At 42.5% G+C, this 72,089-nt stretch overlaps 1 long non-coding RNA gene across 3 annotated transcripts; it reads left to right on the forward strand.

The window, feature by feature from the left end:
• Window positions 1-3,120: 3,120 nt before the first annotated feature.
• On the forward strand, window positions 3,121-44,456 carry LOC134876032 (uncharacterized). Of its 3 annotated transcripts, none has more exons than XR_010167324.1 (5): window positions 3,121-3,232; window positions 10,873-10,938; window positions 26,791-26,878; window positions 27,338-27,640; window positions 42,546-44,456. It is a non-coding gene; the product is annotated as an uncharacterized LOC134876032 (long non-coding RNA). The 3 variants fall into 3 exon arrangements; XR_010167325.1 differs by lacking the exon at window positions 3,121-3,232 and adding an exon at window positions 9,492-9,890; XR_010167323.1 differs by lacking the exon at window positions 26,791-26,878.
• Window positions 44,457-72,089: the final 27,633 nt, after the last annotated feature.

Below are 72,089 nucleotides of genomic sequence, written 5' to 3' on the forward strand. Positions count from 1 at the left end.
TTTAAGAAACACATCATGAAGACATTCCTCTGTTGTTGGGGTGTGTTTGGAGTATGTCAGAGAATACACAACAGCTGTTCTTGAACATTTCTCGAGTGTGTGGAGAAAGCAAATACTGTAAGAAACCCAACTTTTGTTTGTGGATACGACATACCTTATTGTCCCACTTTGTTTTGAAATTTGTTCTGGACTCCACATACATGTACATCTACTGAGAATGGCGACCTGTTGCACAACGCTCATGACCAACCTTTAAATGAGAAGAGTCATGGACATAGCGGTTCAGCCTGCTCTTAGGAACCCTGAAGCTTGTTTGTTTTTTTAACCCCCATCATTTTCATATCAATCCGTACCAGGCGGGCCATCTGTGACGTTCTTGGAATTAATAAATTGGTAGAACTGACGGGGTAACATTTCTCCTGAGATTGTATCTTTCATGATTACATTTGACTAATAGATCTCTGCTGGTATACCAATGATTGTCTAGAATCGTTAGTCATTCATCAAAGTTATGTTCAGTTTAATCCCATTTATGACACACATCTTATATCTAATATCCCACCGTCCCTTTGTGCAACCCATGGTCATTTATCAGATAACTTTACTATGTCGACTGTAGAAAGAAAAACAGGAGACTAAATGTTATTTCTAGGAGATTAAACTTCAGAAAACATTGGTATGGGTTTTAAAAGACGAGAACAAACAAACCAATATGGCCATTATCTATTTATGTTCTGCAGTAAAGTTTCTTTCACTTTTGCCAAGTGTGATTTCTTTCCACCCATCAAACTCCTTCTGGCTCTTGAAGAAGTGTTTGGAAACATAAAACTCTTATGTGCTAGGTTGAGGGGAGCCATGGAGGAAGGAAGGATAGCGGGGGATGAGAGAGAGAGTCAAAAGATGAGGAAAGGCAAGAGGAGAGAAATGAATCACTGGCGACCCAGTCATCCTTTTTGGGCCGAGCGATGATCGATGGGCGGTTTGACGGCTTAATGGGAAAGAAGGACAAGTTGGAGTGTAGAGGAAGCCCACACACACACACACACCTGAGGGGCCATTGATTGGTGCCCCGTAATTGGCTCCCGGCATGTGTTGGTTCCCACTGTGCGAGAGGCTCCACATCTATGTTGTAGCAGTGTGGGCGTACGAGCATGTCTGGATGTGTGGTTGCAAACACTTTTTTCAATTCTGTCAGAGACACGCTGGGAGTGCAGAAAGCAGCCAAAAGCATGATAAGAACCCGGGTAAGGAGCAGAGCAATTATTCTGAATGACTCAAAGGCAAGCTCAGGAAGCAAATGGAATACACTGAAGAGGGGGAGGACGATGGGGAGAATAAAACCGATAAAGAAATCATGTCTGACAAAGACTGGCCCATCCGTGAAAGTGACAAACGGTTCTTCTTTCAGTTCCATCAAGTTCTTGGATCCCCCTGTTCGCATCCGACCCTGTCTCCCCCTCTTTAATCTTCCTCCTTTCTGCCCTCCGTCTGTTGTTTTCTGCTAATGTCTTCAGTCTCCTTTCCTGAGCCCTCTCCCGTCTGTCAGTTCCCCCTGATAGGAAGGTGAATCAGACCGTGAAGGAGGCAGTCGCTCAACTGCTAGAGAGAGCCAGGATCCAGACTTTTTCTCGGGGTTGTCAAACAAGGCTGAAAGTTTTCCAATGATGTACTTTTTTTGTGGGAAGGTGAAACAGGACTTACACCAAATGTTGCCGCATGGACACATCTGGGAGGTCTTTGTAACTGTTGGCCACTCGGCACCATCCAAAACCCTCAGAAAAATCCATTCTTCACTCCCCTCCGCTCAGTCTTTTCCACTTTGCTTTGGATTGCAAAAAATACTAAATCACGATAAAAAATGAATCCAAAAAACCTTCCAAGAATCTAAGGTACCTTTTGAGGTACCTTCTGCATCTTTGGTGCACCCAAGGATTACTAAAAGGGGAATGCATTATTAGAAGTACTTCCAAAGATTTCCGTCCTGTAAAGTATTTTGGACACAATCTCTTCTGGGACAAAGGGTTCAATCCGCACCAGGACACCGTGTGTATCCACATAGTGCTGGAAGGCATTTTGCATTTAGAAAAAGTGCCACCGAAGCTTGTTTTTTATTGGAATCGCCCTAAAGAAAATGCATCCGAGGCATACTACAAAGAATGCGCCACTTTTTTTACTGTGGCCGCTAACTTCACAGGCTGCCTCCGTCCTCTCTTCTCCCCTCGCCTTGTAGAGGTGGTTTCCCCCGTTCTGCCTCTGCCTTACAGCTTCTCAGCAACATGCTCATTCCGATCTGTTTCCAGCACCTTGTCTCCGTCTCTCCCATAGTTTCTACTTCATTTGCTCTTAATGCAGCTGGCAGCTTCTTTTCATTCAGTGCATATCCTGTCTTGTTTGCTCTATTCCACCCGCCTCTCTGTCCTCACTTCACCCCATGTTTCCACCTTGCTTTTTTGCACTCTTCACGTCCCTGGCTCCTGAGCTCAATGCTAATCTGAATGTTAGTTCCAACCAGAATATAAAAGCAGTCAAGATCCTTCAGAAATCCATCCAAAAATACAAAACCTTTCTAGTCTTTCTCATCCAAAGGCTTATAAGCTCATACATAAACATTAATATTGCACTATATTGCATTATTTCCCTTATGAGTCACCCCCCTCCCTTCTTTTAAGCCTCGTATGCCATATTTAATAACATGGACATGCCATTAAAATGCGCGCCATATTTAGCACTCTCACTCATTTACATAGACAACATTGCAATATTAAACATGACGCTGCCATGACCAATGTTCTGTGACCACCATTTCTCATTAGCTTAAAACAAATCATGCTATTTTTAGAGCAAGCATCATTAGATTATGTACTGTGGAGGAGTACAGCTCACAGAATGGCATTCAAAAGGCCTTAAACTGCGGCTGTATTTCTTTCTTGAATATTGTTACATGCCAGGCCTGCTCTCCTCCTCTCCCTCTCTTCACTGCAGCTAATCAGCAGCTGATCAGTACCTGCTGGTGCACCTGACACTGATGGCTGATTGGATCTCCTCACCCTCAGCTGGCCTATCAGCAGGCAGGGCTGGTCATAAAGGAAGCAGCAAGGAAGCTTTCTGTCTCTCAGACCTGGTCCTTCTGCTGACCCCATAGCCTGCACGATCCTTTTGTTAGTGCCTGGTTCCAGAGAGTGTTTTCTGTTTACTGTGGATGTGTGTGTGTGGTGGGAGGTGGAGGCGTCGGGTAAGTTTGGGGTACCCTCTACATTTCATCACGTACGTTAGACACACTAGGTTAGTGGATTGTTGCCCCCCCCCCCTGTGTTTTGCTTTGTTCCAGTCTTAGTAGTGCAGAGAGTGAGGGGGTTTTGTCTCGAAGGATACACTTAGAGATAGGCCTTGTTTTGTTATACTTATTTCTTTCGTTTGGCACAATCTCCCTCGTCTCTTCCTCCTCCTCTTCCTCCTCCTCCTCACTGAAAGAACGTTGTTGGCAATATTCTTTTTTAAAAGGAATAAACCTTCGTTAACTTTCACTCTGAGTCCCTCTGTCGTTGTGTGTTACTGTCCCCTGGTTCCCTAGACCTTGGTGGGGATGTAACAAATATGTTTAAAATAGGCAGTAATTTGTAGAAGTGCCGCAACATGTCTCAAGCAAGAGTAAAAACACATTAGTTGGGGACTATTTCCAACTGCGGATTCACAAAAAGTGGCGCACAATTAAGCAACGATACGATATGACGATACTCTAATGGTCAGAAATATCAAGACACGAAGGTAACATCACAATCACTGAGAGAAACATGCCTTCAGCGCACATGTGATCTGGGATTTAGCTCTGTATTATCTGTTAGGATTGACTGGTGCAGAAAGGAGAGCTTCAGGCCGACTTCATGGAATTGCAGGACCCTGAATCTCCGGTTAGATGGTAGCTGTTCAGACCATGGTAAGACACCAGAATTGAGGAAAAAGGCTAATGTATGTCACGTTTTTTTGACCAGTTTGGGTGTGTATTGCACTAACTGTTACCTCACACTACGTCAACTGTGCTTGAACAACCCGTAGTTCAGCATTACAGTAAGACACAAAGTTAAAACCACTGAGAAGCAAAAATAGGTTTCGAATTGTAAAATCCTGTTTTGTGGAGTGTGAACAAGGACACGAACCAGTGTAAACAGCTTAATCAATATGAGGGACTCTAGGCCGAGTATTACCTTGTTGTTGGATGATGTATTGATTTAAGAGATGGTAAATCAAAATGTATTGCAAGTCTTTTCAGGACTGTCACTCCGTAAAACTTTGCTTGAACTATTTAAAATAATCAACAAGAAATGTGCTTCCCTTTACTTCCACCCTCAATATGGAGGCATGTCAGGTGTGCCCACATGTTGGTTTCCCTTCTTTACTTTGCAATTACAATGTTTACAAAGGAGTCTCATCAACATTTGTGAGATGCAGTTGCTCGACTGATGTTGTTGTTTGGATCCCCGCTTGTGTATCATCATGTTTGTTTTGGCGTTCCGGTTCAGTAATTGGTCCCGCTTGTGCTCCTCGTTAAACAATAGATGTGATTCTGCAGTTTCAGCTGAGCACCCTCGCTATCCTTTTATCTCATGTGAACATATCTCAAAATGATTCTATTCCTCAAATATGCCAACTAGGCATGTTGATAACCCCCTGCCGTGTGGGAAAAGTCCACTCGTTCTCTATTCTTTGGCGGATAAAAGAACCGCTCCCCCGCTGTGCGTCTTTCGACTTCAAAAGCAGTTCATGGCAGCGCTGAGGGAGGACGGTGTAGCCACTTAACCACACCTTAAAGACTTTTCATTCATATTTCATCACTTTCCAGAGGCGTGCAGCTGGGCCAGGGTAACTTCATTAGACATAGGGATGGTGGGTGAGAATGAATATGTAATAACCCTGTCAAACTTACTGGCTATGAAGGCTTTGATCACTTTGTTGAGTGTACGAGAAGAGAGTCAAAGAGGGGAAGAAAGGCCACAAGTGAAGGGGCAGCGTTCTCTCTTTCACACACTTTGAATACACTTACATACATTCAATAAAAAGAAAGTAAATTCAACTTTAATTCCTGTGGGATCTTGAAAGCCTGATGTTCTTTTGATGGTTATGTCGTTTGGTGTTCTCTCTGCAAACTTCCGGGGAAAAATCTCAAACATTATTGTTATTTTTTTACTTTTTAATGTTGGTCTGCATTCAAATGGATGTTTTAAAAGACATCAAACTGTTTTTGTATGCATTTTCAATTCAAAAATAAGTAAAACCCTCAGCGGAAGACCCATAAAATCGTGAAATATTGCAAAGATGTTTAAAAAAAAGTTATTTCTTAGACTTTTTTGGCAGCGTTTGCTCAGTTTTCTCCATCCAATGTGTGTGGAGTCAGTTAAAAATATCCCATCAGTAAATGATCTAAGTTTAGGATGCTTTTCTACAGATTATGGAATAAATAAAGATTGCAGACCAATTATAATGCCCTTCCCTTTTGCATTGGGCTCAAAATAGGCTACGTATAAATGTTACAGTAACTCGGCCACACCTGTTCAATATTTAAACCCAGGCGTCAAACTAGGAGCAGCACATTAACTTACTGTACATGAAGAAGCACTCTCATCTGCAGTCTGTAATTTGTATAGAAGGTACATGCAGCCAGGGTCCCAAAGTGTTGATATTTATTAAATATTTTAGAGACATGCTAGCCAAATAGCTACATGACCCTGTACTTTAACTTGCACTTGACAGATATAGTATTCAGCAGATTTATGAGGCGCTAGTCCGTTAAAGTTCAGGAGGTATACATTTGATATGTCTTGCGAACGTTACTGTCCTTTTGGCTCAGTTTCTTTCTCCACCAGCTCCTGAGGAAGACCTTTTTAGCTGACGCTTCACTAAATTCACCGTCTATCCTATAGCTTTATATGGATGTTGCTCAGGTAGTGTACTGTGGCTTTATCAGAACTTTTATGTGTGGAAAAGACCAAACCAAAACAGCAATCTGTCGTACCAAACCTTACCCTCCCTCCATTGGTGGATGAGTAGTTTTTGACCCTTTTGATATGACTCGTATCACCGTCAGATTCTGTCCAATAACATTTAGAAAGTCTGAAAGCGCTGCACATTTGAATAACTTTCCTGATTAGCATAGCACTAAGATCATACTAGTCAGCATGTCCAAAAGCTGTGTTTAGCTGTGAGATGTCCAACAAGGAGTGTCGGTTTTGCTCTACAGACAACAACAAACCTTCTAGATTGAACCATCAATCTCTCGGCTTTATTGTCCAGCCCTAGATCGTGTTTTACTAATGCAGTAAAGCTTTTTATTGTCTCTCTTTCATCTTTAAAAGAATATACTTCCTAATCAAGTGAACTACCTAACCTCAAATTGTGTTTTTCCTACCTACACTTTGTTGTTGTTTACCTGCAGGCTTTAGGGGAACACCTCACCTCATCTAAACTGCCTGGTCCTGAGAAGCAACCAAAAGCACACACAGCAGCAGCGACTGTTTTTATTAGAGTAGAGAATCTGTCGAGAAAGATTACTCGCAAGGAAACTAGGGCAGTTGCTTTCGGTCAAGGATTGTGTCCGACAGACTGACCCGGGTTTCACTCTGAGGCTTCTCCTCTATTTCCTGCCCACTGGCTCAGTTTGGGGATCAGGGGTTGTTACTTCAATTGCATATAGGAAGAAAGGCTCCAGAGATTGAAGATAAACAAGGAGAGGAGAATAGGGGAACCAGGAAACAGTCCACGTTTTTCCAATGTCAAACCAGGTTATTGTTTAATCCCCTCAACATGGAAACGCATGTGAACACACTCGATTCAAGAGGAAATCTGACCTCCGTCCTGGTTCAGAAAGCAGCACACACATAATTATATTTCATCCTTCTTTTTGATCTGCGATTCAATCCCAATCCTTGGGATCCTAATCTCCTAATCTTTGTCCTTGAAAGGAATCTATGTATAGAAAGGTGATTTCATTCCCCTGTGTCATTGCTTCCTAAGTAGATTGCTTAGGAGGACACGCTATAGGTCTTCTCCTTTGGATAATTGAAGTTCCCATCTCAGTTGCTCCCTCATGACTGAATTCAGCCAAACTGCACCCAATGTTTGACCAATGGCGTTCAATTGAATGTTCCTCTTTTCTTTGTTTGTGTAAAGCTGGTTTTCATCAGCGCTGCGGGAGTCTTTAGGTTTGGGCAATCCTTCAAAAATCCAATTGGAGCAACGGATGAATGGATAATTACGTTGGTCATGGATTGGACCAAATGCTAATGATTCTCTGGAGGAAACTGGAGCTTCATTTTGGAAGAATCACAACAAGAGGCTGGTAGTCTTTGTTGCCAGTAAAGGAGGTTGTTTGTCATTGTCCCAAACAAGGCAGGTATCATTTCTAGCACAGGAGGGGGTTGGTTCTTAAATTCTGTGCACACTGTGTTGTGGAAGAAAAGAAACCTCAGACAGAAATTGAAATTCATCGTGACATTTCATGACGGAGCCACTTTGCACAGAATTCACCTTGTCTCTGGAGGAGACGTCGGCACATCGAGTACTCGAGAAGCACTTTTTGAAAATGAGTTTTTAGGGAGTAGAATTGGGCCTTTTTTCTTAATCATGCTGCTTGTGCATCCCTTTGACTCTTCTTAATGTTAGTGCTGCTTTCCAAGAAGAAAAACAAGGTGGAATAAAAGTAATCAATAACTTCGCTTTCACTTTTGGAAGTTTATGCCGTTCTCCCCACGGTAAATATTGGATTTTGGCACATATGATAACAGCTGTTGGGTCATTTGTTATTGATCAATTAGCATAGAAGTCCCTGGAGGTACATTTGAATTATTTATGTGCTGTAGGAAAGTTTAAATCCTTCCTCTCTTGTGCTTGATGGTGGTCAGAGTTCAGGGCTATTGACCACTGGATGGAGGCCACATCCTTTATGCACCCTGTCTATCATGCTGCTTAAAGGATTATATCCCCCACACTATTCTGAAATGATTAATACGGACTGTCCGGTCATGCTCTCTTTCTGTCATCTATTTGTGTCTGCATAATATATCAAACAAATTTGCATGACAATAACTGTGGATTCAGAGACTGAGCTAACTCCCATCCATCAATGCCACCAGCCACAGAGTAACTCCTACAACTCCACATCAACGTCTCTATGAAGTAGCCCTTTAAGGACGGTCAAAGATGTATAAATGTGCAATATAAAAGGAGCTTTTGAAGTCTTCCCTTTAATTAAATTACAGGGTGATGGCTGTAGTGTATGGACGATCCTACAAAGGATAACTTGCAACAGTTTTAAAGATTTACCTGGGAAAAAAAAGGCCTGACGTATTGAATTTGGAAATGCTTTTATCTTAAGGAAAGCCAGCCAATCGAACAGAGTACAGAACGATTAGTTATTTTATACTTCAGCCTTTTTGGGATGACAGGATCTATTAACAAAAAGTGGTCATTCTACACATCTGACAAAGTTTAGAAGTGTCTCCGTGTAGTCTTTTATGTTTCTCCATAAACGTGTCAAAATGCATTTAGAAGAAGCTGGGAAGGTCCATGTATAGACACACTCATATCACACCCACACTTGACGATTGTCTCCCGTTTCACTGGTAGGAGTTGTTATATAAACTCCACATGAGGAGGATATTGAGGAACTGCTGTCAGAGTGGGGTTTAAGTGTCTTACACAATGGAAACAAGTTTTAGAAAAATCCATTAGCATTGTTTTGTGGCACAAAAGCAGGTGCAATTTCATGTCAAAAAATAGTATCTCAATTTCACTGCATAAACACAACCTCCTCTGCAGCCATGACATTACCACACATCAAACCTTTATGAGAAAATAAGTGATATAACCGTCTTTGTTAAGAGGAAAAGCACTTACTGCCCAAAGAGCAAATGAAAAAGGTCTACTGACTCGTGTGTGTCATAGTTGTTGTGTTGGTTTCTCAAGATATATTTCTATGGCACTTCACAAGACCTTTACTTTGGCTGTAGTCCCAGATATGTCCGTTGACAACGCATTGCACATTTCTCTCCGGGTGTATAAAGCCCTCCAGACATCTGCGTATGAAGAACAATATTTCTGAAGTCTGCCAGATGTGAGCTATAAAAGTAGGAATGCTGCAGTCACAGATCACTCCCCTTCAACTTCAAGTAAATCCATCAGGAGTTTGCAAGAGAGTCATGTATTTGTCCCCGTCTTATCATGCTTTTTGGAGATACTAGTCCAAATATTTAGTCGTTTTTGTTCTAGTGCAGTTTTCCCACCTTTCCCCATCCTCACACCTGCTCTCAATCAGCCTCGTTAGTCCCTCCATACTTCCAGAGTCCCTCCCAGCCAATCAGCTCCTTCCCCTTCGCCCAGAGCTTTCCTCCAGCCAATCAGCTTCCTGCTTCTTCTCCATTATAATCTCCTCATTGCCCACACCTGAGCTTCTCTGCATATCTCTCCAACAGAACTTCCTTCAGTACGAGTATTGAGTATTTTAGTCCTCATTTCCAGATTTGTTTTGATGGATTCTTTTTTCTCCTGTTCCTGTTGCGTCTGAGGCTCCACTCCCTCCAATCCTCATTATTGCTTTATAGTAGGAAGGGTTATTTATCTCTTTTAGTTATAAATCTGAGTTTATTCCTTTCTATTGTAGTGGATTCAGTGATTATTTGGCACATTGAGTGTTTTTTAAGACTCAGAGACTATATCCAATTATTAAGGCTCATAAAAGATAGACTATTCATCTGAGTATCTAAAAATAACTCTCCTGGCATCACCCAATGCCAAATTTCTGTCCTGATTATCAACGGTCTTCTGGGTAAAGGATGTTTGGCGCATTCACCCTACAAATAAAGTGATGCTAAATCGTCTGATTGGCTGCCTCGCAATCAAAGGTCTGTGGTTTTAACCTCTCTTAAGCTAAGATGCATGTACTTCATAAGGAAACCCACTAGCCTCACGATTGGATGAGGTTTATTTTTAAACTCTGTGATTTGCGCATACTATATACAGACAAGATGAATGTCAAACTGTTCAGATGTCTGGCTTTTATCCCTGTTCAATATTTAATCAGCGTTAAGTGATTGCACCAAGTGTTGTTACCACTCATTGAACTTGGCCCGATAAGCCTCTGTTAATCATCTTCTAAATTAGAGGTAGATGCTCTAATGATTGCAAAACATTGGAGTCAGTGTTGTGATGTGTTCATTCAGAATTCAAGCAGGCCTCTTCGGCATGACGTTAAGTAAAGCTCCCTGCTGTCAAAGCGAGGAGGAGAACTCTGGTATCATGCCCTGCTGGTCCAGAGCCAGTTTTCATGTATTGTCCTGTCGGCTGCCTCGGAACAAAAAAAAGTATCGAAGTAAATTAAATCAAGACGATCGAAGACAGGAAGTGTTGGTGAGGCGCGTGTGGCCGAGACCATGGAGGATTGCCGGAGAGTTTGTGTGTGGCAACATCAGGACTTAGAATCCAGGAGTGTAACTGGAGTCCGTGCATCTGATGTACCTGTTGTTTCTACCTGCTTTCAATCGAGAGATGTAGCATGTATCAGAGTCAGGTTTGGAGGTGTGTAGATGAGCTCCTCTGAGGACTTCCATGAGTTAATTATAGTGGGAACCCTATCATTTATTTGGCTTTCCAGTTATCTAGTTCGGAGTAGTCTTGAATCCACTGTTAGCTTTTTAAATGAATGGAAAGCAATGGCTGCCTTGAAGGGTTGTTGCCTTATAAGGCAGTGGAGGTTTGATATGGGTGTTGTAGATATTTGAGCTATTTTAATGGAACGATTGTAACCAGAAGTGGTTTCTCTATATTTAGAACTGGCTGGTGATTCACTCCTTAAAACTCTGTTGTTCTTATATTTCTGTTTTCCAGACATTCAGCGTTCCGTAGCTTCCTGTGCCGGGAAAACTGTCCACACATGGAAAAGAGGGATATACAGTAAGTCTATCCACACATAAATACGTATGTAATGGACTGGAAATGTGTGTACTGTGTATGTCGAACCAAGAGCAGAACAGTGTCTCCAAAGGGATTCACCAAAAGTTATAGTTTCTGGTCTCAAATGGGTCAAAAAATACTCTGTGTGTTTAAAAATGGAAGAAAAGACAATGGTATTTTAATCCAGGTTATAGGATTAGAAGAGCTCCCATACCAAGGTGGTAAATCGCACACTGACGCCTAATAAAATAAGTAATGGGTTTCTAAATGTTTACAAGATCACCCATCACGCCAACTACCCACTTCTTCTGGCCAATCCAAACCAAGCACATGTGCAGTATGAAGAGTAACTTGAATGGCTGAGGATTGAAAATGATCTCAATTCATTATGTTGGTGAGATAAATGGGTGTACCATATTTAGGGTCAATATGTCCAATACAAATGTCATCCTCTTGGGGATGAAAAGTCGAGAGGATCCAACGTGTCATGGCCATTTATCTAATTGTGACCAGTGGTCATTTAGAGTAGAGTTGTTGCTTATAGAGTTCCAAAATCAAACTTAAGGGCAATACAAGCAGGGAAAAAGAGGCTGCACGAGGAGTTAGAATTCTGAATAATCTGTGCTCAAAATGTGCCCAATTATAACCAGTTTTGATAAGAAGCTGCCCTGTCCGAAGCAGATTTTGGAATAAGCACTTTATAATTTCCCAAAGTGAGCTTCAAAGTGCTCTCAATAAGCAAAATGTGTCCTGCTCATAACTAATAAGAGGCAGATGTAGTCGTAGAAGAGTTTCTGCAATAACTATCTCACAAAAATATCATTTATATTTGCAGAAAGAACAGTTTCCAGTGACTCTGACCGTCTCCGTTTAAATATAACCTAACACCTTGACTGACTTTGTAACCGGACCATTTGTGCAGCTATCGCACCCAGAGGACGCATCGTTTCCATTCTCACCTTGAAAAAATAACGTATTTCCTTTTTGCACGCTCACCTTGGGTCACTTTCACAGTCCCTGGGTTTTTCCATTTGTTGCATCTGTCTGAACACTTGGATAACAAGGTTAATCTACATGCAACAGTTACAAATGTTTAACGGGCACTTTGGAAGTCCTCTCACATTGGACTACTGTCTGGGTTCATAAACCAAGTTCCAATTACTACCAGCTGTGAACACACACACACTATCGCGCGTCATTCACTAAGAAACCCACGTCGCTGAGTCTGTCTTCATTCCAGGGGTATAAATTTATGTCTGGCATCGTCCACGCCCTCCTCGCTCTTATTACCATAATTCCCTGTGACACAATGAAACCTGCTACCCTGGCTCACAGCACTGATATAAAAGCCCATTACACTATTAATCAGGCCCCTCACACACTCCCAGTGTCGCTGCGTGTGTGTGCGCAAATGAGTAACACTGATTTCCCTGACATGATGGCTCTGTGTGACTTGCCTCAAGTGTGTCACATCTCCGTCTCTAATCCATATGCATGGGGGCTGGCATGTGTTTAATTTGGCATGGTTTGAGTTTGTGTGGGAGTTCATAAAGTCAGATAAGGGGTTAAAAGGGTTGACTGTGGGTTATGTAAAGGCCCCATAGAGTACATCAATGGAACGAGCAATCATGTGTGTGTTTGTGTGACAGATGTAGGAGATAATGAGTATCATCACAACAATGGGATGAATAAGTGATGAATAGTTGAAGCTTTCCATTTTACACATTTTTAGCTGTTTTGGTCACCGCCTACACTCGAAAAAATGGCTAAATCTTTCTCTTTGTTGTTCAGTTCGGGGTTTATCCGTGCATTTTTACTGAAAACAGCAGCCAAGCAGCTTTAAATGTGTAAAAATGAATGTGCATATGTACTCTAAATGATGTCTCCATGTGGCGAATGGTGTCCCTTTCAGCCTGGACGTCTTGTTTGTTGGCCTTTTTGTTTGTTGGCTCTGACAAGCATGAAAAGTGGCAGTGGGACAGTGTCAGAAACAAGGGCATACATAGAAAAAGAAACCCCAGACATGTGTTGTGAGGTTTATGATCACTGGAGCGGTGACACAAATAAAATCCTATCAGATGACAAGAAGTCGAGGCGGAAAAAGAGGCAAAGAGAGGCTTTCTTTCTGCCACAGCCACTCAACCCGCACTCTCTTGTTCTCGCATTATCAGAAAATAAAACCTCCCGGGGGAAAGCGGGCTGCCACCAACATGCCTTTATGTGTCTGCTCATGTACTTAAACTCCTTTAGCCTGTCTCTTCCCCCCCTCGTGTTGTCTATGCTAGATTCCTTCAGAATTGGACCCCATTGATTTCCAGGAGAGGAAATATGTGTCATTTTCCAAAGATAAACACAGACCAGCGGTGCTGGACTGGGAAGGAAACACTCTGCACATACAATGACTAAATATCCAGGCAAACCAAATATTTCTTAAATTGCAGATGACCCCCCCCCCTCTTTAAACAGGTTTTCCCTTCCCCACCTGTTGTGATCTTTATTACCGTTGTCGTAAATTTCCCCGGCCCGATGGCCAGTCAATCTCTGTTTTCTGTTCTTTCTAACAACGGATGTTACGTTAACCTCAGCGCAGTAGAGCGAGCTGACATACGGTCCGACCACCAGCCCGTTTCACCTCTGCTTGACTCGCTGCAGATGGGATGGAGCAGTGGATGGATGGACTGATGGAAAATCATCCATCTCTTCCAGCTGAGACACTTATTCCCTTGTGTCTCTCCTTTCTGGCTTCCATTAAACTTCAGCAGTCAACAACAGTGAGTAATGAGGGGTCATACTTTAACCGTTATAATCAATGATGCTCTTTACGACTGAATGAACAGAGTCTATTGCATTACACAAAGAATGAAACAATGCCCTCGCTTCAATTTCCCAGAGGTGGCCATCTAATTTCCCTCTTAAGAACAGTAGAGCAAAGTAGCCAGTTTAACTCATGTCGGGGGTTTAATGGATGGGCAGTGTGTGTGAGTGTGTGTGCTGAAGGTGCAGATACTTGCTGCAATGACTCACCCATTGATTTCCACTAAAAGGTTTTCCACAGCCTTGGACATGGCGTATTGCAGTACTGAAAACATCAGAATTGTTCAGTACAGCAGAGCAAATCGTGCCAGAGTTGAAGGTTAAATACTCGGTGAAAACTGTTTGGTCACTTACTGGTTTGAAGCCTCGAGTTTGGCATTTAAGTCGTCTATATCTTGTTTTTTTGGAATCAGCCGTCGGAGGGAAGAGCAAGAGAGTAAAATGAACATACGCTGTGAAGGAAATGAAAACACAAAGACATCTGAAGTTCACACACGTAAGAAAAGTCAGCCAGGATAGCATCGGATGTTTTACGGTGTGCAATCAATTCAAATGTTCATTAGAAGCAGTTCAGGTGAAGACAAGTGTTCTCATTACGGAGTACTTATCGTCCCGCCAGGTGGTTAATTGAATCCACCAGGTGCAGATTAGTCTGTGACGACATAGAACGAACGGGGGGGGGGGGGGGTGAAATCAGAACTCAGCGGGAAAACTCAAATTTGACAACCTCCAAATCCTGCAGAAGCTTTTTATTCAGATTGCAGCTATATAATAAACAATACATTTCCAATTGAGATCATTTCAGCTGCAATTCAATGCTTTCTAACCCTCTAACTACCATAAGCACAGTCACTCCTTTCCTTCATTAAAATATATACTTGTCATACTTTAAATATGGCAAAAATGTTCCTCCCTTCAACAGCAAAATGCCAACTTGGCAGTCCAGTTGATGGATCAATAAAAGCCTACATTTCTTTCCTCTCAAAGTCGAGACACTTTTTTAAAATTCTCCTTCGTGGCTTCTGTGACTCAACTCCAGCTGAGTCACTCTCCCCATACTCATCCCTGCACAGGTTGTTTACCGACATCCAGAGAGACCGTGGGGGCTGCAGGAGAAAAGTTAATGGGACAGGTGACGCACACAGGTTATGCACCGTCTGAGGTGACGCATACGTCGAAACAGAAACCCCTCGCTTTCAAAAAACGAACTTTCGCCACAAAGTCTCTCATTATAGCCTCGGAGATCCGTGTTCAAAATCTCCCAAACATTGGCCTTTTTATTCGGAGGAGAAGCCGCAGTCTGAAGAGTTGTTTGCTCATTAAAAAAAAACCCTCTGTAATGACGGTGGGGATGAAACAGCAGTACAATAAATAAGTCGGAGTGGTCGAATCTCTAAACTCAGTGTCCATCATGAATATGAATTATCCGTACCCTTGAGCCATACCAGCTGAAGGACTGGACGGTGCAGTGACAGTCGGATGGACAATTGCTGCACGGCTGGATGGGTTGGTGGAGAATCCCCTCCCATCCTCCCCCCCCGACTCAGGAGAGAAACACTATTGCCAAGATCCCTGTCCTCATCTTCCTCCCCCTCTGCTCATATTCCTCTCCCTCAGCTCATCTTCCTCTCCGTGCTCACTGATGCATAGATGTTGTTGTGACGAGCGGAAGCACCTCTGTCTCTGTTTACCTGTTGCCAGCACGGATGACTTGCCTAGATACAGGAAGGAGGAGGATAATGCACAAAGAAAGAGTGCTCTTGTATCTGAAGTATACATATCTCTAGAGCGGTTTTGTCAGTCCTTACTCAAAGGACAATAACCCGTATTTCTGAAGAGTCTTTCACCCTGAGGTATGAGAGTCTCGTAAGCATTACTGTCTTCATCCCACAGAGGAGGGTGCAATGAAAAACCCTGCAAAATGCCCACGAGGACATGTAAGCAATTATGTATGCAATTAAAAACATGTCAAAGAGAATATGTAGAAAATGATGAAAGCCAACTTGAATAACATCATTTAGAATTTGGTCAACTATTGATGTGTGTTTCAGTCAAAGTAAATCATATTGAATTAGGAATGAACGAGTTTTGCTTTGCCATAAAAAGTTCTGTTTTAGGAGCAGAGATGGTGGATCTGCGGAGGGGGAAACGACACTTCCCCATTAGCCTCACACGATGTGACATCTGCGGGTCCCTTTTAATGTTTCCTCCTGTTCCTCACGCTGAGTTACTTCGGCGCTCGTAAAAAGAACACGGCGCCTCAAGTGAACCTGCTGCACGGTGTCACAGGTGATCAGCGGCGGTCCGATCTCGATGACAAAGTCAAACTTTAGCATTGTTCCGTCGTTAGGCCGGCGATGCATGACGGAGCAGCTTGCAGCCTCCGATGACCTGAGCCGCCTCATCTCCTGCACACCTGGGCCCTGTCTGATGGTGTGTTCAAGGACTGTTCTGACTTCAACACCTGATCTGAACTCATTCTGGTTATTTTGGATGTTTTTTTCGCAGTGCAAAACAGGGGTTAAGGCATTAAAAAGGAGAGGAATTTTGGCAGCATTTTCTCTGGAGATCACCTACTCGAAATCACGAGTCAGTGAGTTTGTTTGGATGTGTTTCATCAGACACATTTCCAATAGTGCTTGGAAATCTGGCTTGTTCTGGCTCTTGTTGCCAAATGCTTTGACTTCCTCTTTCCTTGGCCTTTTCTTCTGGGCAAAATGGCCCCTTCGCCTCCATTCAATAGCAACTTGGTACACTGCAGTCCAATGAAAAGTGGCTCCCTGTCCTCTGCTACTGAAATGAGACGTTTAAAACAAACTGGTAGTACCAACCTGACAAACTGAGACCCCTCTGGACAGATTTAAGTATTCCTATATGCTTGTTCAGAGTCCATGTGAGCCAGGAATGAGTATATGTCTAGAATAAGTTGCTCTGTTTCATGGCAAAAGTCAAAATGGCCTCTCCGAGCTTTTGAAAAACAACCTAGAGGTCAGTCAGGCCATTAGACGAGGCAGATGTTACCTTTGAGGGCACCGAGGGTTGTCTCGACACCACTGACAAGTTGCCAGTGTGGTTTTTTTGAAGGCCAAAAGGGGCAGCTGTTGTGTCCCAGTGCATCCGTCAGGAACTGCCAACATACACAGCTGGGGTCAACAGTGAGTACAACACAGCCTGTCCAGAGTTCCCCGTGTTGGTTAGGTCAAAGCAACAGGTTTAATGAAGGTCACACAGAACCTTGACTTCACTTCTCTCTGGGTCTGAAGCAGAAGATGAAGGTTGGATGATGACAGCTCCCGGCGTTGCCTCCACTGGATCCTTCAACAACATACTGGGGACGCTTAGTATGACTTCTGTTTAATTGGCAATCCAGCCCTGTGTTCGGACACTTGTACGACCCAAGCGCACATATCAGCACTCACCTGTAGCAGGATGCAGAACGGTGTTGTCATCTACCTGTGATCTCTCGGCATGACCGCGCATGGAGACGCAGGATCTGGAGCTCACGGCTCAATTGAAGAAAATTCAACCCTTTTTTTGAATCCGTACTTTGTAGAAGTTCTGGCCAAAAGGGTTTATAAATCTGGATATTTGTTGACATTTCTTTCTGAAATAACAACCCTTCGATGTATTGGATCATTAGCAGTTTGATTTTGCCAGTGAAGTTGTCTTTCGTGTAAAATTGTTGGTGTTTACCATCCATTGAACCCTGATCTTGCTCGTACGTAACTTTCTCATTAGGATTGTCTTGAGTTTTTTGCTGCAGAATGACCCGTAGGACTTGTAGTTGATATGCTTCGAGTCTGTTTCTGTTTCCTATTAATGTACAGAGGATCCTTCCCAAGAAGGCGTGAAACGTACACGCGTAGCCTTGATGTTGTGGTTCAAAGGTAAGGCCAAGGTTCGACCTGAGGACCTGGTGCTTGGCAGTAAATTACATCATCAAAGGTATGGATTTTAGTTTGCCATCTTATACATGTTAAAGTTTCGGCTCTGTACAACCCTCACATAAAAGCACAATTCATATTTAATTCAGATGTCACAAATTTGCAATGAACTGACGAAATATGATGTAGACCTACTCAAACCCAACCCTCCCTACCTATAAAGCAGTGGTTCTTAAACTTTTTGTCTGACGACCCCACAAAAAAAACTGGAGAGGTTTGGTGACCCCACTTTCCCAAAAGTGTGTAAGTGTGACGTCACGTTTCCGTAGCAACCGATTTTTTGTTCCAATCCAAACAAATTAACAATGTATGACGATTATTTTATGGAAAAGGAACGATTTTGTGTGAATTAATTTACGAGTTTGCGTCTCCAATGATTTGAGTGATAGTCATACATTTTGAAAGAAACAGCAATGCCATCTGCAGTTTGGTTGTTTGGGGGCGGGCTGTAAATCGCGTTGCCAGGACAACGTTATGCATTGCAAACCCATGGTAACGACTGTCAATCAAGCAAAAACAAATAGGCAATGTGTAAGAAAAGGCCTGGGCGGCAACAATTTATTAACGCAAACAAGAACTGGAACAAACAAAGCAATGAAACAAATGTCCAAATCAAACGGGAGTCAAGAGTCAACAGAGAGTGTGTATGATTGGAACGATCTCACTTCCTCTTATACGGACGCCATGTCAATGAGAAGGATGGGCCTGCTTCCGCGAGCATAGCAGGTCAATTCGGGGATCGATGCTGCTCACAGCAACACGAAGATTCTCCTCCATGCTGTTGAGACGACATCTGTATTTGTTCTTTATGTAGGCCAGGGACGAAAATGTCTTTTCGCACAGATAGGTTGATCCAAACGGCGTGAGGATGTCCATGGCAGCCTTGGACAACCCGGGGTATTCCTGCACAACTGACAGCCAGAATTCATCTAGAGTTTTTGAGGCAAACGACGCCTGCAATGTGCGGTCGCTGGACAGCTCAATCAGCGCATCCTCGAGCTCAGATGGCAGGTTGTTTGAGGAGCAGTTGGTGAATGGTTGTCGTACCCAGTCAAAAGGCTCTACATTCTCCGTGAGGAAATACTTATTGAATTTGTCGAGGAGACTACGAAGATGACAGGTTATTGACTCTTTCAATGAATTGGCATTCATGTCACTCTCCAAAAAGTCGTGCAGCTCCGAGAACATTTCAAAGTCCCCACTCTCTGCACGGGCTGCCCAACGCTGCAATTTTTTTGTGAAAGCATTCACTTTGTCTGAGAGGGTCAGGATGTTTGTGCTGGGGCCTTGTAGTGACAGGTTGAGACTATTTAATTTGTCAAATATGCACGCCAGGTATGCAAGACGTGATAACCATCTCGAGTCAGTGAGATGGTCTGCAAGAGGGGAATGCACGTCTGAGAGGAAGGTGCGCACCTCGCTTCGCAACTCGAACAGGCGTGTAAGAACTTTGCCCCGTGAAAGCCACCTTACCTCTGAATGAAAAAGAAGGGATTCATGTGCAGACCCCATTTCCTGGCAGAGAAGGGCGAAGAGTCGTGAATTTAAAGGGCGCGATTTGATCGAATTCACTATTTGGATTGCTGTTTGAAGAACATTGTTAAGCTCGGGTTCAAGTGTCTTGGATGCCAGGGCCTCCCTATGGATAATGCAGTGTGTGAACTTGACATGTGGTGCAACGCTAAGGACCTTGGCTTTCAGCCCTTTGTGTTTTCCCATCATAGCCCCGGCACCGTCAGTGCATATGCTTATGCATTTATCCCAATCCAGGCCTGTCTCCTCCATCCAACCATTAAGACAGTTAAAAATGTCTCCACCAGTACATCTTCCTTCCATCGGAGAGCAGCACAGCATGTCCTCATGCAGTTTCCCGTCATGACTGTAGCGAATGAAAACCATTAAATGGGCTACATTAGTCAAGTCAGTAGACTCGTCTAACTGCAAAGAAAACCGGCTGTTTTTCACTCTCTCGATGAGCTGGCATTTCATATCATTAGCGATGTCGTTAATGCGTTTGGACATGGTATCATTGGAGAGGGGAATCTGTTTAAGCACACTTGCGATCTTTTCACCATGCATTGCTGTGGTCATCGCAATTGCTGCAGGAAGGATGAGGCTTTCAGCAATTGTGTGTGGCTTTTGTGCTTTGGCTACAAGGTGGGCCACTTTGTATGACGCTGCCAAGGCTTTGGTGGGCACAGTAGCTTGGCTATGCACAACGGTCTTTTGCCCATGCAGCGCAGCTTCTTTTCGTAAAAAAAATGTCATGGGTTTCTGAGCATCATCTGGATGTCGGCTTTCGAGATGTCGTCTCATTTTTGTGGGCTTTAAACTTTCATGTGCCAGAACATCGCCGCAAATAACACACTGTGGGTGGTCGAGCTCATGTTTTACCTGGCACGTGAATCCATATTTAAGAAATTCTTTCAGGTATCGGCGACGCCTCGTTGGTGGGTCTTTTTTATTCTCACCACCGGCCAAACTTGTCCCATCTGAGGATCGCGGAGGAGTAGGTGCACAACTGGAGGTAGATGGCACTTCTGAGCTCAAATCATTGTTTTTTAGCAGCCACCTGTCCATTTTTGATGAAAGTTATAACTAGGCTAGTGGCTAAAAAAGTGGCTAGTATCACAAACGTGGCTAGTAACGTGGCGAGTTAACTATGACGTATTGTAAAAAAACCGGGAAGAAATTGAGTTTGAACAGTGGGCGCAGATTGTTACATTGTTTCTATCATAGGACCAATAAACGATTCGAAACGCCATTTAAAGCTGGGCAACTTTTTTTTTTCTCTCTCTCTCTCCCTCTTAACAGCGTGTAGGAATGAGAAAAAGGCAGATTTTCATTGTATTGACATTTTATTTTTCGTTGTTTCACCAGGTGTTATAACAGCTAATTTCCGACTGAAGTAACAAATAATTTTGCGACCCCACGGAAGTTTTTGCCGACCCCGTTTGGGGTCGCGACCCCTAGTTTAAGAATCACTGCTATAAAGCCTTAAGACTCACTTAAAGAGACGTTCAAAAGCCAGCCCTCATTCTAAATGCCAGAGCGTGAAATCCTGCTCAGCATATAAAAAGGGACAAATCAAATCAACCTTGCCTGAAGTGAATAAGAATGACTGAACATCAGGCAGATTTTGCGTCAGATACCCTTTGATGAAGTGCTGCGTGCTCACCTTTAACATTAGAGATGGGAGAAAAATCAACATTAAGGACGGTGATGTTTCCCTGCGGGATCATTTGAAATGCTTTGCCTTCACCAGACATTCTGCAGAGAGGATTTGCAGTAACCCAACGGGGAGTGTTGTTCATAAAGCATCCGCCGATGGCCGTTAATTACGAGGTAGAAACACAGATGGCACGAGGAGGAATGTGTCGAGGAAGAAAATATTGGCACTGCCAGGCTCTTTATTATACCCCGCAATGTGAAGGTGCTAGACAGTATGATTACGGCTGCTCTTACCTTTGTGTGTCTCCTTCAACAAAGCCAGCCTTCTCCATTACTGCACCGACTTTCAGCTTTTATTCTTCCTCTCTTTTTGTCACATTCAGTTTTGAGGAGGTTTGATAAGGCTGCTGTAGGCTGTGTAGGACACATGCAAATGAAGGTGCATTAAACAATAAGAAACAACACTTTGTTGGACAGCTCTACAGTAATGTCAGCTGTTCTTGTACGAGCTATTATTTTATTGTCTGAGTTGTTTGAGGTTAGGAGTTAGAATAATGAGAAGATAGTGGGACATTTTTAAAAGTGGAAATTTAGAAAAAAAAGTCAGATTTTTTCGGAAAAGTCAGAATTGTTTGAAAAAAAGTCAGATTTGTTTTAAAATAGTGGGACATTTTTAAAAGTCGAAATGTTGGGAAAAAACTCTGCATTGTTTTAAAAAAAATCTGACTTTTTTTCAAACAATTCTGAACTTTGAAAAAATAATAATAAGTTGACATTTAGAAAGAAAATCTGAAATTTGAAAATAAGTCAGTTCTTTTTGGAATAAAAAAATGATTAGGGCCACATGAAGAAGGAGTCAGAATAATGAGAAAATAGTCGGACATTTTTAAAAGTTTACATTTAGAAAAGTGGTAATTGCCTGACGTCGCTTTGGGGCTGACCTTTGTTTTGACACGGCTCTGTGATCTTGCTTTTGTTCCTCGGTTACTTTCTTCGGTGTCTTGTATCCGCTTCCTGTTCTCTGTTAATTATTTGTTTACCCATTCATGCCTCTGAGCGTTTAAAAAAGGCCTCGCCAACACAGTCAAAGTGCAGCATACTGCTTTTCGATGTTTATGTTCCTCCCATTGGTGTGCTTCAAAGCCCCCAGAATTTCTCTATAAGCACTTTGACCCATGAGCCCATCATCTAGAGACTCCCTCCAATCCCCTCTCCATTATCAAAAGGAATACTCCATATATACAAAGAAAGAGACCGGACTAGATGCAGTGAAATGAAAATGGCGCTTTAAAGATGTCACGAAAAGACAGCGAGACTATCCACCAGCCTTCAGAGTCAGGGTGAAAGCGTTATTAAAGGATGTGCATGGAGTGGCTGTGGGGGCGATAGAGCGTACACTGAAGCCAGAGACTCAGTCATGGCTCTGGATTAAAGAGACTGCAAAAAAACAAAGCAAAGCCATGGTAAATATACACTTAGGCGCTGAGACAGAGTGGATAGATATGATTCCTTTTGACCTGGCTTCAAAGCGGCGAGGACGCTCTGTGATTAGCTTGAGATCAGAGGAGGTAATTGGTTAGAAATCCTAGTCATTTAAAACCAAATCCTCGTCATTAATATTCAGACCAATCGAAATAATTTATAGGACAATTCTCCTCCTGCTGTCCCCCTTAGGACGGGATATTTCATACCAATTTATGGAGGAAGGCATAGTCAATTAACAATATTGACAGTGCATAAGTCCAATAATGATTTCTAAATATAATTATCTACCCTAGCATCTCTAGCACGATCAGGACAAATGGCGTTCAAGCCGCCACTTTCTGGATAGAAGTAGTGCATAAATGCAAAAAATGCACCAATTTATGCCATTTCAAAGCAGAACAATGTGCATTTATCGAGGCCCTGACTAAAGATAAACAGGGACGAGAGGATAAAGTCACGTCAGGTTCTGAGAAGACCTCACGCTGGTATCCTAGTAGGTGGACTAATATATGAGGAAGCAGGCTTTGTATTTGAACTCCACAGGCTCAAAAGTGACTCACACCAAGCTGTTAGCCAACCTCTCCTCCTCTCCGTGTGTCCTCCAACCTCCATCTCTATCCATCCTTTTCCCATCTGTCCTCTCCTCTGACTACAGATTAGTTCCTAGTAAGGTGTTATAAAAGGAGGAGTAAGAACCTCTGTCTGTGATCTGACTGTGGGTTGAAATGCATCTGAGTGTCGCTTCATTAAATTGATGTGATGCCTGTGCTTGAGTTGTGTCTGTACAGTAGCAAGCAGTGGAAAAGTTGGAGGTCACGTCTAGAAATGCTGCTGAAAATAGATACAGTCTAGTGTCTGCAGGTCTCTTTCGATGCTTCAAATTGAGTATTGTATGAAGGACAAGTCTACTAAGGAGACATACTGTACTGGTCTGTTAACTTTTATTGGAAATCTTCTGCTGAGTTGTTTAAAAATGTCATGGAAGTCCAATGCCGACACTCCCCAAGCGTTTTCAATGGGAAGCAACGTCTAAAAGTGTTCTTTAGCAAGAAATCAGTGGACTTTTCCCACCATTTCCTCATTTTAACTGCCTCACAGTCACCCTCTTGACATGGGAAGTATGAATGAAAACACGCTTTAACGTATCGAGCGTGGTCCCCCCCACTCTCATGCATTTATAATACAGTGTATGTAAATACTGCATTTTTATTGGATGTTAGCTGCATGAATTTGCCTTCCTGATTGCAGCTTTATTTTGTAGAACACATTCTAAATTATTCTGTCTTTGCACATTACCTTTCATGCATTTATTTGGAGTTACTCTGACTACATGTTAAAGGTGATAATGCATCCTATAATTTCAGAGCTTTTCTAAAACAATTCCACTTGTCTGGGCTTTAAAGGTGGATCGGATCTGGCACACACTATAGATGCCAGTTCAGGAGTCTTTTCCCAGAAGGGAAGATGTAGTTCTGGGGAAACATAACGGATGAAGCCTCAATGTCAAAAATCCTGGTAAGAGTTTAAGCATTTGACATTTCTGAAGAACCAAATAGACTCTAGGCTCTCTATGTTATCCATAACATTCAGGAAACCCGGCCTGACCTTCTGTCACATAAAGCAAGAGGCATGGAACAGATGGGGATAAGGTTAGCCGGGGTCCGTAGGGAAATTAAAATGACGGGCTTAAGAGGGTCCCATTGCTATTCTGATGGAGATGCACCTGATCAATTTGCACCAGGGGTCACACAGAGGTCACCAAAGACAAGTGAATTGGGATGTTTTGATAGCTGGTCGTGACATGTTCTCTATTCCCATCCAGCCACACTTTCTGCCCTATAGGGGGCTGAAATGTTGCATGACTGTCAAGTGTTTGTGTGTGTGATGCATGGAACAGGGTCGCAGCTATTGGGAATAACTGTTGTGAAGAAGCTAATGTGAATATTTCATCCAGATGTGTAGAAAATCTATTGAAGCTGGTCCTCCGCTGGCAGCATTACGCCCGCACCCTCCTCTGTTTACCCAGGGGAAGTTAACAGATTGTAGATTACAGGTTTTTTATAAGGCAAACATTTCCTTGAGGGCAAAGCTGCTCCGGTCAGACCTGCTCTCTGACTGAGTTAAACCTTCATTATTACAAGCACACACTTTTTGCACAGGCAGTGTTATTCTGAAGCCCGGCAATACACAAAGAGAGGGGAAGTGTGTGTAGCCTCCAAACTACAAAATGCAGAATCATGCAGTTATCAGGGTCCGGTGGCTTTCCAGGTTTTAAGGCACCATCCCAGTTTAGGTATACCCTTTTGACGGAGCTCATGGTCATAAATAAATACAGAGCAGTTAGCAAACTTGACATTTTTGGGGCATGCTCGATAAGGTTAGCCTGTTGCTATGCTTCTATCCAGCCCCTTATCATAACTATTCACCAACACAACCTGCTTGAATACACAGTTATATTCCCTGCACTGCTTTAACTTCACCTATGTGCAAACTTTGGGTGACATTTGTTCTAGAACAGCTGATCTGGATCCAGGATTTCTGAGTATTCTTGACAAATATCTTTAGTGTCATTTCAGCAACCAGTGCAAAAAGTCTCTCGTGCACTTTTCCATGTAAGGGACTTGTCTTGGAGTCACTGAGACCTTTTATAATGTGTTCAGTTTTCTTATTGCACATTCCAGCAGCTAAAGTAATACGAGCCGAAACTAAATTTAAGATCTGTCTACTCGCTTCTCTTTTGGCAGCAAATCCATATTGATTTTTAAAAATAACTGACTCTTCAAATTGGAAAAGGGTTTAATATAAAGTTGGAATTCTGCTGTGACTGTATCTCTATTCATCTTGTGTTTTAAGGCTTGGTTATGATTAAAAATAACATGCTTTTTCTACAGTAAATGGTGCGATTCACATACCGTCATCCCAGAGTTCTGCTGCATTGATTAGATGATGTCTTTCTGTTGTAAAACAGCATTAAATCATGTTTATACACTTCAATATTCCAGGGTTTCTATGTATGGCATGAATACAGTATGAGACATGGCAAGTGTATTATCCCTGAGGTAAGTGCTGCAGTGTGATGTATTATACAGCGTGTGTGTGTCGTGGAACAGGAGCATTATTTATGACTATTTCCAGTCACATGTTGACATTTCATCCATGTAATGTTTTCATTATGCATTACAAAATTTGACATTTATTGAAAATGGCATGATTCTTGCAAGAAGCCCAGATATAATTTACTACCAGATGCAAAGGTTTACACGGATAACCACGTATGGGACTTTGGTTGTATACCTGTGTTTGTATTGAAGTTGAACGTGTTGATCATGATGTTTTCAGACTAAGGAAATGAAGAAAGGCTCTGCTCCGTGTGACAGTGTGTACATAAAGAGTTGGTTAAACCCTCATAACGCTGCAATGCCCCGCCTGCTCTTGACCTACGTAGTAATGAAGGGACTTTCTTTACAGGCCTATAGAGTGTGTGCAACATAATGTAATGCAACAGGAGGAAGAGTTGAACCAAAGCAGCGTGACGGAGGGTTTAAAAAAGGCCGGATTTGATCCGTGGTGCAGAGGAGAATGCGTCAGTGAGACACGGAGAGGAAGGGTGCACAGAGAGAGGTAACACGGTAAATCCTCCTTCTCCGTCACGGATGCAAACGTCTAACATATGGGATGAATACAGACATTAATGACTAAAGGATAGTTAATTGTGAAGATACAGTGGTTTTACAGTTGAAAGTGTGTGTGAGAATGTGTGCTTGTCTAACTACCCATCTTTTTTAGTTTTTGATCTTGTGACGGACACTTTATAAAGGAGAGTTTTGCATCCTGCACATCCACACAGGTGTATTCTGGTTCATTAGACGGGTAGATGCATGGGAGGATTATGACACAACGGTCCCACGTTAGCATTGACACGCAAAGGAAAACTACGGTACAACTTTTGCCTTTTGCACGATGTTTTGACACGTCACAGTAGGAAGAACACAGGTGCAAATAATACCCTTAGGGATAGATAAAGTCATTTTTGCTACTTCAGTTTCAGAGTAATGGAAATATGATGGACATTGAACTGTTTGCCATCATTTGACTTGGAGGTGTAGGGCACATCCACTGTACCTGAAGAGTGCCTGGCTTCAATGGAAGTGGAAGGAGAAAATAATCAATATTTGAAGCCGTGTTCTTTGGGGCAATGATTGGAAACACGCTAAATTAAGATTAGATCGAGGGTTCAGCAAAGGCACTGTGATCAATACCAGCTATAAATGAGGTGTGAGAACTAGGAGCAGAGTCGTGGACTAACCATGTGCCATAAAGGGCCAACAGTCTCTTCGCATTTAGAGCCCATAAAGCGTCGTTAAGTGAGGCATCACTTGCTGTCCTGCTGACACCTTGCCTTGGCACATTGAATTACAATACCCTTCTCTTTCCTCAGGGTGACTTTAATCAAATAAAAACTGAGAAGAAATGAATCTACTACACATTGCAACCATTGAAGCTTCTTCCTCATCTCCCATCTGCAGGTGACACCACACTCCAGCAGCATAACTTAATATACAACGCGCAGAGTCCCACATGTTGCCCCTGGCTCCTGTGCAGCTCGTCTGTATTTCCACAAAGGGGGTGTGTAGTTCAAAATGTTGCAGGAGCTTGTTTGAATTTCCTTGTTGAGACGTCACAAAGTGTGGGACCAGAAGTAGACTTGTGGTCGGTGAAGCGAGTCTACTCCCCCCCCCCCCCCCCCTCTCTCTCTCTCCCTCTCTGTCGCTCCCTCCCTCCCTCCCTCCACTCATCTCAGCTCAGTCAGTCAGTCAGTCAGGAGTCCGTTATCGCTGCTTCTCTCTCCTCCCCTCCGGACTAAACTTTCCCCAAATGAGACGGATTTCTTAAAATCCTACTATAAAACAAAACTGTCTCTGTTTCCTGGAGTTTAAAGAAGGATTTATTCTCATTTTGTCCCCTTTTTTTTTTTTTTGCTGCAGGAAGGACGCGTCTCGGTGCGCACCGTACCAAAAATGGACCACAGAACGTGTCCAGTGCGTCCGCGCCGATCCTCCGCCGCTGTGTGCGGGACAAACTGAAGGAAAACCACACCGGAGGGGGACTGCACACACACTCACTGTCCGTCCAAGAGCTCAGAAGATAACACCGAAGCGGAGACTCGTTCCTCAGACCAACGCGAGGACATGGACATACTGTAGCCAGACTGGACAGAGGGGAAGGATGTAGCTTTACACCGAGGGACATCACAACCTGCCAGAAGGGACTAGCGGATGTCTTCACCGGTGAGTGAACCGGGTTTTCTCTTAATCAATTCCCGGTGTGTGGTGCGTCCTTGCTTCTTGGACACAGTCGTCAGCGATAGTTTAGCTCGGTTTGTGGAGTTATTTGTGCAGAATGCCACGGGTGAAAGTTATTGACAGTAGGAAATACATAAAGCTGAACCTGTATGGATAAGGTGGAACTTTAAAGATAAATGATTTGAGTAAGACCAACGCTGATTAGACGCTAAACAAGCTGTTGCAGCCCTGAGGTGCGCACGTGAGCAACATTGTCGTGGAGAAACACAGAATTTGTTGAAATGCGAAACTTGACAGTATTGTTGGATGGATTTAAAGGTGGATAAAGCACGTTGGGTTGTTGAAAGGATTGCGAGAGCTGCGTTTTTACGCATTGCATCGTCTGATTCACCACAAAGAACATGTCCTTATTAAGTGATTTAGTCTGGTTTAATAAAAATAATTGGCTTCCTGGATGCAATTATTGATTATAAAAAACAATTCAAGCTGGTGGAAATGTTGTCTTTGTAGGACAATTCAATCTGGATGATTTACGCGAAGAGCAACGAGATTTACGCGAAGAGCAACGAGATTTACGCATCCTTCAGATAATTCTCCTTTGTTTATATTAATAATTTAACCATTTTGAGCATCATCAAAGGACAAAATGACTTGCGGAGGGGTGGTAGATTCTCTGAGGGTGTGTTCAGTTCATTAAACGTGCTCTGCAGCATGGGTGTCATTCAGGGAGGGTGTGGTTGTGTGTCCATCCCCCTGAAGCTTTTCTGCGTTTTGTCCATGCTCAGATGGCTTCAGCTGCAAATACCTGCACCACACTGACAATTAAATCATCCGGCAGTGTGTGTGGCTGTGTGTTGCCACGCACGTGTGTGTGTGCTCGTGCTTGTTTATTCAATAACAGTCCCGCTAATCCACCTGTCTCCAGGGAGGATTAGAGCACTATGGGACATTTTAGGGCCTGCTTCTTTCCCCTTTCCTTTCTTCTCCGCCTTCAACAACATAATCTGCGGGACAAAACGCCGATTCCTTTAGTGCCATCCCCCAGAGATGCAGCCACAAGTGAAGGCGATTTATTCCAACAGAAAACGCCTGGCAGCGCATTGATTGCAAATGATTTCAGTGGCCAAAGCTGCCTGGCTCATCTGCTGTGATGTCCAACTCTGACAGCGTTTGTTACCAGCTGATATACTGTGGTCATTTAACACCACTCACTTAAATGTAAAGCCATCTGTGAGCAGGTTGTTGGACAGGCCGTAAAGCCTCATTTGAATGCATGATCAATCTCAGGTCATTTATCACAGTCCTATTTTTATTTCTCTGAGTTAATTTCAATCCCCCTCTCTCCGTCTCTGCTCAAATAACATTTCCAGTTCGACATGCTTCATTGGCATGAAAATGGAAAGTAAAATGCTGTCTATTTTCCACATCTTACCCCCATGATGTTGGGTTTGCCATGGCTGACAGTGAGGGTTTGATTCCCACTTGGCATTAAAGGGGTTCTCTCCATGAGCCAGTTCTACATTTGGATTTGTGTTGTGAGTTAACGGTATTCTCAACATCCTTTCACTGGATTTATTTGGTTGTTTTAAGCAGAGGTCGGCTCTGCTTGGCAAATCATTTCATTCATCGCCATTTCCCATTTCACCCATTCACTAAAAGCTGAATCATTGACTGTCACGGCTGTCTGAAACGACTCGCTGACAGTCTCTCACCTCCATCGCTCTCGTTCGATTTCCCTTCCCTCACTTTTCGTGCTCCATGCTGCCAGAACGGCCATTTGAAGACAGATGGATAATGTTGAAGAACTGCAGGTTGATTTGTGTTTGTTTTTCTTCCAAATGGAAAGCTCCATGACCTGAGGGATGCTGGAGGAGAATTTAAAGACGGACAGGTGTAAACATGAACAAGTCTCTCTGTCTCACATAGTGATGGACTCCCATTTTACCCTAAGGGTGCCTCTTTGGAAAATGCCATTGCCATCCATTCATCTCGACCCTCATTTGATTTACACAATTAATCAGAGTGGATCCGCAGGCTTGACATATCGACGCTAACTGTTTCTCCCTTTTTCCCCTCCTGAAATAGAAAAATAAATAAGACAGAATGGCTCTCCGATTGGTTGCACACACTGGGAAGAACAATAACTGTAGAGGATGAGATCAGAGGTAAGAGGGAAATAGACTTCAAGGTGTGTGCACTCCTGCTTTTGTATCCTTGTGAGGACCAATTGGATTTTGGATTTGTTCAAGGGGCTTCTGAACCCAGATCAGTCTGTGTGGCCTCTTCTTCTGTGCAATTGTAGATGTAGTACTTCGATGGAAAGGTCAATGGCCCGAGGAGACGTTAAAGCACAGTTATTATGTTGCTGAACATCGTGTTTAACATAAAGTGCAGCTTTCGTTTAACCCATAAAGGGACGAGAAGTAGAGTTTATGGCAAAAAAAACACGACTTTCCACTTACTAACACTGACCTCAGAAAAAGACAGGTTTCTTTATATTTTTCTTGACTTTATTTGGTAGTTTTTTGACTCAAGAATCACCTGCTCTTTATTTTTATCCCTGTCAAAAATACCTGGATACATTCTGCCACTGTGAATCGCGATTGTGGAAAGTACAAATCAGATTCATTCAGCTTTCCTCCCCACGTCTCCCCCACTGTCATGCGTCCCCTTAAGTACACAAACGTGTGTGTGTGTGTGTGTGTGTGTGTGTGTGTGTGTGTGTGTGTGTGTGTGTGTGTGTGTGTGTGTGTGTGTGTGTGTGTGTGTGTGTGTGTGTGTGTGTGTGTGTGTGTGTGTGTGTGTGTGTGTGTGTGTGTGTGTGTGTGTGTGTGTGTGTGTGTGTGTGTGTGTGTGTGTGTGTGTGTGTGTGTGTGTGTGTGTGTGTGTGTGTGTGTGTGTGTGTGTGTGTGTGTGTGTGTGTGTGTGTGTGTGTGTGTGTGTGTGTGTGTGTGTGTGTGTGTGTGTGTGTGTGTGTGTGTGTGTGTGTGTGTGTGTGTGTGTGTGTGTGTGTGTGTGAGATTCAGCAGAAGACAATTTCGTTTGGCTGAATTGCCTCAGTGTCTCCTGGACCGAGACCCGAAAGATACAAAAAAAAAATCTGAATTCTGTAGATCTGCAACCTGTCAGAGGAGGAGGAGGAGGAGGAGGAGGAGGAGGAGGAGGAGGACGGGGTGGACGGGGTTGGGGCTGAGTGATCAGAGATTCAACCTCCAGTGTGTCGGGGGTTGGCGGTAGACAAACCTCATCAATTGCGAATCAATCATGCGAATGGAGAACAGAGATAATGGAGGCTTCTTGAGTCTGATTACATCTCTTTGGTAATGCTGGAGGGGGACTGTGTGTGTGTGTGTGTGTGTGTGTGTGTGTGTGTGTGAACTGGGATAATCCAGCTGCCACTGCCTCCAAAACGACTGACTGGAATCCTAAATGAGGAGAAAAGGAAGGGTCTTCCATCTTTGAAGTCCCTCAAGTCAATGTAGCTCCCTCACCAAGTGTCTTTCTACCTGTTCCTTGTGTGTAACCTTCTGACATTTGGAGGAAGGAACTATCTTTTATGAGTTAGCAGAAACCATCCATTGCCTGCAGTGAAGAAAGGGAAGGGGATAGGGGTCTTAAATCAGGAAAAACAAAGCCATTTATGCTCTCCAAATGTCGACTGGTGAACATGAGGAGATTAAACACGTTCTTTCGGGAAGTGGAAACCATCTCGAGTGCTTTGTAATGATATCCTTTTCAAGTGAGCAGGGTACTCCACAGGAGGGCTGGATTGGCTTTTTGGATTTATAGGATCTAGAGGGGGATTTTTAAGACTGGGATTTATCTGCTATAATGTTTCCATTTGGGTTCAGGAAGATTTAAATACCTAGGATGGGAGAGGGGAAAGGATTCATAGACATTGGATACGGGGGATGCCCTTTCTGGTGTGGTTTATCTGGGAGTTAAGCCTCCCTATTGAGGGTCAGCAAACAGATCAAATCTTCCCAGAGAAGACGACCGACTGTTCTGACTGCAAGGACATTGAGGTCCATTTGTAAGCCTTTATTCGAGCTTCTGTCCAACTTATTTTTAACCCAATTGGATGTCCTGAACAACAAAGTGTGATGCTTATTCCCTGGGCTTTCAGAGGGGCTTTCAGTGGATTCCCATCAATGTTTTCACTGGCTGTTTGCACGTGCGCCTTTTTTGCATGTTTGTCTCATACGGTTTTCCTCTTTTCGGGCCTTTCCGAAGGTGGTATTTGAAATTGTATTAAGACAATAAAGATGAGATACACTTTATTAATCCCAAATTGGGAAATGTTTTCGTTGCTGCAGATTGTAACACAAGTATTGCACATAATAAGAAATAAAAAAGGGTAGAAAACAAAGAATTATTCAATATAAACATCTCCAAATAGAAGATAAATCAGAAATAAGAGTGAAAATATATAGATTGACCGAGAGGAAAAGATATGTAGACTATTGACGGGCTGAATTACAGCTAATACAATATAAAAGTGGGACCTTATTTACATTTAGTGTGCATGAATGACATATTGCTATTGCTTTTAAACCCAATCTGGGCCTGGTATGTTCCTATATTTCTAATGTGCTCCTTTGACTTAAAATATGAGTCCATTTTTAGTTGATAAAGCCCTCCTATATTATACTCTTTCTGTATGAACCATGTAGAGCAATTTCTTCCATTACTAACCTTGCACTGAGGATTTCAACACGTGTATTTAGCAGAACAAATCAAAGGTTTCCAGCCTCGACAAAAGCTGTCTGTTTCTAAAGGCCTTTGCAGAGGACAAAGAGACTCCAACATTTCCTCTTGGTAACAGAGTAGAAATAAGCAAAGCGTACATCAAAACTTGACTGAATGTACAGCTTGCAGAGCTGCCAACATACACGATTTTGGCGTAGCAGATACGATTTCCAGGCCCTAATTACGCCGCTACGCTTGACTTGAATATCCTACGCATTACCCAACAAATCGAAAAATGAATCGTGTAGCTGGCAGCCTCGTGCCTGTGTTGACATCCAACCAGCCCTAAAGCTCACATATAAGCCGTTTTATGATTCGTCCCTTGCGTTGACAAAGAGCCAATAGGATCGGCTGTACTTCTTTTTTGTAATACCCTCACTACTGTTACCAGGATGCTATGCTGTTTTGGCTCCCGCTGTTGATGAAGAATTCTATTCATGTAGACCAGTGCCGTGCGGTGAGCTCGTAGCTGGCTTTCAGAGTCAGATATGTGAAAAATATGTGAAGTCAATAGAGTTTATTAAAACATAATTCAATTGGCAGCTTGCACATTGACTACTGGTTGTTTTTCATATTTTATCTCAGCATTCTTCACACACACCTATGATAGGTACAACGAGTTGGCAGTTGGTAGCTAGAGAACTCGTGTTAATAACTGGTAGGCTAAAATATTATTTCATGCGAAGATGCACAGGCACCCTGAGGATTTTTACCTTTACCCATTGAAATACAATGAGTTAAATCGGGGAAACTATAACATCAGCTCGATAACTAGCTATCATTACATGCGAATTGAACGCTTCCATTTAAATCGTTTAGGTTATTTAAGTCTCTTGAGCTAGCTAGCATAGCAACTAGATAACTATAGCAACCAAAAAACACAACTTTAGCTGCACAGTTTAATTTCTCAAACTCAGCTCACCAATACATTAAAAAAAAAGATCGTTGGGTTCAAAGTGATCACAACGACGTTGTATGATGTTAAATGGATGACAGACATTAAACAATCCCCTCGGAAACACTCGGATATCAATGTAATCTTGGCTAATAATTAAACGTACTGGTGGCTTTCCATTCGTCTGCATTTGCATTGTTGTATTTTGTGGCAGATTCATCGGGGTAAATCATTATGGTTACATACTGTTACATATATATATCGGGGTAAAATCCATCAAGCATCTTTGTAACACAGCAGGGAGGCATTATACAGGAGGGAATATTTCCTCACTTGCATCTTTGTTACAGAGCAGGGAGGCATTATACAGGAGGTGCTAATTTCTCACTAGCTCCGCTTTGGGAGGGATTGCTCAATCTGACGTGAGGCGCCGCTCTTTGCCTTACCCCGCTTGTCTCCTCTGCTCAGGTCACGAGCAAATTCAGCTATTTTGGTTATAAAATTATTTAAGATCATTGGAATCATACAAAAATTACATTTATAGCACAGATAAGTAGAACATATTAATATCTGGGTTTTTTTCATTATATAATTTAACATATGTGTTGTGTTTTTATTATCTTAATTTCTAATGGACCAATGATAATTCGTGAATACACTATGCCCGCGAAATCGCGGAGCGAGCTGTCAGTTGAAGTCTATCAAAAATGGATGGTGAACGTACTTGTCCTCCGCTGAAAAAGCGGCGAATTTCTGAACAGCGCTTCAAGCTAGAATATAACGCAGAATGGCCGACCATCACCCGGTCGAAGCTGGACGACTTCCACGCTTACTGTATGTTGTGTAAGACAGATTTTAGCGTGAGGCATGGGGGCCGACACGACGTTGAAAAGCACATCAGGACTGCTAAACACACGTCATACAAGGCGGCAGTGGAAGCTACAAGGCCCATCGCGGGCTTCTTTACGGTTGACAGTGACACCAGTGTCATAAATGCCGAAGTGCTCGCTGTGGACTTTCTGGTGGAACACAACATCCCGATCGCGGTGGCCGACCACATCGGGCCACTGGTGAAAAAGATGTTTCCGGACTCGAAAATCGCTGGTAAGGCTCAAATGACAAATAGCCTCTATTCATCTCAAGCATTCATAGGCATAGATTTATATCTGTATACTGTCACAATACACTCTACAATCTGTACAGACTATATAAAACAGTTACAGTACTGCCCTGGTTGATAATCTGATTTAAATCTTGCAAATTAATCATTGCTAATTTATAGCCTACTGATACTGTATCATTCTAATAAACATTTTTCATTTTATGTAAAGGTGAAAAAAAATAGCCTAGGCCAACTTACTCTACAGAGGATTAATATCATGATTGTAATTCTGCAATTCTGTGTAATCTAGAGTATAATCATGATAATACAATGCAATATTTTTGTGATTGCAATTGCAGGAAAGTATGGGTCTGGTCGCACAAAGAGCAGCGCCATTGTTGGAGCTCTTGCCAAGGAGGATGCGTCTGTGATCACGGAGGCAATGAGGACAGCTCCATACTCCCTAGCCACGGATGGGAGCACTGGCTATGGAGACTGTAAGCTGTATCCTCTTGTTGTGAAGTACTTGATCGAGGACTTGGGCGTGTTCTGACAGTACTCCTATCTTTGCCAGAGTGTCATGAGGCATCTACTGGGCAGAACATATTCAAACTCATTGACAATGAACTTGAGAAACGTAGCATATCCTGGGACAACTGCATGAGTTTTGGGGCAGATAATGCCATGGTGATGCAGGGACTCAAAGCTGGCACGGCAGGCTACATCAACAAAAAAAACAGTGCAGTATATGTGCTGGGATGCCCGTGCCATCTAATTCATCTAGCTGCAGAAAAAGCTGCTGCTCAGCTTCCAGTGTCCATTGAAGAGCTGCTGGTGGACATCTACTTCTACCTAGACAAATCCAGCAAGAGGAAACAGGGACTGAAGAAATTTCAGGATCTGTGTGGAGTGGAAATGAGAAAGATTGTTAAACATGTAAGTACGAGGTGGCTCTCTTTAGATAAATGCATCGCCAGGTTGTTGCAGCAGTGGCCTGCATTGCTGCAATACTTTGAGTCAGAACAGTCTGGGCACAGCAGCAAGGACAAGACCACGCAGAGCAGCAGCAAGGACAAGACCACGCAGAGCAGCAGCAAGGACAAGTCCACCCACAGTGTTAGCAAGGACAGATCAACCCACAGTAGCGGCAGCAAGGACAATTCTCAGTTTGATTTGGCAGGCTATCTCTTTCGCCAACAAAACCTAGCCAAATTCTGTCAGGGAAAGAAAACACCAGCAGCTGCAACCACACAGCCCAAGACTGCAACGGCAAAGCCCAACACATCTAGCGCTGCACCCACTCGGCCCAAGACATCTAGCACTGCACCCACTCAGCCCAATACATCTAGCGCTGCACACACTCAGCCCAAGACATCTACCACTACACCCACTCAGCCCAAAACATCTAGCACTGCACCCACTCAGCCCAAGACATCTAGCACTGCACCCACTCAGCCCAATACATCTAGCACTGGAGCCACTCAGCCCAAGACAGGGGCACAACAGAGAGTGCAGAGGGCATGTCAACATCTGCAGGACCCAACATTCCATCTTTACTGCTACTTTCTAAGTGCGGTCCTGCCGATATTTGATGAGGCCAACACTCTGCTGCAGCTAGACAAACCCTGCATACAAATACTACACAGGACTTTGACCACACAGCTGAAGAATCTCTTGAACCGATTTGTGAAGCCTCAGGTGATCAATGCAGCTGCTAAGGTTCACCAGGTACCATTCAGGGAACCAAGCAACCAGAAGAGCAATGAGACCTTGTTCATTGGGCAAAACACCAGAGACTTCATAAGAGATCACCCTGAGCTTGAGGAGCTGCAGCTTGCCCAGGTCTTCAGCGCTGTGCGGGCATTCTACATGAAGGCTGTTGAGTACATGGTGAAGAAGTTTCCCTATGATGACCCAGTGATAAGGAATGCTTCTGTGGCTGACATGTCTGCACGGGACAGCGCAGACTTCAATTCTGTGAGGTACTTCACAGGCAGATTCCCCTGCTTGAAGATGAGTGCTGAGGAGATGGACAAGCTTGAGGGTCAATTCATGACCTACCAAACCGATGCTCTGCCAGAAAGCATCACCAGCTGTGACAGACCAGACACACAGTGGCACCTGATGAGTCAGCTGAAGGATGGAAATGGCCATCTCAAGTACCCTTTACTCTGCAAGGTAATGCTGGCTATCCTCTGCATCTTCCATTCCAATGCAGACTGCGAACGCATCTTCAGTCTTGTCACAAAAAACAGAACGGAGTTCAGACCTAGTATGGGAATGGAGACCCTGAGTAACCTCATTACCCACAAACAATTCATGGTGGCAAAGGGGTCTGTCTGCTACAAGCAGGCGTACTCCAAGACAACTCTTGCCAAGGCCAAGTCAGCAACCTATGACCATCTAAAGTGAGAGGTTGATGAGATGGTCATGTCACAGCCAAAGGTTCCTTTGAGTTGAACTCTGTTCTAAAAAAAGGCTGTGTAAAGGTTTTTCATGTGTTATTGTTCAGTATTGTTTCATGATGAATTCTGTTCGGTTAATAAAAATATTTTTTTGTGTATGTTGGTGTTTAATTGTGTGCAACAGTACAGGGAAAAGGAGAAATTATACACGAAAAACATGTCCTAATATGACCTAGATTGCATCTCAGAGCATGTAAAGTCTCTGGCTTCTGATAAGATAAGATAACTTTTATTAATCCTGTAAGGGAATTGCACATGTTATAGCAGCAGGGTGATAGGAAAAGGAATAGGGAACTATATATACATACAATTTACAGTAAAATAATAACAGTTGAATACAAAAGATAAATAGAAATAAGTAAAGTAAAAATGAAATAAGGGGGCATTCAGGGGGCTTCGGCGGACCTCGGACCCCCGGCTTTGAAAAAAAATTTGCCTCGCTACGCTCGGCTTGCTACTATTTTCTAAAACACAATGTTGGCAGCTCTGAGCTTGTGTTCTCTTCGCCTTGATCCATGCGCTGCCAACGTTTTCTACTTTGCGACTCGTGTGCGTCAGAGGAGTATGGGGACCAAAGGCAGTAACTTAAAGTCTCCACCTTATCAATTCATCAACGAGACCTTGAGCGGCGCTCCACTCTTTAAAGCTCTTGAGATCTAAAAAGGTTTATCTGATCCAGAGAACAGTAAACATGCGCTGGTGCGATTAGGAAAGGGGAGCCAGTGAGACTCATTTGACAATAAGTGGACTAGCGAGGATAAGAAGACGTGAAAGGAAGTACACAGAAAAACATCTTTGTTTGGGTTATTTCCATCTGTTGCTCAATCTGGCAATTAAGGGCTGTTTAATCCACTGTAATCCCAATTCCAAATCTCTATGAATAGAGGTAATTACCCCAGTGTGTTTCATGTCTTAGTTAATATTCAACAGAGCAGATGGAAACAGCTAATGGGAGATCGTGTGTAACCGACTGCTACATAATACCCAGGAGAGGCTTATTTATAGTGGAATATCTGGAATTCACCCAAATATAAATAAAAAGATCATGCACATTACTGAGTTTATTCCTGAAAGTATGTATTATGCAACGCCATTAATCACATGTTGTTTCTGTAAGACTCAATCATGCGCTTCTTTTGGACACAGTTGTGCTATAACAGCATTTTCAAAGTGATGGAGGGAGAACATTTTGGAGACTTTTCAGGAATTTGCTCATGCTTTTTTCATCGTCCAAGCGCCTGGTTTTACTTGGACGGAGCTTCCATCCAGGCAACACATTTTCCTTTTACATTTGAAGTCCAAGTTGAGGTTGCAGTGAGCCAACACAAGCTTTTGGACAATGAGATAAGCTAGACTCATGAGACAACGAGAGAGAGAGGATGAAAGACATTTGGACATTTCAGTGAGTAGTGTTGCATATCAGAGTGATATTACACCTGATGGTGGCTTTAGGAGGTAGTTTGTGCTGCTGTTGAATCCCATTTCATTATCTCAGGTCTTTTATTTGATTTATTTAGAGACTTTTCACTTTATAATGGAGTTCAGTCTTCCAGGACTTCATTGTTTTTATAGGTCGTCTTTAAGGATAAAATCATACTTTACTTGATATGTTCCAGCCTCTTAGGGCAGGGCACATCCCACCCAATATCAACACCTCTTCTTAATGTAATACGAACAGATGTTGTACTTTACTTTATTTTCTACTGCTGATATGTATATCTTTATTGTTGTATTCATTTATTTTATTTCAGTCGTTAATTTCGACTTTTTTATTTTATTTATTTTTATTAATTAAATTAAATGTAATTATTTATTTAATTCCAACTTTTTTATTTAATTATTATTTTTATTTATTTAATTATTATTTTTAATGTATTTATTTACTTCTAATCCGTGAGCAATGTCTTATCTAAATGCTGTTGTCGCGAAAACAAATTCCCAAATTGGGATTAATAAAACATATCTAAATTTGCCCGTATAAGTGAAATTAATTAAGAAATAAAAACCTTCAATTTGCTTTTTAGTTAAAAACAAGAAGCCCAGAATCGGACGATATCCCTGCCAAGATCCTGGCTGACTCTCTGGCGTCACGTTATAGCTCCCCGGAGCGTCCTTTTGAAATAATATGTAAGTGTGAGGTAAAGTGTGAATCACATCCCGTACGGCTCCTTGTAGATTTCCCTGGCTGCTCGCTGTGGCTATCTTCTCATTCATATGCACCTCTCCCTCTGCCGTTATTTTACAATTTCCTTCCTGTTTGATCTCCGTTCAATCATCCCCCGCTGCAGCGAAGGGAGGAAGGTGAGAGGAGGATGAGAAGGAGGTCGGATGCATCCTTGTCACGTTATAGCTGAAAGTCAAGGTGTGTGTGAATAAATCAGATGACCACTCATGAAGAAGTGTGTGTGGATGAGGAAGTCAGATATAAACCGCTGGGTTGATGGTGGAAATAAATGGACATGTATGTAAGTAAGGAGTCCTTGCATTGGCTTGGGAGAACTGAAACACTCCCAAAATCACTTCTTTTTAAACACGTTTTTCCATTTATTTTATATTCTCCTGGCAGTTCTTGGTTTTGTGTCCTAATGCCTTACAAATCATCTTTGAAACATTGGCTCCTTTATTTACTTCAGTGACATAATGACTCACTGTTACGCTCGAGCTTCAGTTGGCTAGCTCACCATCACATTGTACGTGATAGATAGGCTAAGGGGCGGGACGTCTCCACGTGGTTGACCAATCACAACAGAGCCGGCAAGCTAACCAATCAGAGCAGACTGGGCTCTGGTTTCAGACAGAGGGTGAAGAGAGGTGCTGCAGCACAGGCAGTATGAGAAAAACAAAGAGCTGTTTGGACATTAGAGTAGATTTAGATGAGCAGAATAGGGCCCCTTTAATACTATAGCCTTGATTGATTGACAGGATGATTGGTTGGGATTAAGTGGGGGTTCAGTGGGCTTCATAAATTCATAAACGCCCTTCCATTAGGAGGAAATTAAAGGACACCTATCATGGCAGTTAGACTGTGATATAAGAAACACTCTGTTAATTGCGACTCAGCTGCAGTACATTAAATTGGGACGCACCCCATTTCTGTGACGTGCTGTAAAAGCCTACGATGCAGAAAGACCTACGACAGACGTAAAACACCCGGGAGCTTCCTGTTCGTCTGTACAGTGCGCTGAGACCCCCGCACTGCGCTCACACTCCCCTCACACGTTCATTCATCTATGCTTTCCACCTCAGCAGTGTATGTGTGTGTGTGTGTGTGTGGAGCATCAAACCTGTTTGTATGTACTCTAACTTTTAAAAAAAGAAACTTGCAAGACTGTCATTTAACAAGGCAGCCCTGGCAGAAGATGTCATGCACCCGTGCGCATGCAGACAAACACTCATCCTGTAATTGTTATTCCTACTGTCAGCCTGTGAGTTTGACTGCAGCACACACACACACACACACACACACACACACACACACACGCTTTTTCCTGCCTAGCCACATGACAAATTCCCTGTCTGTCCCAAGGGTTCCCGGGGACTTTCCATTGCAAGAGAGGATTTGCTTCACACATGTCACTGTGTGTGTGTGTGTGTGTGTGTGTGTGTGTGTGTGTGTGTGTGTGTGTGTGTGTGTTGGCTAAGCAGCGTTGAGACTTCCCACAATTCCCCGATGTCATTTGTCAAGTGTTGGAGGAGCTTGAAATATAGATTAGCGAGCACACAGACGCACAGCGACTGTCGGCACGTTGCACGCATTCAATTAAATAAAACATTCATAAGGTTAGCAAAAGAAACACGTTGCTTCACTCGTGCTGAGCGTTGTTCTATATTTCCCTCTCTGATTAGAGCTTGTTTTGATGTGTTAGACATTGAGAGCGATTGTGTTTGCTAACCTGCGTCTCGGGGAAATCATGCAGATGTGGGATTCTGTTTAATTTGAACCTCCATGGTTGGCATCTTTCTGCCTTCCCTTGACTCTCTCTTGCGTCCTTTTGTTTCCCCTCTTCTTATTTCATATTCTCCCCTGCTGCCTTCTCTCGGTGTCTCTTATTCCCACCAGCATTCCCTCCCGTCCCTCACTGCTTCCTCCTATTCCTTTCAACCACTGCTCCTTCATTCATTTTTCTCTTGGTGCATCCCCTCTGTCAAGCTTCCTCCATTCATCCATTCTCTTCTCCTCCTTCCCTTTTCCACTCCCTCCCTCCCTCTATATTCTCCTCTCCTCTGAGCTCTTAAGGAACCATCCTGCAGTGTAACTGTGTCTGACTCCTCTTCTCACTCTCACACACACACACACACCCTTACACTCCTCACACACCAGTCTTGCCTTTTGAAAGCGATGTGCTTTGGGGATTTGTCTGTTCCACTGCCTTTTGACAGTTTGACTGACACACACACACACACACACACACACACACACACACACACACACACACACACACACACACACTCACACATAAAACACACTTACTGTTTATGCTGCCAAGCGTAGTTGACCAGCTAAGACACTCTCTCCTCACAACTTCTTCAGTCTGTACTTCTTTCCCACACACACTCTCATTAAAGTGTGCAGAAAAGATGCACCTCAGCCTGCCAGCACTATAGTTTAAATCCTGGGAAAAAGTGCCCACCAGACGGTATATAAAACCCCCCCCTTCAGCAAGATGAAACTGTGATATAAATTAATCACAGGTACTTAACCCTCCATGATGTCACTCACACACGCTTCCCCGATTTATTGGCTGAGGCTTCCCTTCCGTCTTGCTGCATCTCGCACTGTAATTAACTCCTGCATCGATTCCCATGTCGGAGGTGTGCGAGAGGGAGACAGTGTTGGTGCTCAGATGTCATGTGATGCTGAGACTCTATGTGCTACCAACAAAAACAATACTCAAACAGTTGGGTGAAGCTTTGAGCTCTTCGGGGGCGACTGTGGCTGCGAAGGAGTGCGGTCATCTTTCAACCAGAAGGTTATGGGTTCGATCCCAGCCCGAGCAGTCCACATGTCAATGTATTCTTGGGCAAGATACTTAACCCCGATTTGCTCCCGATGGCGTGTGAAAGGTAGGTAGTTAGGTGAATGACATGTAGTATGTAAAGCGCTTTGAGGGGTCAAAAAGACTGGCTGAAGCACTTTATAAGTACAACTCAGTTTACCATTCGTCAAAAATAACCATCCAACACAAAATATTTGAGGTTTATTTAACTTATTTCCCCATTTGACTGATTTGACCTCTTGCCTACACTCTAATGAAAGCAAACTCTCCATTTGTATAAATAGAAATGTTAATAAACTCCAAAAGGTATTGCATAACTTAATGCCTGATCTAAACTCATGCTAAGAAAACTACAAGTATAGCCAGTTCCAAACGCTCAGAAATCAAATGAGTTTTATAAAGTTTTAGCTGCAACACATCATGCATCTTATTTTTCTGAGCCAAGACCAAACCGAACACCCTACATTGCCAGTGGCAGAGCTTGATGATGGATTTCCCATCAATCCACTGTTGTTTATTAGGAGCTGCCGAACAGTAGAGCAAAGTTTTGTTGCTGCAGTGCTCTTAAAATCTGAGACTAGCTCGTAGCATTGCAATGGCTTCAGCTTGAATGTTGGATTTAGGGGTTTATCTATACTGTGTCTTGTTTTAACCACGGTAACCAGTGGTCCTTTTTTTCCAGGATTGATTAAGTGTGCTCAGCGAAGCAGAGCCGGATAATATTCCCAAAGTTAAAACCGTCTGCTTCCGGCAACAACAGCCAGAGCAAACGCTCAGACGGTGTCTGGAGAGGCTTAGGAAGACTTTCGCTCCCGTCTAAGATCTCCGGCAGTCTGCTTCACAAGTTGATGCCTTCTGCTTTGTGATGCGTGAACACAAAAGGGACTTCCTCTTGCAACTGTCTGATCGGGCGTATATGACATGAATTACAAACTCCAAAAATGTGTGTTTTATTTCTCTTTGGAGGCGATTTCACTCATCAATTATTCATGGGAGGCTCAGAGTCTGGAAATATTAATCTGCCGCTAAAACAAGGGATTGTGTTTGTTGTGTTGCACATTAATATTTGAACATTTGTAAAGTGTACCGACATGGCAGAAGCATAATAAGAGCAAATGATTTATGCAATTCTGAGTCGATCTGAGTTTATAGAGGAATTAGATTTGGGAACACATTCTTTTTTTGCCGGCTACACTAATCCAAATTAAATGAATACTCTGAATTCATCTTAATGATCCATTTCCACCTCAGTAGCTGATGTGTGCATTGACTGTATATGTATGCAGAGAAGAGAAGGAAAACAAATTACAAGAACAACAAAAAGACAAATCCTTGCAGTTACTTTTTCAACTGCAAATCAAAGTGTCATCTAACTCACTATTTGGGAATTACAAAAACACTCAGGGGCCATCAGGGAAAGAGAGAGAATGGGACAGATGGTGGGAGAAGAGATAATGACAGTGAGACGATGCCAAGGACAATAAATCAAACAAATAGACGACGTAACAGAAAACAAAAAGGGAATTGAAACAGAAGGATTAAACTAAACGTCGACCAAGGTCTTCTCAACGTCGCATCTCTCTCTCAGCGAAGGGATCATCCAATCCCAACGAAGACCTCATTACAGAGAAGCCTCTGATCCACGCAGCATCATGAAAAGTTAGAATTGTATCTAAAAAGTTCACATTGTGAAAAGAAGTTAGATTTATGAAAATAATCTGAGATTTTTAAAAGTCGAAATTTAGAAAAAAAAATCTGAAATTTGAAAAAAAATCCGTATTTTAGGAAAAAGTCGGAAAATTCCCAAAAAGTTAAAATTTTGAGTTTTGAGGATTAGGGCCACATGATGAAGGAGTTAGAGTAATAATTAGAAAATAGTGGGACATTTTTAAAAGTCAACATTTGGAAAAAAGGGTCAAATTTTTTGGGGAAAAAATCGTACGTTTTTAAAAGAAGACATTTAGAAAGAAATTCTGCAATTTGAAAAAAAGTCAGATCTTTTAGGAGAAAAAGTGATAATTTTACTGAAGGAAAACGCTCCTGAGTGTTAGTTAATTAAACTCTATTGTACAGTTGCCTAATTGGTACCTAGAGGCTAATATCGGTAGCTTCAACTTGGAAAGATCAAGTGCGTCAATAGCCGTTAAGAGTCCAGCGAGGGTCTAATGGTCACTTTACTTTAACACACTGGACTGAACTGTGGAAGTTAAGTGACTCCACAGACTGTAATGGAAAAGCTTATTTATTCTGCAGTAACTTTTCCAAAGCTTAATCCCACCAAGCCTGTCCGATTTCTGTGATACACTTAGACCACCCTGAACTTGGGGAGAGGGTTGCATGGATATATATGAGGTCAGAAAAAGATATATGAAGATATAAACTCCAACATTTGGCTGTGTTTTCGTGGCTGTCTGTGCACATTGACAGTTTCTCTATAGCCAATCGTTGCAGGGGTGAAGCGAATATTCTCTTGGTTCAACCCCGAAGATGTGATTTGATGTTCGGGCGTAGCAGAATAAAGATGTATTAATGCTAAAATTGGCAAATACTCACCTTCACACCTCATTCTGTTCGCTCTGTGATTGATTTTTCTCTCCCTCAACTTTATCCAAATGCTTTTCTTTGGATCCCTCCTCAGCCTCTTTGTTTCTGAACCTCAGTCCCTTTAGTCTCCCTCTGTCTCACCCTTCCTTCCCTTTTTGTCACCAGTCCATAAATCCTAACCTGCTGCCTGCGAGGGAAATAAGAGCCCTTTCTTTTCATCCAGTCAGTCTGGGACTGTCTACCTGAGTTCGCCTGTAGGCATAGATAACTCAGGAGGAGAAAATAAATTGGTCGGCTCTTGTCACATTGTTATTCACCCTCGATTGTCTTCCTCTAACAAACTAATCCATCCGATCCTATCTGTTGCAACCAGTTTACCCCGTCCTACTGCTGACTATGGATTGCTGCATTACGCTAGATAACAACAACAGAGTTCAAACGCACTTATTGAACTTCCATCAATGCAAACCATATTAAAACCTGCAGCGAGCTTTGATTTCTGGACCTTTTGTTTGAAATCCATCAAAAATAGTTCACGTACCAGATAGGAATGAGTCCGATTTGGCGGTATTGATGAAAGCTTTCAGTCATTTCCTTTTAGAAATGCACCGTGTGGTTCAATTTATCTAAACGCCAGCAGGGGGTCTTCACTTTGAGTGGACAGATAACTGCATGGAATCTCTCCTTATGCCTCGCCTGATATTTTTTGCAGGAAAAACTAAATGCAAAATATTTGTCAAAAGAATTCAACTCTTCAGACTTCTTTTAATTGTATTTCATTTATTTTGCGGGTAAACGTGTGTGCAGTTTGTTTTACTGGAAAGACTAGAAAGGTAATCCAGATATCTGTCTCAAAAGTAAGTGTATAAAAGTTGTATTTATTTAAATGTATTATTAAAGTCACTCTTTTTCATCACTATTATTACCTTCTAACATTTGAACATTGATTTCTTTCTGTAACCTTTTCTCTATTTGTTAAGTTGGCATTTATTGTGTGTTTTCTTTTGCTCTTCTGGTTCTTTTGAAAATATGAAGGCCATTAAATATTTGTCCAAAAACGACTTCTTATCTTTGGCTTTTAATGCCATGTTTGTGCTGCACCATTTCTTAATGCTTAATGCTAATGCAGCTGATTGGGCTGGACCAATTACCAACCTATTTAACAAAGTGCAGAGGATGAGCATGCATCGGACATCAGAAAGGGGTCAGATGATAAGGTATTGATGTTCAAATGCACGTAGATTTTCTAAGTGAAGCTAAATCTATGCTCCAACTAACATTAGTTGGACGTTCATTGATCAGGGACAAATGCATTAAACATGATTTCATATGAAACACAAAACAGATGTCATGCATACAAGTTTATAGCCGAAGCTCATTTGCAACCCCTGTCCCTGGTTAGGCTTTTGCTATTAAAGCAGAGTTCATGAGCAAAGTTAGAAACAGTACGGAAACATGAACAAACAAAACGTATAGACAGAGACAGAATCGAACTGAAAACAAGACTACAGCCTCTCTAGTGTCCTGTAAGGCTGCACAGCTTGTCAGTGGCGGGGAGTTAAAGTCACATCATCAGCTTTCTGTATCCCAGTCCCAGTGCAGAGTTCCCACAATGACCCTGGGCGCAATTTGTCGGCCTTCGCCACTCTGACGCACACACACTCGAGTCGTTTGTGATGGCGCTGACTTTAGATCCATCCATCTTCCTGTCGGTGTTGTCTAGACACTTTTTGCCTTGTGATGTGTGCAGAATTGTGGTTTCCTTTTTTGCCACACACACATATGGCAGGTGTAGACAGCCAGGTGACCGGTGTAATTGTTCTATCTGTCACATCCAAGAAATGCCAGACTGATATCAACACACACACATTCAGTACACACTCATCAGGGGAAAGGTCTTATCTTGTCAGATCCACCCTGTCAAGCAAGGCCACGGGTTCATTTGGGGTTTCTGTGCGAGTGTGTGTGTGTGTGTGTTTACGTCCACATAAACCCAATTTTTCTGTCTCTCACTCTGTCCATCTTTGTGTATTTATTTTGTGTGTATGTGTGTGTCCAGCCAGTGTGTGTGAACAAGAGCCTGCTGCTGCCTGCCAATTTGAAGGTGGTGCATGTATGTCTGGGGACACATTCAAAGCTACACAGCCATATAGGGACACACACTTCTACACACACTCACATTCAGCCAGAGACAACAACAGTACAGTTGGACGGACTTCCAGATGAGGTGCATTCTGGGTGGTCTGTGTGTTTTCCAGCATTACTCATCTGTTGATAGTACCGCTGAATTCATCCCGAGGAGGATTCGAGCTTCAATATTTCTGGTAGAACACGTTGTTTTGCAAAGATTCAACGATGTCACTGTGACTCGACCAACTTGTGTCTCATCGCTTAACTCTTGGAAAGGCTTTCTTTGGCCATCATAACCCACGCAAACTACAAGAGCAAACAGGAAGCTCCTTTATCGTTTCCGTCTTGATACCATTTGACTCTTTTTACGGCAGGTTTATGAAAACATATGATAGACACGTTTCGCTCCACTGATTCCTCAAAGCCTGGTAATCCCTTTTACATTTGTTGTTTCCCCTCATGCAAAAAAATACAGATGGTAGCGTTAACTCAGCCTTCCCTTTTCCAGCTTAAAAGTCAAGTAGCAGCTTCTCTCTGTATAAAAAGCCTGGCAGCCGTCACTGTTTGGCAATCATATCTTCGCAGCCACAGCTGAGAAACGTTGTGTTTTTCCACAGATATTCCTCTGACTTCTTTCCCTTTCCCGTCACCCACACCTTCTTTCCTCTGCGTCTGAATCGTGTGTGTTTATCCATCTGGTGAGGTGAGAAACACACACTCACTCTGCCGCTGATAAGGCCCGGTCAAATCCACTCCATCGCTCTAATCTGAGAGATTTAGGAACGTGTTTGCTCTGCTCTCTCGCCGGAGGAAGTGAAATGCACACAAACACCCACATGTTGAGGTTGTTGTTGCACACTTGCTCACAGAAGAATGACGTCGCCGCTGTGTGCCGCCAAAGACCTGCATCTTGGTCGGCGTCCAACACAGTCTGTCTTTCTCCCACTCAGATAAACACACGGGGGTTTGATTTGATCATGAAGTCGGGTAGAGTTTGGATTTTTGCCTGACTAGTGACTGGACAGATTTGGGTATGGTTAACCCTTAGCACTTATTTGCATGGTTTTAATTCAGATGTCAAAGCGGTCCACACGAGGAAGCCGTCCGTCCCTCTTCCCGCTTCTTTTAATTACATGCCTTTTGACTGAGTCCCTTAGGATGGGTCCTCGTCACCACGTAGATCTATAGGTCCCGCTCTTCTGTGGTCTGGTCCGCTCTTGCCTTTTTTATTGAGTTTTATTTTTTAACAGGGCTTTCAGAAACGTTTGATGTATTACCTTTGAGTTTTGAGAAGGTTTTTAACCACCAGGTTATCTCCTCCTAACCCTGACCCTACAATCCAGTCGGTACAGCAAGCATACGTCTGCAAATGACAAAAACAAGCAGGGTTTTTGTTTGATCATGAAGTTGGGTACAGTTTGGATTTTGGCCTGACTAATGACTGGACAGATTTGGATATGGTAAACCCTAACTCTGACCCTAACCCTAGAATCTAATCAATTGTCTTCAATGTTGAACACTTCTCCTATGACCATTTGGAAACGGTTTAGCAATCATAACATCTGCAAATTAGAGAAACTCACAGGGTTTTGTTTGACCATGAAGCCGGGTATAGTGTTGATTTGGGCCTGACTAATGACTGGACAGATTCAGTTACAGTTAACCCCAACCCTAGTCTCAAATGAATTGTGTTCGATTTTGAGCAATTTTGCTATGACCATTTGGAAACGGTACCTCAGACATAACATCAACAAATTAGATCAAACACACGGGGGATTGTTTGATCATGAAGCCGGGTATAGTTTGGATTTTGGCCTGAGAAATGACTGGACTTATTTAGTTACGGTTAACCCAAACCCTAACCCTAGAATCTAATCAATTGTCTTTGATTTTGAACATTATATATATTACTATATAAAAACAGCTCGCACACATCACATCTGCAAATTAAATAAACAAGCAGGGTTTTGTTTGATCATGAAGCCGGGGATAGTTTCGATTTGTCATATTGAGTATCTCTTTTTTCTCCCACCTGTCCTCCTTTGATCTCCTCAGATATTTGCCACAGCGGGAGAATGCTTTGATACCAGCAGGTATTTTTATGATAAAAGTGAACGCTGTGGTAATAAATTACTTCACATTAGTGTCTCGGACAGACCAGCCTCACTTCAAAGTCCTCTTCTTGATTTCCTTTACATCAGTTTCCCCCACAGTGTTTTCATCAAACAGCCACAGCGGACGAAACTGTTCTTGCTTTTTTTATTTCGTGAACCTGCACCCATTGCCTTCTCTCTCTTCTGTAACATAAGCACAAGGACATCTTCAGCACAGCAGGATCCTTCCTACAGTGTGCACCCACCCACGCTAAGTCAACTTTTCTTTGGCAGAAGGACACTTTGATAGGTATTGATGCTTCTACAGAGCAAACAGCAGGCATTAGCAGCATTTGACTTGATAAGCAGCAGCGACATGCATTTAAACATCCTCTTATCGTGCACGCTCATTCCCACATTTGTTATACTTTCGCACTCTGGTTTATGTCGGAGGATTATCTGTTGTTTGTCCCCACGTTCCTGCACCGCCCACCTTCACACTGTAGAGGCAGCCATTTTTACACGAGGTAATTGGATCTTTTTCATTTGCCTGCAGCACAAACAAATCTCTCAGTCTGTGGATGAATCAATGCCGAGCTGCAGGGCAGCACCTGAATACCCGATGGAGAGGTCAGTGATTTGTTGAAGGGTGCTTCAGTAACTCCTGAGCATCGCACAGACTGAATGACAGTTCACTTAAAAAGAGAAGTAATAAAGCCACCGTGACAAGCCGGTTGCTCAGACTTGGTTCTGTGCCATATAGATAAAGACAAATGCGGTTAGTCTTTCTCTGATATGACCACCTCCCCACCTCTGTGATCGACTTACTGTCAGTCACACTCCAGGTTATCGTCTGTGTTAACTTCACACAAGGAGCCAAGGCTATCTGTCCTCAGTCTTTATGCTAAGCTAAGCTAAATGCTAGCCCCACAGATATGAAACAAAGAACTCATTAGCATTAGCAACTCATAAGTCAGTAAACACTGTGTGCTCTCAAGCAGACCACACAAGAGCATCATCGCTTCCCACGCCAAATATATAGCATTTAATCTCTATATACTTACAGCTGGTTTGCTACCCGTCAAGATGGTTTGTCTGGTGTTGCTCGATGCTTTTTTGCCCACTTCCTTCTAAGCTTAACCTGCTTACATCTGCTTAACATTAAAGAGTGAGCGTATACTCACCATGTGGTCAAAGACAACCAACTCTTCTAAGGAAATAAAAGGGGCTGAGTAAATACCAACCTGGGGCTTTAAATGGAAAGAAATTGAGGGATAAAGACAGTGAAGTGAGTGATAACCTTTGGGTTAGACTGAGGAGGAATGGCTGGAGTGATTGGATGAAAGGAAAGCAGCTAATTGAAATGAAGAATGAGTGGACGTGAGGGATGGACAGTTTGTAGACTATCGACGGACGGAGAGAAATGGAAAGTGGAAACTGTAAGATGATTAAAAGAGGCAGGCCGTTGTCCAAGGGTTTCACCCTATATTATGTCACTATGCCACTAAGATGAATACCGTTTGGTTATTGTCCTCTGCTCAAAGCAACTCTAATCCTGCTCGTGATCGAAAAACAAAACGATAGCGTGGCGGTGGAGGGAGGAGGGACAGAGTGAGGGATGGAGACGACACAAAGCCCATGAATGAAGTGAGTAACGACAGCCGGGCCGAGAGGCGACTGATCGAGGAGGCACTCGGGCAAATGAGAGGTGAGGAGGGAATGAAAACGAAGCGACGATTCAACGACGAGTGAATTAGAAAAAAGGAGGGGTTGAACGCCTCGAGTGCGAAGGTATGGGCGAGTGGAGAGATGAATTGATCGACGGTGACGTAGAGAAATGGCGATGACGATTAATGGACGATAGGCTGTTGCTCGATAGTTGGCGGGTGCAATAAATAGCATTACAGGTAAGAAGAAAGGCATTTTGGGAGGAAACTGAACGACTTTTGAAGAAAATTACCTTTCTAAAATGTATGGATCACAAAATATGTCCCGACTGGCAAATTATTGGCATCATTCAATCAATCGATAACATTTTAAAGCCCATTATCACAAATTATACATGTGTTAGAGGACTTACCACATCCTCTGTCTTTAGACCCTTGCACTGTCGACGGAAAACTCCCAGAGAAACTTCACTTTGGCAGGAAAAATGGGAGAAAACCTTGTGGAGAGCAGAGATGCAATAGATGTAATACAGATAAAAAAGCAATGAATTTGGGACGTTGTTCTATGGAGAATCAGGCTGGATCTTCCCCTCGTTTAACCCCCCCCCCCCCCCCGGCGCGTCTCCCTGCTCTTCTAACCGAGTATTAAAATAAACTGTTCAGCAGCTGCTGAGACGCCTTTTGATCCTCTCTACGCATCTCTCAGGATTACATGTTCCAGCTCTCTGTAGTCTAAACGTGAAACCTGCTCGCTGTCTAATAAAAGATGTTCCCCCGCTCTTCACGGGAGGCGACACTCGCCCCCCGCCGAGACGTGAAGGTGTCTTCCTTCTGCGATCCGTCCTGCGTAAACAAAATGCAAATGAGCAGCTCAGACCCACTTCACCTGACTGCTCCTTAATTACTTCTTCTCCACCAAAAAGGTGTCATTCATGTTTGGATAAAATCCGGAAAAGCGGTGATTACTGCGGCATAAAGACACGGAGGACGACTTCATGATGTTTATGTGTACATCAATACTCGCTCCACGGGGAGGAGTAGGCTTCAAACCTTCAAATGTCGATTGCAAGGGAGAAGATTTATTGGATTTCTGTTTTATAGCCTTTAAGATACTGATGAAAGGTGCACATTATATGCTTCCATGCATCACCATGGTGGCCCTGTTGAACCTAGTGCACATATACAGTCGGTTCATGACGGCAGGGAGAGCAGTTTTCTTTCGTACACCGTGGGCTGCGTCAGACACAGTGACTGGAAGTGTTACGCTGCCATGAAGTCAGTTAATTACCACACTTTCTAACCTTTATTTCTGACCTTTTCCTTATGTTGTCCTTATGCAAGCTTGGGGTAATGGCGCTGGCAAACAAATTTAGGTTAAGGTATAATTAAACAACGAGTTGGTGGCCTTGGGTTCAAGACAACTTCGCTTTTTTTATTAGTTTGGATGCAAATTCTCCTCTAACCTTTATTAGTTTAATGAATTCAATGCCCTCACACTCAAACCAACCACCTACTGTATACTTGTCTCATCGCTACAGAAATGTGACGATAGAGCAGAATTCCTGGGGAAACTGGGAAGTCTATAGTTGTGGAAAAACGTAAAATGATTCGTAGGCCAACGTCGGTGTCAAACCTGCTGAGTCTTATGCATATGTTGTAGTGTCTCTTGGGTGCAGTTGGCACATTTCCTCCATGAAGAGTACCTGCACAGATGCTTGGATTGTGTCTGATCTCGCAAGGTACTCGTTCATGCATCTGGCCCTCCCGGTTGCCGTGTCGCGATGATTGATTGCAAACATCGAGATGAGCGACTCCGACAGTCAGCTGGCGGAAACTCGTCCAGCTGTGAAGTATTAAAAACTGGTTGGAGGCGTCTGTCCCCTGCAGACTGTCAGCAGCTGCTGTCACACACTGATGTAAATGAGTGTGAGACGGTGATTCATATTGTGCTGTTAATATGTTGCATTCATCCTCTAAAAGTAGCTAAAAACGGTTTAGTTTTTTTGTTAAATCTCCTGTTTCACGCAACATCCATCAAAAATATTCCTTTGTTTTTGTCGCCAGCTGAAAGAAAGGAAGATTAATGGAGAATAGGATGGGTCAGGGGGTAAATAGTGAGGAGGAAGACTCTCAAAGAAGCACTAAATGATGGACAGTGGAGCAGAGCACGGAGCGTGAACTGAATGCACATGAGAGGGGAAAAAAATGACAGAAGGGCCAGGTGGGAGGAAAAAGAAGAGAGACAAGAGGAGGGATTTGAGTGGAAATCTCAGGGGAAGCCGCTCGGGGAAATTGAAGAGGAAAGGGTTGAAGAGCAAGAGGTAGTGAATGGTGTCCAGTTGTCCTACTGTAAAGGAGTTTCTGTTGTGGAAATTGGGACGAAACACAAATCAAAAGGAAGGATTTAAAAGCAAGAGACAGAAAACATGGTAGCAGCTGCTGAAAGCAAGAGACCTCGAGGAAGACCGTGGTAATAAAAGAAATCATTACTGTTTTAGCATCCTCTGACTTATCATTCATGTGTGTTGAGCTCTCCAGTTAGAGGATCACTGGAGAAGAGCAAGGTCGACCTCTGACCCTGACGTGTCGCCGCAGAGCCGGCTGCAGCCTCTCAGAGCGGCCGGGCGTGAAGTCATCCGGAGTGTGTGTTTTTTTGCAGATGACAGCCTTTTCTCCGTCTCTCTCTTCCTGTGTTTATATATCCGTCTCTCTCCGCCCGTGTAATGTGCTGTGGCGGATTGTGCTGGTGGCAGGCGATGAGGAGAGTGTGACACTGAGCTTCTTCCTGGTCTTTAGACCCTGCAGGGTTTCATGTTTCTGTCTTTTTGTGGTCAATATACATTAAGCTTGATGATTGATGCTTCAGAGTGAATATAAGCGACATTTGAAGGGTGTTTGACGGTTCATCCTGACTGAAACAAATCCAATGCATATCATTTAGAGAGCACCTATTATGCTTTTAGCTGTATTCCCTTTCCTGTAGTGTGTGTTATAGGTTTGAGTGCATGTAAATGGTCGGCAGAGGCTCATCAGTCCTCCTCAATAATCCCGTTCTCCATTGTTATGATCACTTAAAAAGGTCTTTCTGATCCGATCTGCACGCGCCAGTAAGACCTGCATACATGCACGGGTGAACATAAAGGTACACACACATACACATACACACACACACATACACATACACATACACACACACACACACACACACACACACACACACACACACACACACACACACACACACACACACACACACACACACACACCCAGCAGGTTTCCCAGAGGTATTTTTAGTCATGCAAAGCTGCTCTGTTTGTTGAGCCCTGCAATCACGCAATGCTCTGTATACAGATGTTTGTACTTGAGTAATGCACAGCTGGGTGTGTGTGTGTGTGTGTGTGTGTGTGTGTGTGTGTTCATTCATGCAATACTGTATGTTGAGTATTATTTCAAGAGTTGTATCATCTTATTTTAACAACTCAAGAAAAGCTTTTATTCACTTTCTTTCTGAGAGCGATAAGGAAGGATGTCGGCGTCACTGTGGTCTATCTAGCATATTGATTATACTTCTAAAAACGATAACAGCCCCTGTCAAGACCCCTGACAGCCATACTGAATGTCCTTGGCTGTAAAGTCTAGGTCAAAGAAGTCATCATCTGTCTTGCGTTTGATTAAGACATTCAGGGTAGATTTGTACTCGTATTTTTGAAGCACATGTGTGCGTAAAGTAGAGTCATCCATTCCTCCAGTGGGTCCATCGATGCATCAGCTTGGTGTAAGAGTCTTCATTGATTTCACACCATCACCCAGGGAGTTACTGAACCATTACACGGACAAGTGACTGATTAACCTCTCCAAACCACCTCACCGCCTCTGAGTAAGGAGGAAAATGGAGGTGCTTTGCCTCTTAGCTGGGTTGAAATTGTGTCAAAAAGTCAGTCGATTGTCCACTTGGGAAACGTGGGAAATGATGATGATGATGATGCCGGCGTACTCGAAGGTCCTGCTTTTGGCAAAAACTCAAATATATTACGTTTTGTGTCAAAAAACAAACAAAAAATATTCACATTTAAGCGGATTTATTGAAAGAAACGACTCCCATGAAGAAATTGGGTGATTATCTGACAGATTTTGATGAATCTCTGCATCTGTAGTGTTCAAAAGCTGAAGCATGTTATGATTTAATCCATTATTACTACTTCAACCGCTCAAAATACTTGCAATTAATGTCTTTTTTTCCATCGCAAGATCTGTGTATCACATTGAAAAGCGAGGCTGCACTGATTCGATGTGATAGAATGAACCCAAGCGGCTTTAAATTCAGACGCTTTAGAGGTCAAAGGTGTGAGGATTACCTGACACATCATGTGTGTGTGTGACAGGCACAGACAGTAAGTAGCAGTCAGTGTGTGTCGAGGCTCATTAGCTTGTCCTCTTCTTCTGAGGCAAGAGTGGAATCCAATACTTCATCTCTAATAGCTACACACACACTAACACACACACCAACACAATGCCCATAATGGTTATTGACATCTGCTCATTCAGCCTATTGATGCATTCCAGCTTTTTTGTGATTCCTCCTTTGTGTTGTTTTGCAGCACTATCATTAGCTGTGTGTGGTTTCATGTACTCTGAGGGAACCAGTGCTGCCTGCTGCTGCTGGGCTTCTTTAGCTAAGAAAGAGACTGATTACAATAAGCTGGAGCAAAAATAAGCTTAAAGAATTGGACTAAATTTAACAAATAGCACTTTTTTCTCCAAATTCCATCAAATTTTCAACACTTAATGAGAGAAAATGAATGTCACCTGCATCCTCAGCCTCTTTTAAATGAACAATCCTTCATGTTTCTTCCTAAATCGCCAATGATGAGTCAATAAATGGCCTTTTAATGTCCAACTTTGGAGGATCTCCTAGCTTATTAACCCCCACGTGTTTCCAAGCACATAACGGTCAGCACGAGGGAGGAAAAGACAATCTGCTTTAAGTAAATGTAATGTTTGTCACGGCTGATTTAGGGAATTGAATGCACTCGTAATGAATTATGAGCGGCCGCTGAAAATTCGATTTGGCCATTAAAATATTAATTAAACAAGGAGCGAACGGAGCGTACATATCGATTGACTTTCACGGCACCCTGTGACTTATTCAAGTGTGTGTGACAGTGTGTGTGTTACATGCATGTTCATCCTAACGGGCTAATTGGCTCCGTCTGGATGGAGCTGATGAATGTCTTCGTTAAGAGACTAATGGGCGTCGCCAACGAGCTGGCTTTGGCGTACAGCTTTTCTATGGCTGCACATTGTTAGGAAATGGGATTAGGAATGGAAAATCCCATTTAAATCTGACTGGCTCGATGGTTTGATTGTGTCAAGATATCTGGAAGCTAATATTGCTTTATATGGCTTTATATCCCCGTGTTCAATTTGTTTATCCTGAGACTTTCGCTACAGGCCTTTTACTGTAGTTTGGGCTGCTTCTTGTTTGGTCTTGCGTGCAATGAACCAATTTAGTAAGTAATCTTCAGGCAGATTAATCCAATTAGTCATGCAGAATTTATATTTAAAAGTACAAGCGCCTGTAGTGTGGTTTTCTGTCGTGTAGCACTATTAATTATTATCAGAGGAAGCTGTGGAGAAAGTAAGATGTACTTCAAACTGAATTCCTCTTTTTTGTGCTGTCAATAGAGCGTCATGTTGAGATGAAGCTCAAAGGCTGTGTGTGTGTGTGTGTGTGTGTGTGTGTGTGTGTGTGTGTGTGTGTGTGTGTGTGTGTGTGTGTGTGTGTGTGTGTGTGTGTGTGTGTGTGTGTGTGTGTGTGTGTGTGTGTGTGTGTGTGTGTGTGTGTGTGTGTGTGTGTGTGTGTGTGTGTGTGTGTGTGTGTGTGTGTGTGTGTGTGTGACAGATATGTTTGATATTCTTCACGGCTAACCGGATCAATAAGTGATTCTCGAAACATGCACACGACACACTCTCGACGGCAGGTGCAACAAAAGGGAAGTCGAGTGTTTGATCTTTTACCGCAACAACACGGAGGATTTCTTCCAGCTACCACACACACACACACACACACACACACACACACACACACACACACACACACACACACACACACACACACACACACACACACACACACACAACATCCTCCCACTCTCACACACCCTCATGCAGCTCTTAGCAGTCAGGGTGTTAAATTGGGTTGTCGTTCAGACCCGTGAGGCACGCTGGGTTCTCGCACCCTTTTCAGTGTGTCTCTTTTCGCTTTCGCACCGAGTAGTGACACCAGTTTGGCTAAATAGACTCCTTCAGAAGCTGGAGAACGTGTCAAAGGACATCTTGAACATTTCCAGACCTGCGTACTCGGATCAGAGGAGTGAGAAACAGCAAATCTGAGAAGCAGCGTAAAAATACTTCAGAGGTTCCTGGAGCTCAAGGCAGACGTCTTTCAAGTTTTATACTTATCGAGGTGTGTGTGTGTGTGTGTGTGTGTGTGTGTGTGTGTGTGTGTGTGTGTGTGTGTGTGTGTGTGTGTGTGTGTGTGTGTGTGTGTGTGTGTGTGTGTGTGTGTGTGTGTGTGTGTGTGTGTGTGTGTGTGTGTGTGTGTGTGTGTGTGTGTGTGTGTGTGTGTGTGTGTGTGTGTGTGTGTGTGTCCTCATACCATCCACCATCTCAATCTTTTGACTGAATCCCCTTCAACACTTTTAGGTTTATGTGAAGTGAGTACAGCTTTAGCCAAACCGCGCTAGTTGTGAGCATTAACCCGTTGGAGATCTTTTATATAAACCGTTTTTAAAAGTAGGAATCACATTAGAGCTTTTAGGCAATTGATTTTTAGGGTTTGACAGCAACAATGTGTGTGGTTTTATTTCTAGAGCGTATGCATAAAAATGTAGAAGGATTTCTGTTGAATTTCTCTCCCATCACAACATGACATTTCCAACAATAGAGACTCAAACGCTCGGAGGTTTTCCAAGAGGAGAGCGTCTTCAAATGACTTGTTTTGCCAGAAGAACAGATGAGACATTTGAGAAGCTGAAAATGTCATTAAAACCAATAGAAATCGTGGTTAAAATGATAAAAAATAACCATGATTTTCCTTTATTTGATTGTCGAACTTCCTTTCACATCTGATGCTACGCCAGAAAAAAACCCCTGCGACACAGAAACATCAACACTTTTTGGTTTGGTTTCTTCCCCGTCTGATTTGAGACGAACGTAAAACAAGACAAGGGAATGTTGTGGTTTGACGCAGCTTTTAATATAATTGCAAATTACTGTAGCGATGCCTCACGAGCCCAGAGGTGGAGAGTGACTCACTCGGCGTCGTACTAGCGTGTTGCTATTAGCCTTCTGATCCTGTCATGTGGGAGAATTGTCTCTGACACACACACACACACACACACACACACACACACACACGAGCACTTACCTGCATGTGTGTGCCATACCATCACACCTTCAGGCTGCTTTTGTTCTTCCATTCTGTTTAATGCGCCTCCGTCTCTACAGCAAACAACTTGTTTATTCATATATTCAAAACTGCTTTCATCCGATAATGTTCCCCCAAAGGCCTGATTGTGCCGGTCTGTTAGCAAAGCCTTTCTTCTCCGTACACTGACTGCACGTATAGTACACACACTCGGGGAATGTACGACGAATACACTAAACGATACTCATCTGCGTATCCTCCAGCGTGTCAAATCTAATTAAGAAATTGTTAGTGAGCCCCGAGGTAACCCAGAAGCCTATAAATGCACCATAGCTGTGTATTTCTAAACTAGAAGTGGGAATAAAAGGATTAAATTAGGTCAATTTAAACAATTTGTTGGATTAAAAGAGAGCTTTGTCAGCTCTGCTTCTTAAGACTGAGCCACGTTTGTTTTTATTTGATCAAAAGGCCGTGGTAATGATCTATAGATACAAATGAGGATTCATATGCAGCGTTGAGGACAGAAGGACACTGTTTTATTTCACTGCTGCTGCATAATTACAGTCTAGCAGCGGCAGCACCACCCACAGTGCTGCTCCCTCAGCGCCGCTGGATTCATCATCCACCTCCGCTACAGGTTAGAGAGACGATACCCAAAACCTGTAGTCAAAGATTCACACGTCTGACTGATGGATGTGAATTCAATTCGCACAGAAACTAGACGGGGGGGGAAAGAGAGCTTCAATTTACCTCAGCTCACGGGAATATTCCATCCTGTGTTGATGCTTTCAAAAAAGTAAGTATCTGACAAATAGGTTTTTTTTTAACTTCTCCCTTTCCTGTAGTGTTTATATTGGTTTTAGTGCATGTAAATGGTCTACAGAGGCTACAATCCCAAACTTCCTCCCACCAACTCCACGAATCACCTCCATTGGAATCCTTTGTTTACTTCCAACATCATTATTTAACACTATCTATTGGCCAGCGCTCCAATACATTGTACGTGACAGGCTAAGGGGGCGGGACATCTCTAAGCAGTTGACCAATCACCACAGAGGCCGGCCAGATAACCAATCAGAGCAGACTGGGCTCTGGTTTCAGACAGAGGGTGAAAAGAGGTGCTGCAGAACAGGCAGAATGAGAAAAATAAAGAGCTTTTTGAACATTAAAGTGACAAATATGAACCTCTTTAAGATGTCTCCCATTTGTCTAACTGTAAAACAGTCTGCAGCTCTTCTGATCATAAGAAGGAAGCATAACGCTGACTGTGGGAGTGTTTGAGAGCTGGACACAAATCCTCTCTGGCAGATAGTTGTTATGGAAATGAAGTGTACAGAGCATATTTCATTTTGTGAGGCATCTACAAAATCACAATGGTCCAAGGGAATTCTTCTCCTCTCCTTTCACTTGCCTGTTAATTCATTCTCCAGGATTTTGACTTCAGGGCTACACCGATTCGCTCAGGGGACGCTGCGGATATAACTTTTAGGATAGCGAAGACTTTGTATAGGATGCAAAATACTTTTTAAAAACACAGTGATGACGCTGAGTCAGACTCCCTCGCCCACACGATGTATGACTGGAGCACAACCTTGACGGGCGCTGTGCAGGAAGAGCTAGGATGTTTGAGTCATCGAGGAAAAGGAAAAGCTAGAAGGGCCAAGGGCGGACTGCGAGATGAGCGGCAGAAGGAGAGGGGGGTCATTTATTAATAATTATTAATTATTTCAATAACTAATGAAAGCTGCAGAAACTCGTGCTCTGATTGGACGAATCAGATGTGAATTCAGACCGTATGTATGCACATTTTGGCGAAACACAAAACAAAAGTCATGTTCTTGCAGATGATAAACCTGCTCCATTGTTTGCTCAAAAACACCCAATAATACCCTGTAGAAAAGTGGTCTGACACTGATATATTTGCTCTGCGTCATCTCTGCTCTTAAGTAATATAACGCATGTCAAATAAATGAATAACCCTGTCAGCCAAATTCAATTGAAGGTGTCTGCTGGGCTCAGTTAGTCTCTGCACCATTGAAGAGCAATCAGGGTGTTTACAGAAAGCCCCATGGGGGGTGAAGCATCACTGGGAGGGAGCCATATGTTCTCTGCTGCACCGTGTAATTGCCTTTATAAATTGAAAGGCACAATATAGATGTGTCAATACTACTGTTTGCTGATGAAGAGCTGTGTCCTGTACTGTAGAGCCAAGCCAAAGAAAGACCGTCAGATTCCACTGTACTCTAGAAAGGCAAATAAAGAGGGAGCTTTTTCACATTTTGGCTCTATTGATGTCGAAAACATGAATTAAAAAGTAAATTAAAATACTTTTCAGCAAAATAAAACTGAATGGTAGATGCTCATGGGAAAAATTAAGATTAACAACAAATATAAATGTATTTCTAACAATCCCTGCTGTGAGGAATACAACAACAGTCCTCTCTATCCAGTTTAACATACAGGATGTGGTAGGGCTGCATGGTTTGGGGAAAATAGCTAATGATTTGATCCCATATTGCAATTAAGAGATGATTTGTGATATTTAGAGGGAATGATCATTTTTGAAACCGTATTAACATTAGATGATATGTACTTGATTAATCAGCAGCCGTGTTCTCAGACAAATACTTAACATGTTGAATTATTAACAATGAAAAATAAAGAATATTATATCAAATATAAACAATACAACATATTTGGGATGATTAAAATGTAACAAAAAAGACCGTGTATATACATATGATCATATTCAATTATTAATCATCAATTAAATATATTTCTTTCATATTTTATGGGATTTTCCAGAAAGATCTGTACCAAACAAGGATTTTTTATTCACGCTGTAGAAGACCTTTTTTTTGCCGGCATCAAAATCCTTCATTCAGATATTTTCACATATTTTGCCTCATAACATCCTGCACAAGTGAGAACATATACCATCCCTTCAGACCACAAAGCCTACCTTGGTCATAAAGCATATTCTCCTACAGATCTACGGCTTTAATGATCGAGATATCGGCCGCTCAAGGTGGAAAAATGAGAAGGAAAATGAAAAGTTACGTCTTAACGAGCGGGCCCTGTCCTCGGCTGTCACGTTAAAGGGATCGCTCCTTCTCTCTTCCCTCCAATTAGTCTATAAGTGTTCCTCTCGGCTCCGGACATGGAGGGAGATGTATCTGTACCCGTCACAGGGTGCTAGTGTGGAACTGGGAAATGTAATGTGTGTGTTGATAACTGGTATGCAGATAAGTTCGCTCTTTTTGACATTTCAAGCCAAGTCTTGTTCAAAAAATGTTAACCTTGGTATTCTTATTTTGGTATTTAAAAAGGTTATACTTAATATTTCATAGCCCTCTAATGAGGTCTTTGAAACCAACTCCCCAGAAACATGCTGAACGGAAACCGTGAAAGCTTTCCTAATTAGTGAATAAATATTAAACCGATTTATTTTTTTGTAACCCAATTTGTTGAACTACTGTTGCATGTTAGCTTCATTAAAAGAAAGAAAATTAAATAAAATAATAACAATAATATTACTAAAAATAATCATTCAAATAATAATAAAAATGATAACAATAATATTACTAAAAATAATACAAATAATGATAAAAATAATAACAATAATATTACTAAAAATAATACAAATAATAATACAAATAATAACAATAATATTACTAAAAATAATACAAATAATAATAAAAATAATAACAATAATATTACTAAAAATAATACAAATAATGATAAAAATAATAACAATAATATTACTAAAAATAATACAAATAATAATACAAATAATAACAATAATATTACTAAAAATAATACAAATAATAATAAAAATAATAACAATAATATTACTAAAAATAATACAAATAATGATAAAAATAATAACAATAATATTACTAAAAATAATACAAATAATAATACAAATAATAACAATAATATTACTAAAAATAATACAAATAATAATACAAATAATAACAATAATATTACTAAAAATAATACAAATAATAATAAAAATAATAACAATAATATTACTAAAAATAATTCAAATAAATAAAAATAATAATATTACTATTAGTAAAAATTATAATACAATAAAATAATACAAATAAAAATAATAATAATATTACTAAATGATAATAATACTGCTAACACTATTACTAACCTTAATGAGTTAATCCAGTATAAATATAAAGACGTGTCTGCTACTGCATTACTCTATAGACTTGATGGAGAGATCATTGTAAATACTTCTAAAAACTGTCTTATTCAGGGGAATTTGAACTGTGATGAATTATATATCAGTGAAAAATGAACGAGATACTTTCTAGTGACTGGAGTGTGTGCTTACTGGGAGTGTACATCAAGCTTAATACCTAGTATACATTTGTAATCTAATCAGCTAGTTTTCTCTGCAAACCTGAGAGGTTTCTAGTAAGGCTTCTTGATCCAGGTTTCTTCTAATGCACACAATACTTTTGATATGTTGTAAAGTTCCAAAAAGTGCACTAAAAGTTGGCTAAAAGGGTATTTTCTGCTGGACACCTGATATAAAGGTAGACAGACAGATCATTTGTACTGCAAACCACATTTTAAGATACGTTTCTAGTATTTTACAAATTCTATACAAGCCTCTTATTCACTTTAGACACTTATTGACAACCTTTTAACATGAACTTGACTGTAAATATAGTTTTTAGTTAAATATAAAGGTGATATTATAGTAAGTCATGTTTATGTGTTCACCTGCCTAATTGGACAACAGGTAATTGCTAAATCTGGCATTAATCATCTATTGTCTTTTGGCAATGAATGCATTTTCTATCTTTTAAATAAAGGCATGATAACGATGAGTTCTACCACGCAGTACATAGTTCACACTTTGCTCCAGATAGCTTTCATTGTGCACCAACAATATAAACCATTACGGTTTGTAGCGTGTCTTTAATTGACATGTATTGCACATTTTCCAACATGCACATATAGTAATTAAAGGGCACATAAACACTAGTTCTGCAGGGTGCATCTGACCATGAAACATGACGATTGTCATTATTTACCAGCTTCTCATTTTCTTCCGGGACAGAATGTGAAACACAGGCATAAGAGAGGTTGAGAAAGTTCAGCGATCAATTCAGAAAGCAATCATTGAGAGAGATCTGCTGCTCAGTGGCCTCTCTGCTTTCTTCTCTCATTGACCCATCGGGTCGCTCTGTCTGTTATAGTCCGTCACCTCGCTGAAGACTGTGTAGTGCTGCCAGGGAACCGGTGTGTTCAGGCCTCCTCATTGTGCATGCTGTGTGTATTTCTGTGAGTACCACACAGCGCCTGCAATGTGGAGGCCGAGACACGCAGAGACGTCTCGAGCACAACTCAAGGACGAGGGACACGAAACAAACAACAAGCTGTTTTTTGCATTAGCATTTTGGTCTGTAATGACTTCCTTTTTATAGATAAAAGTCTCAAAACACACCCTCAGTCAAGTAGCTTTAAACAGGGTGTCTCAGAGCTGTTCCTGCTGCTTATTACCTTGTGCAGTGAGAGCTCTCGCAGCGTAATGACCCTGGTAAGATCTCAGCTCAGCGCTACACAGATGACAAGTCCTCCAAAGCTATGGCTGTGCTGTAGCTAATGAACAGAAAAAAAAACACATTATCCCATGTCGCATACACCCTAATTATGCGACCAATTTGGTGCCTGGTCCCACTGGGAGTCACCGCTAACAGCGACCGAAATCTCTAAGCCTTTGTTTGATGTCACTTTTCAAAAACATCCTGTCCAATTTAGCTCAAATGCTAATCTAGTTTGTCCCCCGTGCTTCACCTCACCTGCTGTCTCCTTCCCACGTTTTTCTAATTTTACCCTCTGTTTCCATGGTCTTAGTTCCACTTGCTCGGCCGGCGCTGCCTGCTCAATCAGCTGCATGCTAATTAGCTTAGTGTGGGGCTAGCCTGTCTCACGGGGGGAGCCCACTGGGTCATTAGCTCGTGGCTAATAGACGCAGCAGGGGCACCAGAGAGGAAGAGTGGAGACCTGCTGACGGCAACAGACTTGTTTGTTGTTTGTTTCTCATTGGATGTGTAGGAGAGGATGCATTAAAGATAGGAAAGGGAAGACATATTTAACTCATATGCATTTTGCCCATTTATAACTAACATTAAGACATTAAGGGTGTATTTCCTGCAGAGTTTGCCACGAAACATGTGTATGAAGATGCAAAAGGACAGTGGGAGGGAAAATGTATGTCTACTCATGATAAGAGGAGTTATGAGAGCTATAGTTGATACTGTATGAAGGATGGAGGAGGAGGAAGCAGTTGTTTTTGTTCATTTAGAGAGGGATAGACAAGTAGCCTGGTCCAAAATTCTGTATTCTACATGTGGACTCATGTATTGACGGATGACGGAAAGAGCCGATTTCTGCAGTTCTGTGTCAATTTGACATGAATTAAAAGCCCTTTGAAGTTTTTCTTTTAACATAAATATCCACTGGATGTTCTTTGAAGAGAGTGAACGTTGGTCTTTTTGGTCCGTACGAGCAGATCTGATTCACCTGCCATTTCAATTCCAGTGAAAAATGTGTATGTTATCTTCCTTTTTCAGACGTATTTTCATGTTTGGATACAGAAGAAAGCGAGCGACGAGAGAGCATAGGCACTCACTCACGTCGTCATGTTAGCTCGGGGCGAGACCAAACTTGGCCTTGTCTCTGGAGGGCACACACACACACACACACACACACACACACACACACACACACACACACACACACATTCAGGCATTCACATGCATCAAACAAACAAATGTGCATTGGTCCCACAGCAGAAACAGAATCTCCCACACAGCTAACTTGTTCATTTATTCAGAGAAGCCGGAGTCAGGTCGCAGGAATGGTCTCCGTTTATCACGCCTTATAAACACAGTGTGGACACAGAGGAGGATGCACTGCATCGCACACCGGCCATTAGACTTCATTAGGAGCACATCCCATATAACTCACTCATCCCATCAGCGCTTGTTCCCAAATTATTTAGAGGCGTCGGTGCGCTTCAGGCGAACTGAAGTGGATGGTAGAGCAGAGGCTAAACCCCGTTAGCCTCCATTAATTCTCTAACGGAATAATTAGGAAAGCTGTATCCAAGAATGTAAGGAACTTTCCTAAAAAGCAAAGTCCTTAAACTGAACTTTTTCTTTCCTATTCCTCCGGCTGTGTCCATGTTTGACCCACCTTGTTCGAGGCTACCAAATACCAGAGAGACAAAACATTGCCCTCCTCTCTGTGTTGATCTATTGTTCATTGAGGATGTGGACAGGGAGATGTAATGACGGGTTTGGGAGAGGAAGAGGTCGAGGTGTATCGATCTGGCTCTGTAGAAACAGGAGGAATGAAAGTCGATGTGGCTGAACCAGGAGCAGAGGAGCATCCTGAAGTCTGTTTGCCCTCGCAGGATGGTGGATCAGACTTGTTTTCAAATGACTTAGTTTGCTCCTCATTGGTTGGAGTTTCCCAAACTTTTGGAGGAAATATGGCTCATTTTGTCCAAATCCAAGCTGGTATTATTTGGATTTGTCAATGTCTTAGTGGAACAAATGCCGCTCTCTAATCTTCCACATCCTCTCTTTGTATTAGCGAACACAATGCATTTATTACCCTCTTACGAGCTGCAAATTATGACCATGCTTGCCGTAGTTCAACTCAATGAAAGCGTACAAAAGAAGATGTTACTATGAAATACTGAAGGTGTATTTTCATAGGAGATGGGGTTATTTTAGCAATAAAGTTAATTGGTTAATTGATATAAAGATATGTAAGTTTGAGCCAAGTTTGTTGGCACCCATCAGCAGGTTTATGTGTCAGGGTTGGGGAAAATAGGACCCAAGCGTAGCAAACAGGAGGTGGAATACAAAGTAAGCTTTTATTACAAAAAGCTGTTCACAAAAATACAAAACTAGGGACTCAGGCAAAGCACAACAAAACGGAATAGTTGCAAAACAATCCAGAGGATGCAGGAGGACAATGGAGGGTAGACCAGGGAAATCCAGGGCATGACACGGGCTTGACTCGACACGGGAAAGAGGACAACGAACCGACAAGGGACACAAGGGACAGCGAGAATAAATGCAAAGGGATTACTGACAAGACAAGACACAGCTGGGGAGGGGAGACAACAATGAGACTATCAGACAGGAGGGGAACTAAAGACAGGAAGTAAAACTAAACCAGACACACAGAGGGAAAACATTTCAAAATAAAACAGGAAACTGTAAACACAAAACCAGGATCATGACAGCATGCATTTCATATGGCTGTGCAACAAGTGATTCGACAGGTGTTTCTTAAAGCTACCAGTCAGACTGTTGTATCAAAACTCAAACACTTCTAGTCCTACCCCCCCTCCAGCAAACATTGCTAATCGAAGGTCATACAGAGTTCAGTTCATGGTCGTCAGCGGTCGTGATATTTGCCTCGTTTTAATAAATAAATAGAATTAATATCTTTGTGCAAATCAAATAAATACATGAATAATGATGATGATGATGATGATGATGATGATGATGATGATGATGATGATGATGATGATGATAAGGTTTGATCCAACCTCACGCAGACAGGAATGCATATGTTCAGAAACAGAGGACACACTTCAATATATTTGTTATAAATCTGCCATGTGTCCTTCTCCCCCTCTGTCTCCCCTTCCTGGTTAGTAATGAGTGAAGCACGTCAGGCTCTCTGAATGAATAAACAAAGTGACACATGGGAGGCAACATGTTTCCGTGAGTCATGCTGAGAAACACCCCGCGGGTTAATTAGAGATGCTTTTTGAGAGCTAAAATAAAGACTGCACACACACACACACACACACACACACACACACACACACACACACACACACACACACACACACACACACACACACACACACACACACACACACACACCCTCTGAGTTAAGTGTTCTATTGGTATGCAGAACCAGTGATAGAGTTATTACGCCCCGCTCCGTTAATGAGTGTTCTCTCTGTCTCTTTAATGATTTCTGTTACGGACAGTTTCTGCATTTCCTCGCTTTACATTTTTCATATTTTCTTTAATCTCTTCGGGTGACTGCGGTCCTGTCTCCCTTTTGTCTCCCTCTTAGCCTCTCATTGGATTTGAAAACCCTAATGAAAAACAAACAGGATGGAGAACACCTCCTCTTCTTCTTCTTCTTTCCTCCCATCTTCACCTCATCTTTTCCCTGCCTCTTCCTCTTGTTGTCTGTCCTGTCTCCCTCCTTCGTTGCTCACATCAAAAAAGAAAGCCTGCAGCACCTGCTCTTCCAAAATGGCTGCCGAAAAACCAAGTCCCTTGGAACGGTGACACGGCTGTAAAAAAGCTGCATTCGAGGAAGAGTGGAGACATCTGTTTGGACACTTTAGTGTGAATGGAAATGATAACCTCTTAGCATAAACCCATTTCCACGCCTCTCATTCCTTTCTATAATCTAGCTGTGTCTCTCCCTCCTTTTGCATCTTCTTCCTCCCCCTCGTTTTTCTCCCTCCTCCTCCTCCTCCTCTCTCTTCATCTCTTTCCAGTCTCTCCGTGGCAATGAACACCAAATCAGCCGGAGACAGACGGTGCGTGGGGTCTCCCCGGAGGAGGGATGAAAACACTCTCAAAGCGCACACTTACAAACGCACACAGGCCCGCCGACATATGCCCGAGCAGGAAAAACCCTCTGTCTCCGACCACACACACACACACACACACACACACACACACACACACACACACACACACACACACACACACACACACACACACACACACACACTGATAAATTCTGACAGTGTAATTTTCCTTATCGGTAATCTGCAGACACTCAAATAGCTTCTTCAACATTAGTGAAGCCGTCTGGAGGCTCCGAGGACGAGATTAATGGAAAATCACACACATGTTGAGGAACACACACACACACACACACACACACACACACACACACACACACACACACACACACACACACAGGTTTCTGCACACAGGGAGTTGGGAAGCGCCGTGCATTTCTGCCTTTGATCATATCTCTTTCTGTAATGTTGTTCTGCTGTCGAGAAATCACTCCTCTACCTCTCTCTTTGAGGATCTGTCTCCTTTCATCTTTATTTTCCTCTCATAGCTTCATGCTAAGGATTGTCCCCCCCCCCCCCCCTGTTGCTTCACTTTGAGCTTGATTACATGAACTCCATATATGTTGGTGTGTAATCTGCTCCCCATGCCTCCAGATTAAAAGTTTACACTCTGCAAATTGCATAACTTTTGCAAAACTGCACAAGCACGCTCTGTCCTAAAATCCTTTGGTTATTGCACTCACCTTTTTTAATCCCTGTGAGGACAGTTAGTCCCTTTCACAGACAGAGAGCATCATTAAAGCTCAACCAGGTTTGTTTAAAACGTTTTAAAAAGATGCAAAATCTTGTGGTGGGATTGCTTTGTTCTTTCCAGGTAAATATTAACTTCAAACCAAAGTCATATCCCGAATAAAACCAAGAAAGGGAGTCTTGTTACGCCTTGAATTACGAGAAAGCTCATTACCTTTGGCTGTTTTACGTACATTTTCCACGTAATATTTGACTTCAAATCTTGGCAACGAGCGCCTGAATCCACCGTTACTTTGGATCTGTGCTGCTGAACGGTTTTATATCAGGAAGAGGCACATGTCCTACGTGACCTTGAGATAATATGAAGGACTTTCCTCCATGCAACACGTCCTGGATCGGGATGTCATTGAAATGTCATTTTAGGAGTGTCTGTCTGCAATGTCTGCAAGTGTTGGACGGACTGTGTCACTTTATTGTTGAGAGAGGTCCTAACGTTGACTGTTTTTAAATAAATCAATGCAGGTATTGACTTCTCTCTTCAGGGCGATTGATTCCCTGCACAACAAAGGAGATATAGCATGTGGGACGTTGCTTTCCCAGTGCGAGTCTACTGTAAATGGTATTTTGTCCCTCATGTGGAGGGTGTTACTCTGCGGTTTTGTAAAAATGGTATACCTGCTTGACACCAACATGACATCAGTGAGTTAGCCTTTAGCTTACGACGACAGCAGGTCATTATGCAGTCGGCTTCTGGTACGGACCAAACCATCATGCTCTACTGGTTGACCTACTGGTGTGTAGTAATTAAAGAGAGGCTTATATTCTCTTATCTGCCAATCCAATCTATATGCAAAATCCGGCTTAAATTAAATCGCACTGTGCTTGTCGTTTAAAATCCTCAGGAAATGGTGTGTTTCTACATGGTGTCATCCAGATTTATTTGATTGATTGAGCACAGAAACACAGATCCAAACAGACAGTTATTCCTCTGAAAATGTCCTTAATAACTGGAGTACAATCAGCTCTAAAGTGCAAACGCTGATCCTCCTCCTGCGTGTGCCAGCATGCGTTTTAGCAGATGGCAGATCGCCACTTCATTACTCATACACAACTCTTGAAATTGTTTTGATTCATGTCGACTCGATCAATGTGGAGCAAAGAGAAGTTGTTTATGTGGAGAGGAAATAAAGCGAGGCGACTTTTGGCATGTCCAAGCCAGGAAAAAAATGTAGGAGTGCGCCTGACTTATCAGAAGGAATTGAAGACGAGTCGGTATGAGTGCACATATTTCTTCCTGAAGAAGAATGCACCAGGAATAATAGCATAGCAGCTCTCTGAAATGAAGCTGTGATATGAGGTGACTGCTGAGGCTGTGCATCGGTGATAAGATGAGAGAGGGACGAGTCAGCACATAAAGAAACACCTTTCATGAATTCCTTTAAATAAGAAACAGCCTTTAATGTTTGTTATTGACGGCTAGTTTATGATCCGGCATAAAAGAGGAACCGCGGACAGATCGACGATAAACAAGAAAGTACGGCAGAGAAATGACGGGAGGTAAAGGACCTTTCAGGACGATTGGGAAGTAAAGAAGAGCGGGAGATTTAAGAACAGCCAGAGATTAATGGCTGAAAAGTGACTTGTCAGAAATCAAAACGAGTTCATTAGAAAGAGAGAGGGGGAGAGATTTATGGAGTAAGACCCCCGAATAACAAAGGGAGTCATGGATGGAAGACTGAGGTGCAGGAAGGGCTATACATATATCTTTTTTTACAGACTTCTTGACTGAAAATCTACTCAAAGTATTAAAAGTGGTTTCATTTCCTGCCTATCCTTTCCCCGTCTCTTTCATTCTCTTAAACTCCATTACCTATCGTTTTCCCTTTTTGCTTTATCAGATGTAGCCCACAACATTTGTGAAGATAAGGAACATGGAAAGCTTTTATTTGATATCTTATTATACACTTTTGTCCCCACAAGTTTCATCGGAGTTTAATCAGAATGCAACTCTGTTAATACTAAGAGTTTGTATAGTTTGTTTGAGTTTAACTTCACAAATAAAGTCATTAGCTGAAGGATCATCATGCCATTGGTTTCTATATGTTTTCCATACTGTTGCTCTTTAGAAGCTGGATGAATCAACCAGTGCACCTAACACAAGGCTCTTCTTAACAGGTAGGAACAGGACACTGCATGATGGAATTGATCCTGTACTCACACTAGACTCTTTTATTATTAATTCTTAAGGTGAAAACATGGCAATTCTCCGCTCAAATTGAACGCAAACACTCAATCTCCAGGCAGTTTGGTTGTTTTGCAAGTCCAACACAATTTTAGGCTGGCAAGGTGACATCAAGAAAAAGACGACTTTGAAGAGAAAACCAGAGGGAAAAGTTGACTAGGGTTAGAGTTAAAGCTTAATAATGTTCGCAACAGCTTCTTTGACAGCAGGCATGTGGGATGTTCAAACTTCTCCAACAAAATCCATCAATCCGCCAGACTGTTGATCATTAGGGTAATTAATCTGGCGCTCTCCCTTCAAAGAGATCATCCCACAATGGCGACAGTGGGCCCGTCCTGCAGCTCTCTGCAGCCAAACAACGAGCATGCTAGTGTCTGTTGGAGCCAGTTCTGCTTGGCAAAGACCGCCTCCTTTGAGCGGAGCCAGCACACAGAGACACTGCTGGACCCGTTGTGGCTTTAAGGCGTTTGTTTGCCGCTTTGTTTTCGCGTTATTGTGCGGTATTGTGCGGTATTGTGCACGTTTCAGCCACTGACTCTCCTCACTCATTTGAATCACTCTGATCGGCTGCTCTCTCCCTCATTTCATTTTCTCTCACACTCCCACGAGTGGTACGCCTCAATGCCTTCTCTCCTGTCATCAACTGATTCACAGAGGCACTTTGGACTCCATGCATGTCTATGGATGCAATCTGAGTCACACGAACAATCGCACACACTCAGGCGGGTTAAAAGGGTGGAACGACAGAGCTGAGAGAATATTATCTGCATTGGTCAAGGCTCTGGCAGCCTGACACACACACACTCTCACAGATTTAAAAAGGTCTAACAGGCAGGTCTGACAGGGTATTATCTGCTGTGGTCGAGGCTGACATGCAGAGCGCTCACACACACAGGGCGTCTCGTCCAGTAATGCAATGTGTTTTCTCATCAGGACCCTGTCAGTGGAGGCAATTACACGGGTCGTCCTGGTTTTTAATAGAGAAATAATGGACTAGGTGGCGACAGATGGAGAGGAGGTGGAGATAGATAGAAGGAAAAATAGATTGTTACGAAGAAGAGAGCGGCGACGGCAGGGAAGAATAATGGGCTGTCATGAAACGTCACACTCGTGCTGCATGGCAATCCAAAAGTCAAGTAGTTTTGAGAAGTTTCTGAAGACGCTTTTGCTTCGTTTTGTTTGTTGCTGTCATTTCTCGGAGGATCTGTACCAAACAGGGACGTACTTTATTAAGTCGGAAGGCAGGGACTTTTCACAGTTGTCTTTATCTAATAAACGCTTACTTTTTAAGCTCCATTTCTGTGCAGCCCTGCCGTTAAACCCCATTGTAACCTCCCTACACAAAGCAGCAAGCTACACCCGCTGCTCGAGAGGAACGTTTTATTGCAGGATTCCTCCTTTACATTGATATTCACTGCTTGTGTATCGGGAGTGCCGCTTCTCTGAAAGCCCCTTGGAGCAAAGCCAGGCTCGTTATGTACAATCCGATAAGATGAATAGGTGACCTGATGTCTGTATTGACCCGAACGCACGGGGACAACGGGGATCGTTTTTTTTGTTCCTGGACGCCAAACTGATACACAGGACATTGAGAAGGGAAGGGAACAGACGTAGTAGTAAAAAGGGATGCTCTCAATATGATCTGTTTTCTTCAGTCCAACATCTAAAAGGAAAAACACACACACACACACACACACACACACACACACACACACACACACACACACACACACACACACACTTGTTGTTTCCTGTATCGAT

Source organism: Eleginops maclovinus, chromosome 14, assembly GCF_036324505.1.
Source record: "Eleginops maclovinus isolate JMC-PN-2008 ecotype Puerto Natales chromosome 14, JC_Emac_rtc_rv5, whole genome shotgun sequence".
NCBI classification, from domain to species: domain Eukaryota; kingdom Metazoa; phylum Chordata; class Actinopteri; order Perciformes; family Eleginopidae; genus Eleginops; species Eleginops maclovinus.